This window comes from Jaculus jaculus, chromosome 5 (assembly GCF_020740685.1).
Source record: "Jaculus jaculus isolate mJacJac1 chromosome 5, mJacJac1.mat.Y.cur, whole genome shotgun sequence".
Lineage (NCBI taxonomy): Eukaryota > Metazoa > Chordata > Mammalia > Rodentia > Dipodidae > Jaculus > Jaculus jaculus.
In genome coordinates, this window is record NC_059106.1 from 91,961,195 (window position 1) to 92,033,283 (window position 72,089).

The window sequence follows — 72,089 nt, forward strand, 5'->3', positions numbered from 1 at the left end:
CCTCTCATTAACAAATTATTAATGAAGAATTGTAGAACACATCAGTACCCAAATCTAACTTTCTTTTTTTAAAAAATATTTAATTAATTTATTTATTTGAGAAAGAGTCAGAGAGAGAGAGAATGGGTGTGCCGGGGCCTCCAGGCACTGCAAACGAACTCCAGATGCATGTGCCCCCTTGAAATAAGTAGAAAAGAGGGATAGCATTGAGCAGGAAAAGAACGGCAGAAGCAGCTACCACTCCTCGAGGACTGCTGGAGCTGGAGATGACTTCCCAAGAAGGGGAGCCCAGAACTGTCTGCTTAGAGTCATGGTCTCCATTTCTGGGAAGAGTCCCTCAAGTTAATGTAACTGTGCACAAACACTATATTCTGTTCTGCGTCTAGTGGAAATGTCATAAACATGACAAGGACCTTCTCTCCCTCGATTTAGAATCTTTGATGACATTCACCTTGACCTCATTTAACAGGGCAGTGAAATGACTTATTCACAGTCACCCTCTAGGTGGGTAAAACACTGGGCAACTGGATCTTAAGGTACTCAAAACCCGGCTGTCTGAGTTCAACCAACTGTTTTCACTAGCATATTACTTGAATAAATCTTTTAACTCCATACCTCTGGTACCTCATTTGTAAGGTAAGGATGATAATAACCTACTTTTTGGGGCTCCTGTGAAGATGAGGAGATAATATGTGTTAAATCCTTTGAGCAGGGGTTAGCAAACTGTTTTGTTTAAGATCAGGTAGTTTGGGGTTGAAGAGATAGTTCAGTAGTTAAGGGAGCTTGCTTACAAAGCCTATTTATTGGCTGGAGTTTGATTTCCTAGTACCCACATAAACCAAATGCATAAAGTGGTGGGTGCATGCATCTGGAGTTCATTTGCAATGGCAAGAGGCCCTGGCACACCTATGCTTACTCTCTCTTTCTCTCAAATAAATAAATGAGCAAAAATATTTTTAAAAGATTAGGTAGTGTTGCAGTCCAGTTCGCATTGCTGGTAGAAATCACCCAACCAAGAGCAGCTTTGGGGAAAAAGAGATTTATTTTGGCTTACAGGCTCAAGGGGAAGCTCCATGATGGCAGGGGGAAACGATGGCATGAGCAGAGGGTGGACATCACCCCCTGGCCAACATAAGGTGGACCACAGCAACAGGAGAGTGTGCCAAACACTGGCAAGGGGAAACTGACTATAATACCCATAAGCCCACCCCCAACAATACACTTCCTCCAGGAGGCATTAATTCCCAAATCTCCATCAGCTGGGAACCTAGCATTCAGAACACCTAAGTTTATGGAGGACACCTGAATCAAACCACCACAGGTAGTTTGGGGCTTGAGAGATGCCTCAGCAGTCTAGGCACTTGCTGACAAAGCTTAAATACCTGATTGGATTCTCCTGTACCCACGTAAAGCCAGACAAACAGAGTAGCAAATGCATTTAGTATTTGTTTAAAGCTGCAGGAGGCCCTGGTTCACCCATTCTCCCCCTCTCTGCTTACCAATAAATAGGTAAAAAGTATTTTAAAAAATAGATTAGGATAGAAAGGGAGGAAGGGGGGACTAAATAGGATGGTATTGTATATATGTAAATAGAAGAACAGATTAATGGGGGTAAAAAAGGCCTAAGGGAGGTTAGGGGAAGAGATTGAGTAAAGGAAAGATGGAGGGTAGGCTAATCAAAATCTAAGATATAAATAATTCATATGGAAACCTACTCTTTTGGACAATGAAGACTCAGAAGCCATAGATTGTTACTAGAAATTTTTTTAATTTTTAATTTTTTTCTCAATTTTTATTAACATTTTCCATGATTATAAAAAATATCCCATGGTAATGCCCACTCTCCCCCCACACTTTCCCCTTTGAAATTCCATTCTCCATCATATCCCCTCTCCATCTCAATCATTCTACTTACATATATACAATACCAACCTATTAAGTACCCTCCTCCCTTCCTTTCTCTTCCCTTTATAACTCCTTTTTCACTTACTGGTCTCTGCTACTGAGTTTTTTTCCTTCTCACGCAGAAGCCCAATCATCGGTAGCTAGGATTCACATATGAGGGAGAACATGTGGTGCTTGGCTTTCTGGGCCTGGGTTACCTCACTTAGTATAATCCCTTCCAGATCCATCCATTTTTCTGCAACATTCATAACTTCATTTTTCTTTACCGCTGAGTAGAACTCCATTGTATAAATGTGCCACATCTTCATTATCCACTCATCAGTTGAGGGACATCTAGGCTGGTTCCATTTCCCAGCTATTATAAATTGAGCAGCAATAAACATGGTTGAGCACGTACTTCTAAGGAAATGAGATGAGTCCTTAGGATATATGCTTAGGAGTGCTATAGCTGGGTCATATGGTAGATCAATCTTTAGCTGTTTTAGGAACCTCCACACTGATTTCCACAATGGCTGGACCAGATTGCATTCCCACCAGCAGTGTAGAAGGGTTCCTCTTTTTCCACATCCCCGCCAACATTTATGATCATTTGTTTTCATGATGGTGGCCAATGTGACAGGTGTGAGATGGAATCTCAATGTAGTTTTAATCTGCATTTCCCTGATGACTAGTGATGTAGAACATTTTTTTAGATGCTTATATGCCATTCATATTTCTTCCTTTGAGAACTCTCTATTTAGCTCCATAGCCCATTTTTTTTTTTTTTTTTTTTTTTTATTTATTTATTTATTTATTTATTTGAGAGTGACAGACACAGAGAGAAAGACAGAGGGAGAGAGAGAGAATGGGTGCGCCAGGGCTTCCAGCCTCTGCAAACGAACTCCAGATGCGTGCGCCCCCTTGTGCATCTGGCTAACATGGGACCTGGGGAACCGAGCCTTGAACCGGGGTCCTTAGGCTTCACAGGCAAGTGCTTAACCGCTAAGCCATCTCTCCAGCCCTCTTTTTTTTTTTTTGAGGTAGGGTCTCACTCTAGCCCAGGCTAACCTGGAATTCACTATGTCGTCTCAGGGTGACCTCAAACTCATGGCGATCCTCCTACCTCTGCTTCCCAAGTGCTGGGATCAAAGGCATGTGCCGCCAAGCCTGGCTCCTGTTCATAATATTTCAATGGGCAAAATAATGTTTGCAGATTAAATGCAAATAATATTGCTTCCCTTTAGTTGCTTTGAAGGTCAAATGAGAAAGGTGGTGACAATACTTTAGTTTCCTCCTCTATTTTCCACATTTCCCTACTGATCCTCAAACTCAGGATGGATCCTCTGACCTCATTGGCATCATTTGAGTGACAACATTTCAGCCTTCTCCTGGGCTCAGAGTGTCCACTGGAAAATGATTCAGCTGGACTGTCAGGGGTTTTCACACCCTCGCTTTCACTAGTGTGTGTACTTCACATGCATGTCTCCCTATTCCGGGGCCCTGGAAAGTCCACTGCTGCAGCGCAGACAAAGCCTTGGAAGCGTTGCCCATCACAGAGCATCAAGGACTTTGGTTTGCCTGGAGGAGGAAGGTGAGCTTCCAAGTCAGAGAAAAGGCTGGGGTTGCCCTGTGACTGTGGTGGGGGTGGGGGGCTGGAGGCATGCGCAGTATTATTCAGCATTGCTCTTACATCTTACCTACTTGTCTAATGATATTTTGTTTTTGCTTTTTCTTCACAGCACTCAAGTTTATGATTCATAACATTGTTATAATTTTTAATTCTTGGGGACAACTTTTTATTGTTTTTTATAGTAATATAATTTATTCTCAATAATTTTATGATTTATGTCTGTAAAGCATTATAAAGAATAAATGCACTAACAAAATGCTTATAAAACTATAAAGGTTCTTTTTTTTTCTTTTTTTTTTGGAAAAGTTGTCCCCTGGGATAAGAGCCAGGTTCTTTGATGGCAATTGGCATGAGTTTTACAAAACCATTGTTATGTGCACTGGGGCCCAGTAGAAAATTTTTAGTAAGAAGACATTAGCCATTCAGTGTTTATTATGTCCACCAAATATCTGGTGCTGGGTCAAAAGCCTAATATGACCAAAGTCTTGTCCTTGAGAAGGCTATGTTTTATTTAATGTGAGACACAGAGATGTAAACAAATAGAAAGTTCCGAGGGGTATATTGGAGTTATAGTGTGAATATATATATATATATATATATATATATATATATATATATATATATATATATATATATATATGGTGGGAGCCTGGAATGGAAAATGGAAAAGAGTGTCAAGATGAGTTGACTCTGTAGCCCATTTTTTGATTGACTTGTTTGATCCTTTATTATTTAACTTTTTGAGTTCTTTGTATATCCTAGATATTAATCCTCTATCAGATATATAGCTGGTGAAGATTTTTTTCCCATTCTGTAGGTTGCCTCTTTGCTTTTTTCACTGTGTCCTTTGCAGTGCAAAATCTTTGTAATTTCATGAGGTTCAAGTGATTAATCTGTGGTTTTATTGCCTGAGCAATTGGGGTTGTGTTACTAGAAATTTTTTAGTGCCAGGGATGGGATCCCTTCCAGTGAGTTGTTGACCAGGGATGTCCCTGATGCCTGCAAAACATTACAGGCAATTGCCAAGGCTCTTGGTTTCCCACCAGGAATAGATGGTAAGACCCTATTGCCGAAGACTCCACATACTTGGGCTGCAAGGTCACTGAGAAATCCTGCTGGAGCTGAGCTGAAAACCTTCATGTAGAGGCAGTGTATTGTTGGGGGTGGGTTTATGGGTATTATAGCCAGTTTCCTCATGCCAGTATTTGGCATACTCATCTGTTCCTATTGTCTACCTGATGTTGGCCAGAGGTGATGTCCACCCTCTCCTCATGCCATCATTTTCCCTGCCATCATGGAGCTTCCCCCCTGGAGCCTGTAAGCCAAAATACCCCCCCCCCCCGACTGCTCTTGGTTGGGTGATTTCTACCAGCAATGCAACAGTACAGTGGTACCAGAAGTGGAGTTGCTACTAACACCTGACTGTGTGATTTTGGCCTTTTCGAGCTGGTTTTCAAGAAGAATGTGGAAGGATTTGAAACATTGGCCTAAGAGATAGCTTGCAGTGTTGTAAGTACAGGTTGATGGACTATTTTGGTCAGAGTTGAAAGAACTGAATGTAATAAGAACTATGGACTGTTAGGTTTGGCTTATGAGGGTGAGAAAGAGCTTTGCTTGGACTGGGCTAGCAGTTTGTGTGGGAAGCTTGCTGTTATGCCTGTGTCCTGAGAAGTTGTACAGGGTTACTTTGCATAGAAATGAACTGGTGTGAGCAGAGGGATATGGCACAGGAAAAAAAAAAATCTTTGGGTGAACTGATGCCCGTTTAGCTGCAATTGAGAAGTTACAACCTTTGAGTTTGAGCCAGCTGACCTGCAGTGGGGCAACAGAAAGAATGTAGGTAGACCTTTTGAAGGGGCCTGAGTGCTCAAGGAGTGTCCTGTTCTTCAAAGTGCATTATTCCCCCCCTGTATTAACAAATTGGCACTCTACCTGGTATTGTGGAGAAATACAGGAGAGGGTCACTGAGTTTGCAATGAGGTTTTGTGTTTTGGAAATGGCCATGGGCAGCGTGAAGCAGAATTGCCTGCATGGAGACCCAATGGAGCCATGAGAATGAACCGTGATTGCACTGGAGACCCAGTGGAGATGCCAGGACCATGAGATGGCTGCTAAGGAAAGCTGCCAGCCCAGGTAAAGTTTTCCAGAACTGTGAGTAGCCTAGCTGGAGGGGTGGATTTGGAAATCCAGAGACTTGTTGCTGATTAGAATTATCAGACTTTGCTGGGCATGGTGGCACATGCCTTTAATACCAGCACTTGGGAGGCAGAGGTAGGAGGATCACTGTGAGTTCAAGGCTACCCTGAGACTACATAGTGAATTCCAGATCAGCCTGAGCTGCTATAATGAGACCCTACCTTGTACCCCCTCCCCCAAAATAAAGAATTATCAGACTTGGAGATTTGTCACTGGCTAGAGTTCTTGGACTTGAAGCTATAGAGTTTGATGTTTGCCCTAGTTGGTTGAATATTTCTTTTGCAGTATGAATGTTTATTCTGTGCCATTATGGCTTTTGGGGGATTCTTTGGTATTATGGCTCAGTTAAAAGATCTTGGACTATGGGGATTTGAACATCATTGGGATTGATGAAACCTATGGGGACTTTTTAAGTTGGACTGAATACATCGTATTTTACATCATGGATATCAATTTATGGAGGCCAGGGGTGGAATGTAGTGGTTTGATTCAGGTATCCCCCATAAACTTAGGTGTTCTGAATGTTAGGTTGTGGATGAAGATTTGGGAATTAAAGCCTCCTAGAGGCAGTATATTGTTGGGGGTGGGCCTGTGGGTGCTAAAGCCAGTTTCCCCTTGCCAGTGTTTGGCACACTCTTCTGTTGCTATTTAGTCCACCTGATGGTGGACAGGGGTGAGGTCCAACCCTCCTCATGCTATCATGTTCCCTGCCATCATGGAGCTTCCCCTCAAGCTTGTAAGCCAAAATAAACCTTTTCTCCCACAAGCTACTCTTGGTTGGGTGATTTCTACCAGCAATGCAAACTGACTACAACACATGGGTTATTGTCTACAATCATGGAAGTTGTCAATAAAAAATAAATAAATTAAGAAAAAGAAAAACAAAAAAAGATTAGGTAGTTATGTATTTGTGGAATATACTAAAGTTTGATTATGAAGATATATATTTAACAGTATACCAAAAAACATTAGCTCTTGGTCCATGTGAAAACCAGAATTGGGACAATGGTCCAAAGTTTGCCAGACTTTAGCTGAGAGCAGTACCAGACGTAAAGTAAGTGTTCATAAATGCTACCTTATGTTATCTAAACTGGGACTTTTTCAACTGCTATGAACTGCTTAGGAGAGTAGGTCAAATGACTTCTTCAATCAGTTTGTTTAAGAAAGAAAGAAAGAAAGAAAGAAAGAAAGAAAGAAAGAAAGAAAGAAAGGAAGGAAGGAAGGAAGGAAGGAAGGAAGGAAGGAAGGAAGGAAGGAAGGAAGGAAGGAAAGAAGGAAAGAAAGAAAGAAAGAAAGAAAGAAAGAAAGAAAGAAAGAAAGAAAGAAAGAAAGAAAGAAAGAAAGACACAAGCCTAGGCTAGCAAGTCTAGAGTGCCTCCCACCCTTCCCCCTTTAGGGCTTTCCTATGCATGTCCAGCTCAAGAATGCACAAGTTCAAACCCCAAGGCAGGTAGAGAAGCGGTGAGAGGGCCATGGGCCTTGATTTGGGAACAGAAGCAGAGAAGGGAGCTTTCCCCACACGTCTTGTGTTCAGGCTCTGGAGTGCTCTGCCAGATGTCTTACAGCTGTGGGTTCTGGCATCGACCTGCCTCTTGCACCTGTAGCAGCTTGACCTAGGTCACTCTGCTCCTACCCACATTTACCCTACTTCGGAGCAGCCCCGCCTGGGGCAGCTCCAGACAAAACCAGTTTGTGATTAGGGGACTTCAACATGGCTTTCCAACTCCCTCATGTTACCAGTAGGAAAACTCAGGCCTAGGTTGGGGAGAGTGACCAGAAACAGTAGCACAAGCACCGCTGTGCCAGGACTAACACCCAGCTTCCGCCGTCCAGGCCAGCACTGTGCCTGCCTGTGTCTGTGCTGCTGTCTTCTGCACATCATAGGAATTCCTCTGGAGTGGTCCAGCCTGATTCACCACCTCATCAGACTGCCGCTGCATCTGACTTGGCCACAGTGCTTAGCAGAGTGTTTTCACACCATATCCACATTTCTGGAGCTCCTTCTGCATGTCCAGCTCTGTGCCAAGGAGAGCTCTCAGGAGCTCAGCTTGTAATTCATTGGTCAGTGAATTTGCCCGCTCAGTCAAAAACATTATGGAATATGCATGTTGTGTGAGGCACCGGCCTAGGTGGTGAGAACATAGAGTAACAAAATCTTTGCCTTATGAAAGCTTGTGGGGTAAGAAACAGATGCAGACGCAGTAGTGTCGGGGATGGTGTTAGACAAGAGTCTCCAGAGAAGACGGCACCCTCACTTATACCTCGTGGTGACTTTCTTGCTGTATGAGCACTCTTCCTGTCAGGTTCCAGGTCAGCAGTAGAGGACCAAGACAGTCTTCTTGGTTTTAAGACTTCTTTCATAACAGGAGAGAGTGAGAAGGTGGGGACAGGAGTATGAGAGAGAAAAGAGAGAGCAAGCACCAGAATGAGAGAGCAGGAGTTGGGAAGAGAGGTGAAAAAGGCAATCTACACTTGGCATGGTGCCCTGGATTGAAAATTTCATTTTTCCCCCTCAGGTATGAAATCAGGCAGGGGAAGCAGGCTTGCTGGTTTTGTTTTCCCTTCCTCAGGGAAGTCACCTGGTGAGTCGGTCCACCTGACTGACATTATGGTGAGCAAACATGAGCTAATTTTAGAAAAGATGAAATCCTGTTTAAGGGCAAGTCAGGAGAAGCAGGAGGTCTTGTCTGATTAGAGGGCAGGGCTGGGCAAGGAGCCACCTGTAGCAGAGAGAAATCATTACAGTGGAGACTTGAGCATTTGCAGAGGGGTAGGTAGAAAAAAAGCACTGGAAACATGGGCTGGCACGTGCAGAGATATTTTAAGAGACACAAAACTATTCCCAAGTGGAAGAAACAACTTGGAATGAAAGAGATGGCCACTTGCCATGTGGGAAGGACTGAGACTCATTCGGGTGTTAACTCTGGGTCTGGCACTCGACTGAGTGGAGAAAGATCACGGTGCAGATGTTTCTGCATCTCTTTAGATCTTTTGAGTTAAAAAAAAGTGAAATAAGGCCTGGAGAGATGGTTTTGTGGTTAAGGTGCTTGTCTGAAAAGCCAAAGGACCTTGGTTCGATTCTCCAGATGCACAAGGTGGCACATGTGTCTGAAGTTCATTTGCAGTGGCTGAAAGCCCTGGCGTGCCCATTCTCTCTCTCTCTCTCTCTCTCTCTCTCTCTCTTTCCTTCTCTCAAATAAATAAATAAAAATAAAATATTTTTTTAAAAAGGTAAAGGTGTTACAACATTTCAAAAAGAAAAAAGTGAAATGACATACTAGAGAAACAGATGTCTTTGTAAGTCTACCTACTGGGTTTGGGGCAATGGGGTCCCAGGCCCTACACAAGGATCCTATCACCTGATAAAGTACTAACACTTAAGAATTTTTCCAAACAGTCCAGGTGTCCTGTGAAGACTCAGTCAGTGCCAGCCTGTGTGGTAAGGGGAAGGGGCTGAGGCCTCAACAAAGGCAGAAGGGAAGGAGAGAAGTGGGACAAGCAGGCGGTGTGTCCTGACAGCATCTCTGTGTAAGTCACAGCACGTAGGTCAGGTTCAGGGTTCACAACACAGGACCAAGACAGTTTTAAAACTTTATTGTAGGGCTGAAGAGATGGCTGAGCAGTGAAGGCACTTACCTGCAAAACCTAATGACCCAGGTTTTATTCCCTAATACCCATGTAAAGCCAGATGCACAAAGTGGTACATACATCTAGAGTTGTTTTGCAGTAGCTAGAGGCCCTTTCTCTCTGTCTGTCTCTTCTGTCTATCTCTCTCTGCTTTCAAATAAATAAATAAAACTTTATTGTAATGGCGGATAGAGAGAGAAGGGAAAGAGAGAGTGGGGGAGAGAGAGTAGGAGAGAAAAAGAGGGAAATAACAGAGGAAGTGAAGAAAGAGGATGGGCACACAAAGGGTAGAGATCAAGACAGCCTGAGAGAGGGAAAGGGAAAAAGGGATAAAGAAGGGAAGAGAGAGAAAGGGGTGGAAGTACCTGGAACAGAAAACAGAAAAAGGAAGTGAGAGAGGGCAGAGAGAGGGTTTTATGGGAGGAGGGAAATTGCTCGGCAATGGAGGGACCAGAAGGAGATGGCATTCTTTCCTGGCCCAGCTCCAGAAACATCCTCAATTCCCATTACAGGGGTGGCTGTGGAATCCCAGGCCTAGTTAGAGCATGGCCAGCTGGAGGGCGAGGACATGGGGGGAGTAGAGAGCTCTGGGACTCTTTCACTTCCCAGGGCCATTTTCAAGCTACCAACCTGGACTTGGACTTGGGAGAGGTTTGCCCAATTGGCCCTTGCCACACAGAACTGCACAGACACAGTGCCAGGGGACAAGTGCTTCGAGGGGCGGGAAGCAGGTCCATGACAGTGTGCTACTTTAGACAGATGATTAGGTAGTCCTTTTGGGGAGGTGAGATTCGAGTGACACAGAGGGCTGCCAGCCACTCAGCAGAAAAACTGAATACTGCAAGCTTCAGAGAAGGCTCAAGGAAGGACAGCTTGGATTGTCCCAGGAGTTTCAAAGAGACCAGTCAGCAGTGAATGAGCAGAAGGGAAACTTGAATCCAACATGTGTGAGGCAATGCTGAGGCAAGAGTTGGAATAGGCAGCCAAGAGAAGATGATGTCTGTACAGCTTAAAACATGAGGGAAGGTCAACCAGAAAGTGGGAGTGTAGGTCAGAGGTGGAAAGAAGTATTCCAGGGAGACAGATGGTGTGAACAAAGAACCGAGTGCTGTGAGTTGGGTGCACCTAGCCTGTCCAGCCTGCACAGGTGAGTGGGGGCCACAACATGAGGCGTTGGGAGCTGCCGCAGTTTTGGATAGATAAAGGTGGCATTTGAGAAGGAGGTGGCTCACCAGCCGTTTGAAGCTACTGGTGTAAGATTAAAGGAAAGGGGCCAGAGATGATTGGATGGACTGGGGTGATAGCTCAGACCTCGTACCCAATTTAAACTAATCACTTTTGTTCATATCATCTTTCCTCATTCCACAAACACCCCTGTGAGGTCCATGGAGTATGTGCTGTGACAGGTAAAAGATGGTGACAAATTTATGATATGCCTATTTCTTTCCTCTGAATCTAGGCTGCCCCCATGTCTCACTTATGTCCATAGAACACGACAGGAGTAACACCAGGAACTCCCAAGATTCCACGAACAAGTGTGTTTCAACCTCCAGGCATGTTTGCTCTCTAAGAAGTCTACGGGAGGCATGACTACCCCTAAAACCACTGTGCTGGGTGGGGGTGGGGGTGTTCCGGTCAGCCCTGCCGAGAGACCAGATGGCTAGAGTGGTGTCCAAACAGCCTCAGCTGGTCAGCCCCCCCCCCCCAACTCAGGTACTAGACCCCTGGTGGAAAAAGCCACCTTGGATATCCAGCGTAGATGACTTTAGACAACTTCAGCCGCAGCCACTGCCTGGTTTGTGCAACTGTATGTGACCCTCTCATCAGAGCCACCCTGCTGAGCCCCATTAACAAAGAACCCTAAGATGTAATTACTGTTGTTGTAAGCCATTAAGGCTTGAGATAGTATGTTGCAGGAAGACAGACAATCTGAAAGCCATGGTGTCATCCCTCTTTAAGATGGGGAGAACAGACTCCAGTATCAGTAGGACTTGCTCAAAGTCACATGGATGGTGAGTGGTGCAGCCACAGTTGACCTTTAGAACTGCTGTGTAACTCTTTCTTCCCCTGTCATTAACATTTCCTGGGCCCAGGCAGGTCAAGAGGGAGCAGCCAGACACCTGAGTCTTTCTGCCAGCTCCAGGGGTGGGAGAACCACATGCATGCATAAGTACCCCTCAGAACCCTGCTAACCATGAGGGCTCTCTTTGCATGTCCCATGTCTACCTGTTCTCCATTCAAGGCCTGCTGTCAACCAACCCGCCCTTGAGAGCGTGGAGACTCAGCTGCCCCGAGCGTCCTCTGGTGGTCTTCTTACTTGCGGCTCACTCAGGCCTTCCACACAGAAAGTGTTGACATGCGGGTGTTGTCACAGCTGGTGGAACCGAGCCCCAGGGAGGGAAAGTAACTTTCTGTCTCACTCAGCAAGTGTCAGAGTCTAGATTCTAACCCAAGTTGGTCTATTTCTTTCTCTTTTTCTTTTAGTAATGAGGATTGATCCTAATATCCTATGCATGCTAGGTAAGTGCTATATCCCTATACCTCTTTTTTTAAATCTTATTTACTTTGAGCCTAGCTAAATTTCCGAGGCTGGTCTTGAACTCACTCTGTAACCCAGGCTGGCCTTGAACTTGCACTCCTCCTGGGTTAGTCTTCCAAGTGGCCAGGAGTATAGGTGTGTGCCTACAGTCAGGTCCAGCACTGAGTTTGTCTTTTGTACCATTTACAACTCTTCCCTTGGAAACGGGGCAGATATGACAACATCACAGACTTGCCATGGAAGTTGGTAAGAACTCTCACAGACACACCAGCAAACATCTGCTACATCCTCTTCCCTTGCCTCAACTCTGCCCCTGCCACTCCCCTCCCCTCAGTCATGGAAATTTATGACAGCACAAGGGCAAGGGAAGTCTTTTCTTAAGTAGAAAAACATTTATGGACCTTTGTAAGGTAAGCTGATTAATCCTCACAAGCTCATTATGAATGGGGGTTCATTATTACTTGCACTGTACAGACAAGGTGGTCAAGACTGAGGCAGAGAAGCAAATTCCTTGAGAACATGCAGACAACAAGGGATGGGCTTAGCATCTAGAGCCTGGTGTATTTGTCTCCAAAGCACAGGCTCATAAACAGCACTGCTGACTGCACCCAGGACCTGTGAGCTCCCACGCCAGTGCACGCCTAGCAGACTACCTGATGGAACAGGACTGGGCAGGCATTAATGACGGGCCAGCCTGGGGAAGGAATGGGGTCACATTCCAGGAGGCTGAAGAAAGGCAGTCTGCTTGTTGCTTCAGAAGATTCACTGTCTTGGAAAAATACTAGCAGGGCTGGATAGTATGCCAAATAAGGTAGACACACAAAAGGGATATCAAGACTGCGCCAAGACCTAGAACGCAGACACCCATGGGGCAAATCATCATTGGTGCTTGAAGAACTCTTAGGTCCAATCTCCTTCTGGTCCCCATGTCTATCTTCAGAGATGCACTGGGCCCTCTCTAGGATTTTACCCCTCTTAGTATGTGGCTTAAGCATATATCTCATTGGTATTAATTAATCCATTTGTCAATATTTTTGAGCACCGACTTTGTTAGGACCCTTAAGCCTTACAGTCCAGTGATAAAGTTAGACATTAAACTAGAAATGAGTGATACATATTGCAAAGATTAACTTCCTTGGGTCTGAGGAGATGGTTCAGCTGTTAGAGGTGCTTGCTTACAAAGTCTACAGAGCCAAGTTCAATTCCCCAACCACCCACAAAAATCTGGATAGGCATTCACTTGCAGCTGTAAGAGAACCTGGTATGGACATGCACACACACATATAAATAAATTTTTAAAAATTAACTCACTTCTTCTATCCCTCTTTCCATCCCACCCTTTCTCCCTTTCCTTCCAAATACCTGCCTCTATGTGCCAGCCCCATCTCAGTGCTGGAGACAATGTAGCAAATAAAAGTGGTAAGACCCTCATCGACCTGGACCTCACATTCCAGTGACAACCGAGGTATGTGACCTAGGATAAAAACACTTGTGATCATACATGAATTTTATCTCTTTGGCAAGATGAACCAATTTTCACTTTAGAAATAAAGGCAAGCTGTTTTCTAGTCTGAACCCAGACTGGGGTTTCAGAAAAGTCACACTAGAAAACAGTTGAAGAGTAAGTGGAAAGAGATGTTCCTGGAGCCAGAAATGTCAAACAGGAGGCAGCTGGGATAGCATGAGGGAGACGAGATGGTGCCTTAGACCCAACCACAGCTCACTCTTACAAGGGTCAGTTGGTGAAGGTGGTTCCCTTGGACAGTGATTAAGGCTGGACTTGTCAGACTAATGCTTCATTTAAGTTTGCTTTTCAAAATCTGAAGGCCATTCAGTGTTTGCTGTTATATCCAAAGTTCACTGATTGTCAAAGAGAACTACATTTAATGGCAATTATGGACAGAACAACCCGGCATTGGAGCACCAGTGATAAACTGAAACATTAAACTTCTAGAAGTTAAAACTTTCAGCAGAGTTCTACCACAGGAGCTGAAAATGCACTGCCCCAGAAATGTTGACAGGCAAACACCACCATCATTCTCATTATGAAGTACTTGGAACAAACCTTGCCAAAAGTATGAGTATATATGTGTGTAAGCGAACATGTGCTAAAAGAATCTGGATTTCTTGGTCAAGAACCAAATTTGAGGGCTGGAAAGATTGTGTAGTGGTTAGGACATTTGCCTGTGAAGCCTAATGATCCAGGTTTGCTTCCCTAGTACCCATGTTATTCAGATGCACTAGGTGATGCATGTGTCTGAAATTCGTTTGCTGGAGGCCCTGGCGCACCTTTTCTCTCTCTCTCTCTCCATCCCTGCCTCTTTTTAAAAAATAAGATATTTTAACAACATTTTTCATACTTGAGTATCATTGCACTTTGCTTATATTTGTTCCTCCACTGTACTACTTTGTCCTCTTTCCCCACCCCCTTCTGGCCCATTTTTTCCCCATGAAGTTCCTCTTCTGGTTTTCCACATCATCACATATACATATATAATTACTAAACCTAAATTCCTCCCACATGTGAGAAAAAAATGGATTTTATCTTCCCCTGTTACTCGTTCTTGTTCTCTCCCTTTGTTTTAGACTCCTGGAATTCATGATTTCAAGGGAAAAAAAGTCATCTATTCAGTTTAAGAAATGTCATGAATGAAAAATTAAAAAGAACCATCCTGGGTCTCTAGCCTCTCTCCTTTGCTAAATGTGAAGAGGACATGTGTCCCAATTGCCAAGAGCCGTCACCATGAGAACATAAGGAAAACCAGAAAAGGTCTCAATGGAGGTGCAGAGATTTGAAAGAGCACAGTGACATCTTCAAGTCAAGTAACCAGCCCTGAACTACCTCTCCACTTGGCAGCTGTGATGGGAACTAATTCCCTAATTTGTTTGCATCTAACTTAATGACTGCCTGCAGGACCGAGACGACACAGTGGTCCCCTCAGCATCACTGGTGCTTCTGCGTAGTGACAGCGGTATCTGGTAGCCTGGGTTTAAGCACTTTACCTGTCTGCCATACAGCTTCTTCTTTCAGAGTTGAAACCAACAAGACAACCTACTTAATGCTAAAGTGTCTTCCTCTGCAATTTGTTCAGTAAATTTGATCTCCTTATTTCTCACTTATTTTGAAATCAACCTTGCTCACATGTTGTATTTAAAGCCCTAAAATGGAGAATAAGTAATTTTTATACAGCTACCATTTAGGTTACAAATATGATTTAAAAAAATCCTTGTGACAGCAATGCTTTCAACCAGTTCAAGAGTACTAAAAATGAATATAAACAAGCATAATTTTAAAGGGCGAACAAACATCATTACAGTATAGCCAGCATTAGTTTAAATGCCATGTAGATTATCTTATTTAATCCCCACACTTCTTTGTGATTAGTTTTGTGTGTATGTGTGTGTGTGGTGTGCATATGTGTGTGATTGCACATGTGTGGATCCATGTGCATGTGAATGTGGAGGCCAAAGGTTGGGCATCTTCCTCAATCGCTCTCATCTTTATTTTACTGAGGCGTGTCACTTGATCTCAGAACCCGCGGGTTCGCTCTCATAGCTAGTCAGCTTCTCCCAGGGATCCCTGTCTCCACCTCCCACATGCTGGGATTACAGGCAGCTGCCATGCCCACCCACTATTTACATGGGCTCTAGGGATCTGAACTCCTGTCCTCACACTTGCACAGCAACGGCTTTTCTGACTGAGCCACCTTTCCAGCCCCCTACCAGAGCTATTTTAATCTCTGCTTTACAGAGTAGAGTCTGAGACAGAGAAAAATTAAATGAATTTTCCTAGGTCACATGGCAGCAAGTGGTGGAACTGGAATTTAAACAGATAGCCTGGTTCCAGAGCTCTGCCTCTTTACCAAGAAAATAGGGACAAAGAAGTATCAAAAGGAAAGTAAAAGCTTTCGTAGACTCGTTAGGAAGGAAGGAGGAGACGTGGATGAGGCAGATTTGGAGTGAATAGATCATTCATGAAGCTCACATGGAACCTCAACATCTTGCATGGCCTAAAGCACTATTGGTTGATATTTTATAACTAATTATTGCATATATATGGTGTGGATTTTGTGGTGCTGCTTTCTTATATGGCCTTTCAAATTTTTTTGTTTATTTTTATTTATTTGAGAGTGATAGACAGAGAAAGAGAAAGAGGGAGGGAGGGAAGAAAGGAGGGAGGGAAGGAGGGAGAGAGAGAGAGGCATGCCAGGGCCTCCAGCCAAGGCAAATGAACTCCAGATGCATGAGCCCCCTTGTGCATCTGGCTTATGTGGGTCCTGGGGAATTGAACTGAGGTCCTCAGGTTTCACAGGCAAGTGCTTAACTGCTAAGCCATCTCTCCAGCCCATGGCCTTTCGAATTTCTACTGGCTGTGGAAATTGTGGTAGTATGTTTGAGGTGGGGAGGAGTTTGACGGCACGTAACAGGTGTCACCAGAGCGGGTGGTTTTCTCTTGGCCACCTCTAGCTTTTGTGCTCAGGCTCTGCCCCCTTGTGGCCATCTTTGGAACTGTGTAACACTGGTCAAGTCAGTCCAGGCAAGAAAAGAGGTATGAAATCTCAGGGTGTAGTCCCTTCCGCACCACTGGCCCAGTAAACCTAGCTTCAGGAAGCCTAGTTCTGTGCTGGGGTCTAAGCGCTGCCGCGTGGAACACATGTGAGGTGAGGGTTCTTTCCGAGATGGGAAACCTGCCAGTATGTGGCCAGACTCCGACCCTATCCTCAGGAATACACAGGTTATCGGGCAGATCTTTGACCTTCCATTAACTGTGTGGGATGCTTTTCCTCTGGGTTCAGTCGTGGCAACCTCTGAACAAAGATGACCTGCATCTTTGAGGCTCCTGGGACCTAGTGAACTTTAAGAATGGACGAGTGCTCTCGCCTCCTCATATGCAGGGAACCTGTGTCACTAGTCACAGACACTAGTTTGGGGCGGGGGGGGGGTGATGCTGTTTCCTTAGGAGGGTTCAATTCCATTCAGGCCTGCTGGGGAAAGTTAGTGGATAAGAATGTGCTGGATTTTTCCAGGTGATGCCCAGGCCTGTCAGCGGCTGGAGACCTATCTAACTTTACACTGAATCTAGTCCCTGTAAAACAAATCCAAAAGACTGTAGCCCCACTTCCATGCCAGGGGAACTCTCCTCCAGTAGATTCTGTATTACCTCATTTCTCTTCATCCTACAATGCTTACCTTTGTACATTCATTCATTCATCACGTTTGTCCATTTCACATTGAGGACACAAATTGAGCAGGTCAGATGGTGTGCGCAGTTTGTAATGGAAACCTCCCAAGGTAATAATGGTGGGTATCTCAGCAACTCAGTACATCTAAGCAGAATGGAGGCCAAGATGCTACCTTGGTGAATGCCTGTAAGTGTTGACTTGGAAGTGAAGTCAGTCTTGGCTACATTACAAAATGGCAAGGTCCTGTCTCAAAAACAAAAATAAATAAATAAAGAGGAAGAAGGAAAGAAAGAAGAATGAAGGTGAAGGAAGGCCTAAGCAGAAGAAATAAATACTGACCCAAGGGAAGGAGAGCAGAATATTCCAGGATATGTGGTTCCTTGGTATTCAGTGTCTACTGTGACCTTCATCTAGTGTGTATAATGTGGGCCATCAAAGCTGCATGTCCTTGTAACACAAGCTTAGATGTGGATTAGCTCCATCAGTCAGGTGCTCTCCTGAGGTGTGTGAGAGTTGAGTGACAAGGTGGCCTTGCCTCCCTGCACTCTAAGGAGTGTATGGATGGAGATCTGGCTTTCCTGAGGGAGGAGCCTCTGCTATGATGGCTTGCTGTTGATTTTAGCCATTAGATCACTGTGTTCAAGTGTCTCCTGACCCTGGCAGATGCAGTTTAGGGGCACCTCCCAACTTGACTGTAGTTCCTTGATGGTAAAGTAGTAGAAGGTCCTGTGGTGGGCAGAGCTGACTGCAGCCCTTGGTACTGCTGCAGAGCCTGGTAGTTCATGCTTACCTCTGCTTCTGATGCCACCTCCTCACCTGGAATGAATAAATCCCTTTCTGCCTAACATCCCAGTTCCTGCAACTGAACCCCAAACTTAGGAACCACAGGAACTGTATGTGTGAATTCCAGGGGGAAGAAGGCTGGTGGCAGTTCAAGGACATCCAGTGCCACTAGGATAGAGCTATCCAAGAAAAAAAAGACTGAGGGGTGAAAAATGCTATATTGTGGTACGTGTTGTGAATTAGGCTGAAAATACTCAAAGGTCAACTGAAGGGTTTTAAGCAGTTTCACACCAGGACAAGATTTGTAGCTTCCAAACTCTGCCTGCAAGATAGGGAATGGATGGAAGGACAAGTAGACAGAAATACCAGTCAGTTGGGATCTATCTTGTTATGCCTGGACTTAAATATGCTGTACACATTAATATTTAGCCCTATGTTAAAATACTGTCAAAGACATTCTTAAATTTCTTTGTGTATAAATTAACGCTATTCTGCCTCTTCTTCTATTTTATTTCAAATGGAGTGTGGTCACACTGTCCTTCAACTGAAGCATCTTCCCACAGCTCCGTCTCTCCTTGATGCTTCTCCTCGACTCCTTTCTCTTCTCCCTCACATGTTTTTACTTCCTAACCTTCTCCATCACTGTAATTACAGCTCTCTTCCCCTACTTCATCCCCAGAGAGACTACGCTCCCTGAGCTCTAATTAGCTCTGGGGTTCTGTGATACTCCTTTCTCCCTCCTGATCTTCCTACATTCTAACCAACTTTTTATAAATAGTCCCTTTACCAAACTCTTCTTAGGAACTGAATACATTGCTAAGTGGTTAAGGAACTTGCCTGCAAAGTCTTAAGGACCTGGGTTTGATTTCTCAGTGCCCACATAAAGCTAGATACACAAGATGACACATGCATTTGGATTTCTTTGCAGTGTCTGGAGGCCCTGGCACACACATTTTCTCTCTATCTGCCTGACTCCCTGTCTCTCTCTCTCTCTCTCTCTCTCTCTCTCTCTCTCTCTCATAAAATAAATAAATAAATAATTTGAACTTGAGGCTGCTATTTATGTTTACTTCATTTGAATATTCATTTGTTCAACATGTAGAGACATCTAATTTTCACATGTAAGCCTGAATGAAGGGCTTGAAGTTGTGATTGTTTGGACTTGACTGCTTGCAAATAAAAGAAGCCAACCAAGTTTTGTGTTAGGAGTTTCACACACACCTACACAGGTCTAGAATTGCTAGTACCATGGTACTAGTACATAGCTCAAAAGTATTAAGGCCAAAGATTTACAGGTTACTTGTTATTTCCCTCATGGTGGTAAGATGGCTAATGTCACTCCAACCACATTCATATTTCAAACAAAAAGTAGGAAAAAATGAGAAATGGGAGCACTTTTACAGGCTTGTGAGAATGCCTCAAGCATCATTTCTGCTTACACAGTTTGGTCACAGTTGTCTAGTGGACACCTTAATCTGAAGAAGCAACTAGAAAATGGGAGCCAGACACAGTGACTCATTCCTATAATCTCAGTACTTACAAAGCTGAGGCAGGAGGGTTGCCATGAGTTTAAGGTCAGCTTGGGCTAGAGTGAGAACTTGTCTCAAAATTAAAAAGGGGACTTCTGGGTAAGATGGTGGTGTAGTAGCTACCCTAAAGCAGCTTGGGAGAGTGAAATAAGCAGAAAGATAGCAAAATACAGGTGAAGGGATTTTCCACTCACACCAGTCTCCCTGCAAAGTCAAGAAACCTGAAGGAGAAGGAAGCAGGGGCTAGCTGAGCAGCTCATGAGAAACAGGACTATGGGGATCAGCCACACAGTTCCAGACAACTTCAAGTACACAGCCTCCTCTTCTACAACTGCTAGAGACCCAGGGAAGGAAACTCAACTACACCACACCCAGCACAGGCAATCAGAGCAGCAGACTCACAGATGCAGCCAGCCTAGCCAAGCGCAGAACACAGTAAAGAGGGGCACAAGCAGGCATGCAGCATAGGTGAGCCTGAAGCCATCCCAAAAGGTAACAGGGCCTAATAACACCAGGTCAGTACTTGCCTCAAAGTCTGGTATACCGGCCTGCCCTGGAAGTGCTAATCACATTCTCCATGACGATGCAGGTTATATGTTTGATTTGATTGATGGTCAGCTTTACCATTCTTTTTAAAAAATTATTTTTATTTATTGATTAGACAGAGAGAGAGTGAATGGGCATACAAGAGTTCTAGCCACTGCAAGTGAACTCCAGTCACATGTATGTGCATCTGGCTTATGTGGGTCTTGGGAAATCCAACCTTGGTCCTTTGGCTTTGCAGACAAATGCCTTAACTGCTAAGACATTCCTCCATTCTTAAATAAACTGTTTTGGGGTTGTAATTTGTTGCTTCCTGATTTATAGTGCCATTGTCTTCTTCTTCTGTCATTCTTGGGGTCAGGGTCTCATGAGGCCCAAAGCTGATGAGGATCCTTTACAGACCAGAAGTCTCAGCTTCCTAGTTGACAGGATTAAGTATGTAAGTCAACACACACCTTTAGGAACTCTGACTTTGTTAGATTTTCTGTTTGTTTTAATACCTACTCTTACATAAATACTCCATGCTAGCTTTGATTGAATGTATACATTGCTCAGTTGAATTTTAGAATTTGCCTGTATTTTGCTCTACTGGCCTATTAGAAAACTTGCATAGCAGGCAAACCCAACACCTAGGGTCACGTCAGCTGTTACTCTGGGAGTAATATAAGAGCCACACCTGGCACCTTAAGCTCCTACCCTGAAGATATATAACACCAGATTTACACGTCTAAGAATACTGCAGATAATTAGAAAATACAAGCATCAAATTAACTCAAGGAATTCTACACTAAGCCAGCCATGGTAGTACACGCCTTTAATCCCAGCACTTGGGAGGCAGAGGTAGGAGGATTACCATGAGTTCAAGGCCATCCTGAGACTACATAGTGAATTCCAGGTCATCCTGAGCTATAGTGAGACACTACCTCAGGAAAAACAAAACAAACAGACAACAACAGCAAAAAAAAACTCTACACTATCATATAAGAAACACAAAAAATCAAGACAATATAATCCCACCAAAAATTGTAAATCCATCAGAAATTACCTCCAATAAGGTTGATTTAGATGAAATGATTATAACTATGTTCAAAGAAATCAAAAGAAACAAAGAAGAAAACAAACTCCTGAAGGAGAACATAGTAAACCAACATAATAAAATAAGGAAGTCAATATAAGACATGAGTAAGGAAATAGAAGTACTGAAGAGAAACCAATCAGAAATACTATAAATGAGAAGCACAGTAAGTTATATAACAAACTGTAGTCAGTCTCACCAATAAAATAGATGAAGGAGAGATCAGAATATCTAAATTAGAAGACCAGGTGGCAGATCTAATGCAGTCCAACAGAGAGTAAGACAACTTAATAGGAAGGCATATAAATGGGAATTTGAGGATATTTGGGACACTATGAAGAGATCAAACATAACAATTCACGGTATTAGTAGAAGGAGAAGAACTGAATAGCCAAAACAATTTTGAGCAACAAAAATAAGTCTGGTATTATCACCATAGCTGATTTTAAACTATGTTAGAAAGCCATAGTAACAAAAACAGTATTGTCCTGGCACAAAGACAGGCACATAGATCAATGGAGCAGAATAGAGGACCCAGATGTTAATCCAGGTAGCTACAGCCATCTGATTTTTGACAAAAAATGCCAAAAAATTCATTGGAAAAAAGATAGCCTCTTCAACAGGTGGTGCTGGGAAAACTGGATATCTATATGTAGAAAGATGAAAATGGATCCTTGCTTTTGTCCATGCACAAGAATCAAGCCCAAGTGGATCAGGGACCTCAATATTAGACTTGAAGCTCTGAAATTGCTAGAGGGAAAGGTAAGGGAAACCCTTCAACATATTGGCATAGGCAATGACTTTCTGAATATAACCCCTACTGCTCAGAAAATAAAACCACTAATCAACCACTGGATCTCATGAAATTACAAAGCTTTTGTACAGCAAAGGACATTGTGAATAGAGCAAAGAGACAACCTAAAGGATGGGAGAAAATCTTTGCCAGCTATACATCTGACAGAGGATTGATATCCAGAATAGGCAGAGAACTCAAAGAGCAAAACAATAAGAAATCAAACAACCCAATTAAGAAATGGGCTATAGAACTAAATAGAGAGTTCATAAAAGAAATACAGATGGCCTATAAACATCTAAAAATGTCTACATCCTTAGCCATCAGGGAAATGCAAATTAAAACTACTTTGAGATTCCATCTCACTCCTGTCAGAATGGCTATCAAGAAAACAAATGAATAAAAGAAAAGAAATGACCAGAAATGTTGGCGAGGATGCAGTAAAAGGGGAGGCCTTCTACACTGTTGGTGGGAATGTAACCTGGTCCAGCCATTGTGGAAATCAGTGTGGTGGCTCCTGAGACAGCTAAAATTATATTTACCATATGATCTAGCTATAGCACTCCTAGGCATATATCCTAATGACTCTTCTCACTACCTTAGAGATACTTGCATAACCATGTTTATTGCTGCTCTATTCACAATAGCTAGGAAATAGAACCAGCCTAGATGCCCCTTAACAGATTAATGGATGATAAAGATGTGGTGCATTTACATAATAGAGTTCTATTCAGCAGTAAAGAAAAATGAAATTATGAAATTTGCTGGGAAATGGATGGATCTGGAAAGGATTATACTAAGTGAGGTAACCCAGGCTCAGAAAGCCAAATATCACATGTTCTCCCTCATATGTGGATCCTAGCTACAACTGTTTAGACTTGTGTGTGAGCTGGAACCAAAAAATCAGTGGAGGCCAGTAAGCTGGAAAAAGCCTGTAAGGGAGGGAGGAAAAGGAAGGACTTAGAGGATGGTATTGTATATATGTAAGTAGTAGAACAGATTACAGGGAGTGGAATAGCCTAAGTGAGGCCAGAGGAAGAGATTGAGTAAAACAAAGGTGGGGGGAGGGTCAATCAAAATTGAAAATATTCTGAATAAGATATATGAAACTCTACTTTTTAGGATAATGTTACATTCAGAAGGCATAGATTGCTACTAGGAAATTTTCAGTGCCAGGGATGGGATACCTACCAGTGAGTTGTTGGCCAGGGAGGCCCCTGTTACCTCCAAAACATTATAGGCTGCTGCCAAGACCCTTGGTTTCCCACGAGTAACAGATGGTAAGACCCTATTGCTGAAGACTTCACATGCCTGGGCAGCAAGGTCACTGAGAAATCAAACTGGTGCTGAGCTGAAAACATTTTCCTTATAGACCAGCCAACTGTAAGCTGGAAATTGCTGCACTGCATGCAGCCCTATGGGAGACAGAAGTCATCAGTGATGAAAACAGTGGACACTGGAAACCTCAAGTTTGGCCAGACAGGCCAAATGACTGAACGGGTACAAAAGTAGCATGTCTGCTCTGAGGGAAACCAACTGCTCTCTAATTGGAATGGAGGCCTGCTCTACGGGATGGAATACATGCCTGGTAATGAACAACTAATCAAAAACCTTTGGCAGGGGAGGTCAGGTGCCAGAAAGTTATAAAGCATGCTCTTGTCTTGCTAAATGCATATATTAGTCTCACCAAACTTCCCTGAAAGCACTATTTATGCTCATATTCATATGTTAATGCATCTCGAACTTTTGGTTAGAGAAGCTTCTCTTTTCATGACCACTAGAATGACCCAAAAGGCAACAATGTGCTGAGAAAGTCACAGAGGAGTGCTCAGCACTGAAACATCTCTAGCACACTCTCCAAGGCTCAGGGTCCATTGCGGAAGAGGTGATGGAAAGAATGTAAGAGCCAAAGGAAGGGTACCACTCCTTACAATGCAACTGTCCAGACATAAATAGGCCTTGATATCCATGACCTCATACTGCCTAGCAATACCTTCACAAGACCCTCACAATAGGAGAAAAAGATGATGACATCAAAATAAAAGAGAGACTAATGGAAAGTAGGAGGGGAAATGATGGAGAGTGGAGTTGTGAAGGGGGGAAAATGGGAGAGGGGAAGGAAATTATAAGTACAGAAGTTGTCAATAAAAAAATTATATTTAAAAAAGAGTCGATTTCTTGGACATGAGGCCCTGTTACAAAAGTTTTTTAAAAAATTCCTTTTATTCTATCTGATCACAATTGTAGTAAACTATAAATTAACAAGAGAAACTATAGAGCATACACAAAATATGAAAACTAAACAGAACACACTACTGAATGATGAATGGGTCATTAAAGAAATCAAAAAGAAAATAAAAAATGCATAGAAACAAATGATAATGAGAACACAAAATACCAAAACTTTTGGGGAACAATGAAGGGAGTCCTAAGAAGGACCTTGGAATGACTCAGAAGGCATCATGGTGCTGAGAAGAAGTGACAGAGGAGTGCTCAGCACTGAAATATCTCTATCACACCTTCCAAGGCCCAGGGTCCACTACAGAAGAGGTGGCAGAAAGAACTTAAGAGCCAAAGGAAGGGTAGGACTCCTTACAACATGCTCCTCCAGACACAAAATGGCCTGGATATCCATGACCTCACAGTGCCTGACACTACCTACACAAGACCATCATAACAGGAGGAAAAGATCATGATATCAAAATAAAAGAGAGACTAAGAGGGGGAGGGGATATGATGGGGAATGAGGCTTCAAAGGGGAAGGTGGGAGGGAGAGGGAATTATCAAGGGTTATTGTCTACAATTATGGAAGTTGTCAATAAAAAATAAATTTTAAAAATTGCTACTTGATACTCCAGAGATTTTATATTTGGTAATTATGTTAATTCAGCTTGCAAGTATTTTAGAAAACATAAACCTTTTATATTTTCCACATAGGAAGCATTTGATCTTTTTTTTTTTTATTAACATTTTTCATGATTATAAAATATATCCCATGGTAATTCCCTCCCTCCCCACCCCCACACTTTCCCGTTTGAAATTCCATTCTCCATCATATTACCTCCCCGTTACAATCATTGGCATTTGATCTTAAATTGAAGTTCATTTTCATTTTTATTTTTTGGCATGTTAAGCCAGATTCCTAGGTGACAGGATTTTTAAAGATCATAATTTAGTAGGCTGCTTTAATTAGAATTTTAAAACGCTGGGCTGGAGAGATGGCTCAGTGGTTTAGGTGCTTGCTTGCAAAGGCGAGAGGCCTGGGCTTGCTTCTCAGTACCCACATAGAGCCAGATGCACAAAGTGGCACATGCTTCTGGAGTTCATCGGAAGTGGCAGAAGGCCCCAGCAATTCTCTTTCTGCTTGCAAGAAATTTTTTTTTTTTAATTTTAGAAGAGAATTTTAAAACATCTAGAGAAAATGATGAAATTGGTAATTTACAAACTAACCAAGAAGAGTTCTAGAAATCATATCTAACTTAAAAGGAGACATTAGCAATAAATAAGAAAGTAATAAGAAAATTTGAGAGGTTATATCAGAACTAAGAATAAATCCACAGAAATGTAACTATTCTCAGCTCCCTCTCTGATCTATCCTTCTCTCTTATCTCTTCCTTCTCTGTCTCTAAGCAGAACTAAATCCATATCGAAAGACAATATTCTTTTTTAAAATTTTTATTTATTTATTTATTTGACAGTAAAAGAGTGGGAGAGAGGGCTGGAGAGATGGCTTAGCGGTTAAACGCTTGCCTGTGAAGCCTAAGGACCCCGGTTCGAGGCTCGGCTCCCCACGTCCCACGTTAGCCAGATGCACAAGGGGGTGCACGCGTCTGGAGTTCGTTTGCAGAGGCTGGAGGCCCTGGCGCGCCCATTCTCTCTCTCTCTCTCCCTCTATCTGTTCTTCTCTCTGTGTCTGTCACTCTCAAATAAATAAATTAAAAAAAAAGAGGGGGGGAGAGAATGGGCATGCCAGGGCCTCCAACCATTGCAGACGAACTCCATATGCATGTACCCCTTTGTGCATCTGGCTAACGTGTGTCCTGTGGAACTGAACCAGGGTCCTTTGGCTTTGCAGGCAAATGCCTTAACCACTAAGCTATCCCTCCAGCCCAAAAGACAATATTCTTGTGGTCTATTGCAGGATAAAACCTAGAGGGCCCATACTAGGGCAGGGATGTACTTGCCTAGCAGGCAGGAAGCCCTGGTTTTGGCTCCAGCACTAAATAAACTGGATACAATGGCACATGCCTGTCACCCTAGAACTTGGGAGGTGAAAGCAGGAGTCTCACAAGTTGAAGATCATCCTGAGCTACCTAAGTGATCCCCATACTACATTTAAAATCCCAATTTGTTAAACAACTCTTCTTTAGAGAAGCCCACACCCATGCTCTTGGATGTGCTTTCATTCTCCTTTTCAACATCCCTTTTCCCTAACCTTGTGCTTAAGCCTGTTTCAAATATTTTTTATTTTGTTTATATATTTGTGTGTGGTGTGGTGTGGTGCAATGTGGCACCCCATACACTTGTCTACGACAGGGGTTGCTCATCTGTGGTGGCCATACTGGAACATTGGGTTTCCTAGTGCATTGCTCTTCTGCCTGGTCCTTGTTTTGAGCCATGGTCTCTTTCCTGATTTTGGAGCTTGTGGGGCTCCAATAATTTTCAGGTCTCTGCTTCCCTGTGGGACAGCAGTTATAGGCATTCATGATCACACCCAGATGTTTTACATGGGATCTAGAGATCTGGTGGTTTCAGGGCCCCTCAGGCTCTCATGCTTGTGCAGTAAGTACACTTAATCACTGAGTCATCTCTCCAGCCTGAAATATCTTTAATAAAATCTTCAACTCTGCTTCATACCAGCTCTTCCTAGAATAAGGTCCTGTGTTGAGGCCATGAACCTTGGGTTTAACCTAAGTTGAAGTGCCTAAAATTCTAGGGAAGTCCTCAAGCTGTTGACAAGCAAGATGACTGTGAAGCTTTGTCTCAGCACCTTACTGCAGACATTTTGGGGGCTCACATGAGATTCTTCTAAAGCTTTGTAGGTAAGTCTCCAGAGCTAAGGCTTATGCTCAGCCACATTCTTGGCTTGCATGTTATCTTGGGATTTTTGCTTCTGTTTCTCTAGGCAAAAACCTACATAGTGTTTAATGAGTACCACTGGCACTAAAAATAAAAATCTCCTAGATACCACATTCCTGGGTCAGATCAGTGACATTAACATTAATACTGATTCTCCCAGATGTCCTAAGCCACTATTTTGTTTCCAAGACACACTAGAGACGATGGGAAAGCTACTCCTGAAAGCAGAACATTCTGGATCCAAAACACACAATAAATGGCTGTTTTCACATTCTCTGTAGACCCTAAAACCTTAAAGGCATTTTTTCCCTGCCTATCACTGATACTCATATCTTAGCTGCTTTGTTAAGCTGATTCATTTTAAATAATAATAAAAACTTTAAATAATATGTATGTATACACACACACACACACACACACACACACACACACACACACATATATATATATATATATATATATATATATATATATATATATAATAGGGACTTCTGAAGAATGAAAAAATATATATATATTTATACACACACACACACACACATACACACACACACACACATATAGAGGGGGAGAGAGAGAGAGAAAAGGGACTTCTGGTTAATGCAGCAGAATAAGAACCATACCAAAGAAACTGAGGGGAAAAAGAGGCAATAGATACTACACAATAGACCCTTTTCCCAAAAAATGAAGATTCAAAGAATACTGGGGAGATCCAAGATCCATCAGTATTACAAGATATCCTACTACCTACTATGAGATTTGCCATCTCTACCACATCAGCTGTGGCCCAAGATACATTGCAGAGGAAGTGGCTATTTTACAGGGAGATGGTGATACTGTGGTCACTCAAACTCATCAAAGCAGAAATCCAGAGTGGACAGAGTACTTAACACTAATTGCAACTTCTAACACACCCTCCAAGGCTCAGGGAACATTGTGGACGAGGGACAGAAAGATTATAAAAACCAATGGATGGGAAGTAATATCCTATGGCATGCCTCTACCCACCCACACACATACTGACTGAGGCTTTCATGATCCCACAGTAAATACCAATAACCCCACTGAGGAGGGCCTTCAGTGTAATGTGGGTGGGGGAGAGGAGCTATAATATATAACTTTTAAAAATAAAAATATTAATTTTTAAAAGATTTTATTTGTTAAGTCATTGCCTCCATTTTGATTGCACAAGATGGTCTAAGAAGTCCCTATTGCTTTAACAAATAAATTAACTCCAAGGTACAACCTCACCTCATAAGCTTTGATATTGCAAAGCAGGCCTTCTCACCAACTTTGGTCCCTTGTGCTATTAGTATTCTGCTCAGGGGGCAACATAGAGGCAACACCTTGACCTCCTAGATATAAGAATTGCTTCTGAACAATGCACCTGAGAATATAACTACTCAAACAATCAGAAAAATCAAAGCAATGAAGTAACCCAAGATACAAAAATCCAGACACAGTAATATAAGACACACAAAGAATAAAGGCAGTATAACTCCTCCACAAATCCCATAGTAATGTTCTCCAGTGAGAGTGCATTAGACAAAGCCAGACAGAGGATTTGGAATATTCCAACAAGGCAAAAGATAAGTTAATAAGAAGGATGTAGAGGTCCCTGCCTTTAATCCCTGCATTTGGGAAGCCAAGGTAGAAGGACTGCTGTGAGTTCAAGGCCAGTCTGAGAGTACATAGTGAATTCCAGGTCAGTCAGCTAGAGTGAGACCCTACCTAGAAAAACAAAATAAATAAATAAATAAGAAAGTATGAGTGGATTGTTCAAGACATTAGGAAAATTACAAAGAAGTCCAATTGAAGAATTCTAGGTTTATAAGAAAGAAAGGAATTTCAATCTAAGGACACAGTAATATTTTCAACAATACCATAGAAAAAAAAAGTGAAAGAGATACTAATACTGCCAGGCATGGTGGTGTATGCCTTTAATCCCAGCACTCAGGAAGCAGTGGTAGGAGTATCACCATGAATTCTTGGCCACCCTGAGAATACAGAGTGAATTCCAGGTCAGCCTGGGCTAAAGTGAGACCCTACCTCAAAGAAAGAAAGAAAGAAAGAAAGAAAGAAAGAAAGAAAGAAAGAGAAGGAAAGGAAAGAAGAAAGAGGGAGGAGGGAGGGAGGGAGGGAGGGAGGGAGGGAGGGAGGAAGGAAGGAAGGAAGGAAGGAAGGAAGGAAGGAAGGAAGGAAGGAAGGAAGGGAGAAAGAAGACAAGGTAAAAAGGAAAACTCTGCCACCTTCTACAGTAGCCTAGAGAAGGCCTTCCAAAAATCTTAATGTTGATCCCAATCCCCATATGGAAGAACTCTAATGGGGCAGCATTTTATTAGCCAATCTGCCCAAGATATTGGACAAAACCTCCAGAAGTTATAGATGAAACCTCAGACAAACCAGAACCATTTAGCAAATATGGTTATGTTCTGTGAAAATTGGGATCTTGGGCACCGGGTAGATGGCTTAGTGGTTAAAGGTGCTTGCTCATAAAGCTGACTGTCCCAGGATCACATTCCCAGTACTCATACATTCCCAGATGCAAAAAAGTGGTGCATACATTTAGTATTAATTTGTAGTGGCAGCAGGCTCTGGTGTGCTCATAAACATACACAAATAAAAGTACTTTCAAAAATCAGAATCCTGGGCTAGAGCTTCTCAGCAGTCAAAGACTCTTGCTTGCAAAGTTTGCCACCAGGGTTCAATTCCCTAGTACCCACATCAAGCCAGATGCACAAAGTGGCATATGCACCTGGAGTTTGTCTGTGGTGACAAAGGCCTTACAATGTCCATTTTCTCTCTCTCTTTCTCTGCATAAATAAATAAAAACATTTTCGAAAAATCAGAATTCAGTGGTACCTGGTCCGCAGGGCCATAGCTGCAAGAAAAGCCAGGTGAGGGGATTTTCCACTCACACTGGAGCTCTTTGCAAACTCAAGAAATGTGGAGAACTGCAGTGAACAATGGAGGATAAGATCACAAAGTAGAAGATCACGTGGACCAGAGGGAAAACCAGAGCCACCATCCACAGCCTCCCCTCCCCCACCACAAGTGCAAGCACCAGCAAGCACCAGGGACCAGGGGAAGGGAGATCATAGCACCTAGCCCCCAGCACCCAGCACCCAGCACCCAGCACCCAGCACCAGCAACCAGAGCAGTGATCCAACAACCCAGCCAGCCTACTTGAATCCACAGTGCACCAAAGAGGGACCCAAGCAGGAGTGCAGAATAACTGAGACTAAAATCATCCCAAAAGGTAACTGGGATAACACCAAGTCATTACCCTCTAAATAAGCCTGGTATTTAGGCCTGAACTGGAAGTGCTAATTGTATCTTCCATATCAGGATAAATTATATGTTAAATCTGATGGATGGTCAGATTTGCCATTCTTAAATAAGCTATATTTTGGGTTTGTTATTTATTTCTTCTTGATTTATACTGGATTTGTTTCCTCTTCTGTTGTACATTACTGAAGGGTCTCACCTGGACACAAGCTGACTTGGAACCCTCAACAGACCAGAAAATTAACCTTCTTGTTGACAGGATTAAGGGTGTGGGGCACCACACACCCTACGGGACAGTTAGAAGATCTGGTTGTCATAATACCTACTCTTGCTGTTTTTCATTGAAAGTGTACATTGTTTAGCTAAATTTTAGAATCTGCCTGCATTTTGTTCCACTCAGCCTACTTGAATACTCTCATAGCAGGCAAATCCAATACCTAGGGTCACTTTTGTAGATAACTCTGAGAGTCTTGAGAGCCACACCTAGCACCTTAAGCTCCTACCCGGAAGATATATAACATCAGATTGATTGATACATCAATTAATACTGCAGCTAACTAGAAAATCCAAGCATTAAATTAATCAAAGATGCAAAAACATGTACATTATAACACAAGAAACACCAAAAATCAAGACAATATAAATCCACCAAAAAGTATTAATGCATCAGAAATGACGTCCAGTGATACTGAGTTAGAGGAAATGCCTGAGAAAGATTTCAAAAGAATGATTATTAATATACTCAAAGAAGTCAAAGAGGAAATCAAAGCAATGAAAGAGGAAATTAAAGGAACCAAAGAAGACACAGGACACCAATTTAATAAAATAAAGAGGTCAACACAAGACAAGAAATAGAAATAATAAAGAAAAACCAGTCAGAATTACTGACAATGAAGAACACACTTAATGAAAAAAAAAAAAAAAAAAAACCTCTCTAGAAAATCTCACCAGTAGAATGGATGAAGGCGAGCACAGAATATGTAAACTAGAAGACCAGGTGGCAGATCTAATACAGTCCAACAAAGAGAAAGACAAACAAATAGGAAAGTGTGAATGGAAATTTCAAGATATTCAGAACACTGGGAAAAGATCAAACATAAGAATTCAGGGTATAGAAGAAGGAGAAGTATTTCACTCTAAAGGCATAGTAGGTATATTCAACAAAATCATAGAAGAAAACTTCTCCCAATTGGGAAAGAGGTGCCAATGCAGATACAGGAATCCTTTAGACCACCAACCAGACAAAACCTGGAAAGAACCTCTCCTCACCATATTATAATTAAACTATCAAACATAGAAACCAAGGAAAAAAATATTGAAAGCAGTTAGAGAGAAAAATCAAGTTACCTACAAAGGTAAGCCTATCAGGATCACAGCAGATTACTCAACACAAACTTTGAAACCCAGAAGGGCTTGGAGTGAAGTGTTCCAAGTTCTGAAAGATAACAACTGTCAGCCAAGGTTACTTCATTCTACAAAACTATCTATTCAAATAGACGGAGAAATAAGGACATTTCAAAACAAAAGCAGGCTAAAGGAATATTTGAAGACAAAACCAGCTGTACAGAAAATACTTGAAAGAATCCTCCATGCTGAAGAAAAAGAAAAGCACACATATAAAGAACCTAGAAAAAAACAAATAATACTCAAGTACTAGTTAACACAAAAGAGCAAAGGTAAAACCAGAAGAACTACAAAAAAATGGCAAAAATAAGTATACACCTTTCAATAATATCTCTTAATATCAATGGTCTCAATGCCCCAACCAAAAGATATAAGTTTGCAGACTGTGTTAAAAAGCAGAATCCTTCAGGGCTGGAGAGATGGCTTAGCAGTTAAGCGCTTGCCTGTGAAGCCTAAGGATCCCGGTTTGAGGCTCGGTTCCCCAGGTCCCACGTTAGCCAGATGCACAAGGGGGCGCACGCATCTGGAGTTCGTTTGCAGTGGCTGGAGGCACTGGTGCGCCCATTCTCTCTCTCTCCCTCTATCTGTCTTTCTATGTCTGTCACTCTCAAATAAAAAAAAAAAGAGCAGAATCCTTTAATTAGTTGCCTCCAAGAAACTCACCTTTCTACAAAGGATGGACATTATCTTAGGGTGAAATTTGGAAAAGAGTGGTTCAAGAAAATGGGCCTAGAAAAGAAGCAGGGGTTGCTGTCCTAATATCTGACAAGGTAGACTTCAGTCCAACATTAGTTAACAAAGATAAGAAAGGCCACTTTATATTGATTAAAGGCATACTCCAACAGGAGGACATTACAATCCTAAACATATATGCACCTAACATGGGGGCTCCCAAATTCATCAAACAAACACTACTAGAACTATTATTAGGTCACAGTTAATACCAAACAGAGTAGTAGTGGGTGACTTCAACAACCCACTGTCATCAATTGACAGGTCATCCTGGCAAAAAAATGACAACACAACAACAAAAAACCCAGAGTGTTGTCTGGATTAAATGAGGTCATATAAAAAAATGGACCTAACAGATATCTACAGGACATTTCATCCAAATGCTGAAAAATATATATTCTTTTCAGCAGCACATGGAACATTCTCTAAAATAGACCATATATTAGGACACAAAGCAAATCTTAACAAATTCAGGAAAATTGAAATAATTTCTTGCATTCTATCTGACCACAATGGGATCAAACTACAAATCAATAGCGAGAAAAGCTAAAGAGCATTCACAAAATCATGGAAACTAAACAATACACAACTAAATGATGAATGGGTCAATGAAGAAATCAAGAAGGAAATCAAAAAATTCATAGAGCCAAATGATAATGAGAACACAACATACCAAAACCTTTGGGACACAATGAAGACAGTTCTAAGAGGTAAATTTGTAGTTTTTAAGTGTCTATATTATGAAATTAGAAAGGCCTCAAGTAAATGACCTAATGCTTCACCTTAAAGCCTTGGAAGAGGAAGAACAAGGCAAACCAAAAATCAGTAGGTGGGAAGAAATAATAAAGATTAGGGCAGAAATTAATGAAATAGAAACCAAAAAAAAAAAAAAATCCAAAGAACAATGAAACAAAAAGTTGGTTCTTTGAGAGGATAAACAAGATTGACAAACCCTTAGCAAATCTGACCAAAAGAAAGACAGAAGAGACGCAAATTAATAAAATTAGAGATGAAAAAGGCAACATCACAACAGATATCAGAGAAATTCAAAAAATCATAGTGACATACTATAAAAGCATATACTCCAGTAAGAATGAAAATCTGAAAGAAATGGATGATTTTCTTGATTTATATGACCTAACTAAATTAAATGAAGAGGAGATCAATCACTTAAACAGACCTATAACAAGTATGGAAATCCAAGCAATTATCAAAAATTTCCCAATTAAAAAAAGTTCAGGCCCAGATGGATTCACTGCTGAATTTTACCAGACCTTCAGGGAAGAGCTTACACCATTTTTTCTTAAGCTTTTCAATAAAATAGAAAAAGAAGGAATCCTACCAAACTCCTTCTACAAAGCCAGCATCACCCTGATGCCAAAACCCAGCAAAGATAGAACAAAAAAAGAAAGTTACAGACCAATCTCCCTCATGAACATAGATGCAAAAATTCTCAAAAATATATTGGCAAACAGAATACAAGAATATATCAGAAAGATCATTCACCCTGACCAAGTAGGCTTTATCCCAGAGATGCAGGGATGGCTCAACATACACAAATTAATAAATGTAATACATTATACAAATGGACTGAAGGACAAAAATCACATGATCATCTCATTGGATGCAGAGAAAGCATTTGACAAAATACAATACCTCTTCATGATAAAAGTCCTACAGAGAGTGGGAATAGAAGGAACATATATTAATATAATAAAGGTTATTTATGACAAGCCTACAGCCAACATATTACTAAATGGGGAAACACTGGAAGTTTTTCCACTCAAATCAGGAACAAGACAAGGGTGTCCACTGTCCCCACTTTTAATATAGTACTGGAAGGCTTAGCCATAGTGATAAGGCAAGGGACATTCATAAAAGGGATACAAATTGGAAAGGAAGAAATCAAGTTATCATTATTTGCAGATGACATGGTACTATACATAAAGGATCCTAAAGACTCTACCAGCAAACTGTTAGAGCTGATAAACACCTATAGCCATGTAGCAGGATACAAAATAAATACCCAGAAATCAGTAGCCTTCCTATATGTTAACAACAAACACACAGAGGATGAAATCAGAGAATCACTCCCATTCACAATTGCATCAAGGAAAATAAAGTACCTTGGCATAAACCTAACCAAGGATGTAAAGGATCTCGACAATGAAAACTATAAAACACTCAAGCAAGAAATTACAGAGGACACTAGGAAATGGAAAAAGATCTCTTGTTCCTGGATTGGAAGAATCAATATTGTGAAAATTGCAATCTTACCAAAAGCAATCTACACATTTAATGCAATCCCCATCAAAATTATAATGGTATTCTTCACAGAAATAGAAAAAACAATCCAAAAATTCATTTGGAATCACAAAAAACCTCAAATATCTAAAATAAAACTGAGCAACAAAAATAAGGCTGGTGGTATCACCATACCTGATTTTAAACTATACTACAGAGCCATGGTAACAAAAACAGCATGGTACTGGCACAAAAGCAGACATGTAGATCAATGGAACAGAATAGAGGACCCAGATGTTAGTCCAGGTAGCGATAGCCACCTGATATTCAATAAAAATCCCAAAAATACTTACTGGAGAAAAGACAGTCTCTTCAGCAAATGCTGTTGGGAAAACTGGATATGTATCTATAGAAGGATGAAAATAAATTCTTCTCTTTCTCCATGCACAAGAATTAAGTCCAAATGGATTAAAGACCTTAACATCAGACCTGAAACTCTGAAACTGCTAGAGGAAAAAGTAGGGGAAACCCTTCAATATATTGGTCTTGGCAAAGACTTTCTGAATACAACCCCAATTTCTCAGGCAATAAAACTACAAATTAACCATGGGGACCTCATGAAATTACAAAGATTTTGTATGGCAAAGACACTGTGAATAAAGCAAAGAGACAACCTACAGAATGGGAAAAAATCTTTGCCATCTATATATGTGATAGTAGATTAATATCTAGGATATACAAAGAACTCAAAAAACTAAATAATAAGAAATCAAACAAGCCAATTAAAAAAATGGGTGATATAACTAAATAGAGAGCTCTCAAAAGAAGAAATATAGATGGCATATAAGCATCTGAAAAAAATGTTCTACATCCCTAGTCATCAGGGAAATGCAAATTAAAACTACATTGAGATCATATCTCATTCATGTCAGATTAGCTACCATCATGAAAACAAATGACCACAAATTCTGGCGAGGATGTGGAAAAAGGAACCCTTCTACAGTGTTGGTAGGAATGCAATCTGATCCAGCCATTGTGGAAATCAGTGTGGAGGTTCCTAAGACAGCTAAAAATAGATCTACCATATGACCCATAGGCATATCCTAAGGACTCATCTCATTACCTTAGAAATACCTGCTCAACCATGTTTATTGCCACTCAATTCACAATAGCTGGGAAATGGAACCAGCCTAGATGGCACATCTGTCATGGTGGAAACCTACTGCCCTCTCACTGGACTGGAGGCCCGCTCCATGGGAGGGAATATGTCCCTGGTACTGAAAACTTAATACAGGGGTAGTCATGAGCCCTAGGCGTGTAACGTCTGCTGCTGTCTGGCTAAATATATATACTATGCTTGTCAAACTGCCCAGTAAGCACTTCTCTTAATGTTCATCCCCTTATATTAATGCTATTCTCACTTTTTGTGGAGAACCTTCTCTTTTCAGATGGTAGTGACATTGGGATGACTCAGAAGGTATCATGGTGCTGGAAAGAAGTGACAGGAGTGCTCAGTACTGCAATATCTCTATCACACCTCCAAGGCTCAGGGTCTATTGTGGAAGAAGTAGCAGAAAGAATGTAAGAGCCAAAGGAAGGGTAGGACTCCTTACAAGGTGCTCCTCCAGACACAAAATGGCCTGGATATCCATGACCTCATAGTGCCTGACACTATCTACATAAGAGCATCATAATAGGAGGAAAAGATCATGACATCAAAATAAAAGAGAGACTGATTGAGATGGGGAAGGGATATGGTAGAGAATGAAGTTTCAAAGGGGAAAGGTGGGGAAGGGAGAGTATTAACATAGGATATTTTTTATAATCATGGAAGTTGTTAATAAAAATTTGAAAAGAAAAAAATCAGAATTCAGGAATGGAGAGATGTCTTAGTAGTTAAGCTTAGGCCTAAGCTTAACTACTAAGTTAAGCCAAGCCTAAGGACCCATGTTCATCATTACTATTATTATTATTATTATTAGCCAGATGCAAAAAGGTGAGGCAAGCACAAGGTTGCACATGCCCACTAAGTGGCACAAGCACCTGGAGTTCAATTGCAGTGGGTGAGGCTCTGGTGTACCAATTCTCTATCTCTTCTTTCTCTGTCTCTTTCTCTCTCACTCTTTCTCTAAAAGAAAAAAGAAAAGAAAAGAAAAAAGGATTCAGGGTAGGAAAAAAGAGAACCAATCAAGAAAAATGTCAAGCCAAAATTATGACACCTATATTGCCAATGTCCTTGGTGTCCAAAATATGTTCCATCAGAGTTCCAGTAAGAGAAATATTTGCTTTAAAGGTACCAAGACTGAATGGACACTAGGCAAAGGATTGCAAAAGGCTACCACTAAGTACCTGCCACCAATGCAGAGGTACTACAGATTAATCCATGACACTGGAAGAACTACTGTCCCTGTTCCCAGAGAGGGACTTGGTCAGGCAAAACCTTCATTGTCCTTACCGGTGAGGCTAGTGACTGAAGGGTCACAGAGAAATCCTCACTGCCCCTTTCAGAAAGTTCATCATCACTGCCAAGGTACCCTGTGTAATTCAGGATGTCATGGGTAAACAAATTCAATTCCTTTTGGATATAGGGGTGACATATTCTATTTTCACCATTTATTTCATTTTATTTATTTGAGAGAGAGAAAGAGAGAGCGGGAGAGAGAAAGAGAGAGAATGCTATGCCAGGGTCTTTAGCCACTGTAAACAAATTCCAGACATATGCTCCACTTTGTGCATCTGGCTTACATGGGTCCTGGGGATCTGAACCTATGTCCTTTGGCTTTGCAGGCAAATGCCTTAATGGCTAAGCCATCTATCCAGCCCTGTTTTCACCATTTATGTGGGGAGGCCAGACACAGATCCACTAGTATTGTAGGGATGGAAGGTAAAACTAAACATAGCCATATTATACTTACTTTGGCTTGCAAGTATGAGAATAAGATTTTAATCATGAGTTGTTGATAGTCTCTGCTCTCTTATTGGGAAGATACATAGTGTTAAAGTTGGGAACAATATTACAATTCAAACATAGGCCTATTAGTACAAGAAGGATCCAACAATATAGCATATCATGTTGAACCACAAATTAATCATTCACCTGGTAGGAAGATCCACTATTCCTGACAAGGTACAACTAAAAGACCCTTCTCATTATTTCAACTGAAAACAATACTCCATTAAAAAGAAAGCCTATGTCCTAGTGCTAGCAAGTGCTGTTCAGTCTACTGGGGAAGAAAAGCTGTCATCAGTAATAACCATCAGCAAATCATGCAAGCTATACAACTGTCCAGCCAGACAAGATGTGCCTATTAGTGCAATGCTGTCATATATGTTGTGCAGTTAACCAGATGCCCTCTGGGTGGACATGAGGCCCACTCCATAGGAAATAATTCATGCCTGGTACTGAAAACCTGGTTAAAAGGTTATATCTGAGAAGGTCATAAGCTTTGTGAGGGAAAGCTACAACGGTTCTTTGGCTAAATGGATATATTATGCCCACCAAGTTATTCTTTAAATATTTATATTTATGCTCATATATTTGTGCTGTTCTCACTTCTGGTTAGAGAAGCATCACTTTTCATGTAGAAATTACTATTGAGAAGACTCAAAACTCCTCATTGTATTGAAAAGTGATGCTTTGGTGTTCAGCAGTAAAAAAGACATCTCTATCACACCCTCTAAGACTTAGGGACCACTGTGGAAGAAGTGGAAGAAAGAATGTAAGAGCCAAAGGAAAGGAAGGAGTGCTTTGGGATGTTATCTTCCAGACACAAGGAAGTGGTTGCATTCATGACCTCATAGTAGCTATCATTACCAGCATAAGATCTTCATAATATTGGGCCCATTAACATGCTGTCAGTGAGGACGGAAGAGGGCAAAAAATGACATCAAAATAGAAGAGGGATTAGTTGAAAAGGAGTTCAGTGGAAAGGGAATGAGGGAAAAAAAATGTAATGGGAAGGGATTGTGATCAAAAAACCTTTTGCGGGCTGGAGAGATGGCTTAGCGGTTAAGCACTTGCCTGTGAAGCCTAAGGACCCTGGTTCGAGGCTCGGTTCCCCAGGTCCCACGTTAGCCAGATGCACCAGGGGGCACACACGTCTGGAGTTCATTTGCAGAGGCTGGAAGCCCTGGCATGTCCATTCTCTCTCTCTCCCTCTATCTGTCTTTCTCTCTGTGTCTGTCGCTCTCAAATAAATAAACAAATAAAATAAAATGTTTAAAAAAAACCTTTTGCATATGAATGAAAATTGCAAATAATAAGTTAAAAATATACTTTTTAAAGGCAAAATGGGAGGAAGTCAAAGTGAGTATTCCTTCCATTATATGGGAATTTCTGAGATTTGGATTCTTAAAACTCTGTTAGTCTTCATACAACACTCCCACCCTGCCAATGAGGCTATGGTCCCTGTATAACATTGGTGGCTAATCCATATCCTCTTCTTAACCAAATCCTAGGAGACACCAAATGATATTCTGTCTTTGATGTAGAAGATACCTACTTTTCTATCCATCTACGCCCAGATTCTGAATTCCTATTTGCTTTCAAATGGAAAGATACTTCTAGCAAGGAAAGACAATATACTTGAACTGTTCTTCTAAGGGGATTCAAAGATCCTATGTTTCTTTGCTACAACCATAGAAAGAGACCTTAGGGGGCTGAGATGAACTGAGGGAAACATCCTCCAGGACATGAACAATTTCCTCACATGCAGCCCCTCCCAAAGGCTGATCAAAATATGATTAAAACCCTACATATCTTACCCAACAAAAGATTAAAAGTATCCAAGTAAAAGGCCCAAATATCCCTCCTGGGCTACATCTTTATCCTAGTAACCAGGAACTTTCCCTAGACTTAACTCAGGTTGTGTGATCTCGGATCCTAGATGTAACTAAGATCCTTTCCTTGTCTATGACAGAACAAAAGGGTATTTTCATCAAGGTACTAACTCAAAAGTTAGGAAGAAAACCCTGAACAATAACACAGTTATCAAAGAAATTAGTTAGTGACCTCTGGTTGGTTTAGCTATTTAAGGGCCATAGCTGCTACAACCTTCCTGGTGAAAGAAACAACCATGGTTACATAGGGACCACTTCTAGAGGTCTTGACCTACCATTGGGTCAGAGCCATCCTTTAAAGGACCACCTATGGATGGCAGTGTGCATTAATTACTCTTTTCATTGTTTCAACAAATACCTGATCCCCTCAAAAAAGAAAGAAATGAAGAAAAACAACTTATGGAAGGAAGACTTTATTTCATCTTGGAGGCTGAGGAGATAGTCTGTCATGGTGGGTGAGGCAAAGTGGGAGGAACATGAAGCAGCTGGCCACATTGCATCCATAGTCAGGAAGCAGAGAGTGACTAATACTGATCCTTCTTTTAATACAATCCAGGACTCCTAGTCCATAGAATGGCACCACCCACATTTAAGGGGGCCTCTTCCTACCTCAACCTAATACAGAAAATCCCTCAGAAATATGCCCAGAAATTTATTTCCTTGGTGATCCTAAATCCTGTCAAGTTGACAACCAAGATTAAACATAATACAGGGATTGTCTTACTAAATATAAGGTTGTATTTGTAGCATTTTTAATCCAGCCTCTGTGATACCCACCTGACTCCTAAACAGCCACTTCTGTGAACAGGTCATCTCACAAACCTATGTCAACAGGACCTAGCTAAGGAACATAACCCCTCCCAATCCAGAAGAATGGTTTACAGATGGAAGAAATTATGTGAAGAGCACAACATATGTGCAATAGTCAACCAAAATGGGCTAATAGAGGACCAACTACTACCCATAGGGACATGGGCTCCAAGGGTGGAAATGAATGTGAGTATCTGGGCCCTAACCCTGGAAAAGGAGGAAAGTCTAAATATTTATACTGTGTGGAGGTTTGAATCAGATACCCCCCCCCCACCATGAACCCAAATGTTTTCAATGCTAGATTCCCAGTTGGTGGCATTTTTGGGAGGCAGAGCCTTGCTGGAAGAGGTGTGTTATTGGGGACAGTCTTTTTTGGGTATTATAGCCAGCTCCCACTTGTTAGAACTTGACTCACACTCTGGCATCTGTTTCTCATTGATGTGGCAGAGGTGATGTTCAACTTTGTTGATGTTCATGCCATGCTTTCCCCTGCCATCATGAAACTTCCCCTTAAGACTGTGAGCCAACATAAAGCCCTTCTTCCCATAGCAGTTTCTGGTCAGGTGTTTTATCCCAGCAAGGAGAAGGTAATGACACCATACTGATTCAAAGTACACCTTCCTTAGACTACATGCCTGTTGTGGTTTGAGAAGGAAAGGTCAGGTGTTTCACAGGTCTGGGAGTATAATTACTTCTTAGGATATGTGAAAATGAAATGTCCCCATAGGGTCAGGTGTCTGAACACTTGATTCCTAGCTGGTAGCACTATTTAGGAAGACTGTAGAATCTTTAGGAAGTGAAGCCTTGCTGGTTGAAGTGGGTTACTCGTGGGCTGTGAGGTTTTGATGGCCAGCTTCATTTCCAACCTTACACACTGTGCTTTCTGACTGTGTGTGCCTTCTCTGCCACGACAGACTAAACCCCTGTAAGTGTAAGCCAAAATAAACTCTTCATTAAACTGCCTTTTGTCAGATATTTGGTCATAGCAACATGTGAAATAACTAATACTATACACATGTGACAATATGAAAAGACAGGTTTACTCACAAGGTTACAATCCCCCATAAAGCATGGACTGAATATTTGACTCTTGAAGGCAACTGGCTTGCCTAAAGACATTTTTCCTTGTAGAGGCTGTAAAGGGGCTACATGAATTCTTCCCCATGGAAGAGATGATTCTTTGCTAGACCAGACCTAACACTAACAGTTAGACAAGTCTGCCATGCCTGCTCACTCTGTACATATAACAGCCAGGAGCAAGGTTGTCCCCACTGAATGGACCCATGCAGTGAAAAGGAACATACCTGGAGAGGACTGAAAATTGGACTTTACTCACATGTCAACTTGTAAGGGATGCAAGTCATTCCTGGTGTGCTAGATACTTTTACTGGATGGATTAAAGCACTTCCCGAAAGAACAGAAGGGCAATAATGATAACAAATATATTCCTCAAAGAAATCTCTCCTTGTTTGAGTTGCTCCAAAATCTTAGGAGTGATAATGACTCTCTTGTATTTCCCACATAACTCAGGGCATAGCCAAGCTCTGGGAATAAAACACTAACACTCAGCCAAGAGGCCTCAGTACTCAGACAATGAAGGAAGGGCCAACAAAACTCTAAGACTGTGGTGGATATTTTAGTCAAGAAAACAGTTGTCAGGCTGGAGAGATGGCTTAGTGGTTAAGCGCTTGCCTGTAAAGCCTAGGGACCCCGGTTCGAGGCTCGATTCCACAGGACCCACGTTAGCCAGATGCACAAGGGGGCGCATACATCTGGAGTTCGTTTGCAGTGGCTGGCAGCCCTGGCACGCCCATTCTCTCCCTCTCTCTCTCTCTCCTCCTCCTCCTCCTCTCTGTCTGTCACTCTCAAATAAGTAAATAAAAATTTTTTAAAAAAGAAAAGAAAATGGTTGTCTTGAAGCTCCTCTCCCTAAGCCCCATCTTGTACTGAGCAACCCCTGTCCTATCTTTACACACTTCCAACTCCAAGCTGAGAGAATGTGTGTGAAGAATGAACAACCTTGAGCCCTGCCTTTATCACAGCACCGCTGTGTCCCATCTTGTAGTTACATAGCTTTCTTTTAAAAAAACATTTTATCTATTTGACTGAGAGAGGCAGATATATAAAGAGAAATTATGGGCATGCCAGGGCCTCCAGCCACTGCAAACAAGTTCCAGCTTTAACCACTAAGCAATCCCTCTAGCCCAGAAGTTAGATATCTTGCAAAACCAGACAATTGGTAAACATATATCCCTAGTCACGTAGCCTTAAAACTTAAAGCCCACCAATAATATGAAGAACTCAAAGGGCTGTCAGAATTCCTGCCAAAAGGCCTATAAAAGCTCAGACCCACCAGAGCTAGGGACTGGAGGAATTTGGAGCCTTAGTTCTCCTTAGCCAGGGTGCAATAAATCTGAACTCTCCAGCCTTTCTGAGTGACACTTGGTTTCTCTTGCTTATTTCTGGAACAAGATGAATTCTAGACAAGCTATGCCAAGAGATTCTGAAACCTGGATCCGACTACTGGCCACAGGTTAGAGGGATAGAGATGTCCCAATAACCAAGACCAATATATCTTGAGATGTTATACAAGAGACCATTTCTTTCTATTGTTATAACTGATCTCAGTGCTACTTACTTAATAAGATACCCAACTAACCTGGGACATTTCTAATGAGCTGTTCAGGAATTTGGAACTTGACAATCTCAGCACCTGACTATAGCACCCAACAACTCACAGTCTAATGGGAGACCAGGTTCTCATTAAATTGTGGGAAGAAGAATCTTCTATTGACCAATCATGACCCACATGGAAGATACCATTCTCAGCAGTCCTGGCTACTCCCACAACAATCAAAGTGCCAGGAAGGGACAGTTGGATCCATCCCTTTTGGGATTAAGCTCACCCCTTCCTATATGTTTGTGCTCAAGGAACTGGACAATTTACCTGAGACCAGGTTCTCTCATAAACCAGGGTGATTTCTTCAACTCTTTCTCCAAAGACAACCAACAAAACAGGTGCACACATAATAATTAACAAGTGTGAGCTCACTCTGCTCTGTTTGCTGGTTGATGTTGTCTCTCTAGTGATCTATTAGATGAGTTTGCTGTTTCTTCCCCACAGTTAAAACCAATTTATTTGTTCATGCATAGTTGTTAATCAGACCTGTCTATTACCAAGTCAGTATAATACTAACCACCTTCCCAAGATGAAAAATCTAGAGACATCTCTCTTCTTTTTCAGGGCAACTTTCTGAGCTTAGCCTGCTCTTAGAAATGTTCCTAAGCTCCAAATGCTTATTTAGGACTCCAAGCTTAACCCACTATCTCTCAAACAAGTCCAGTAATAACCTGGCCAAAGATTGATGACTCTGTCCTTCTTCCCCTCTATGCAATCTATCATTATTTCAGTCCAAGTCCAATGCTGGCCCAAAGACAATATGACTCTTCTCCCTAAATACAAGGGAGGCCATCCCTTCAGCAGATAAATGTAAATAACCTAGATGACATTCAAATTACATGTGTGACTAAACAAACCCCAGCTGGGAGAGCAGTCCAATCCTTCAAAGTTTACCAAGATAAACTAGCCCAGGCTTCATCCTCCTGTTTATGTGTCTGGGGATCAATAACCACCGAGACAATCCTTAGATTCTTGGCAACACTCCACATCAGAACAGCCCAAAATTCTGGTAAAGCCCTGTGCTCTCTGAAGAACCAAGTGTATAACTGTATCTTAGAGATTATGCCTTAGCATGATCATGTCAACTATATGGCAAGCCAAAAAGCAGCCTTGAAACCTGTGCAGTCCTCAGAAAAGAGTAATCTGAAAGAATAAAATGTCAGGATGTGGCATGGGAAGTCTATGACCTACATGGGCATTCTCCCCTGGGAGGACTGCTTAAACCTTGAGACCCATGCCTGCACACTGACATATCCACCCGTGGAAATCTGAGTGAGGTCTCGTGCAAATCAAAAAGAACCTTAAACACATAGAAAATAATAAGGGTACAACAGCAAGTCATCTCAGAGGTCCCTTCAACCTTTGACTGGGAATGTTATCTACCTGGAAAAAGGGAAGTAATGAACTTACCTGCCTGTTTACCATTGAAGCCAACTTTTTCTTCACAACTCAGGGAACCTCCTTTTTTTCAATTTTTTTATTGACAACTTCTATAATTATAAACAATAAACCATGGTAATTCTCTCCCTTTCCTCACTTTACCCTTTGCAACTCCACTCTCCATCATACCCTTTCCTCCTCTCAATCAGTCTCTCTTTTATTTTGATGTCACCATTTTTTCCTCTTATTATGATGATCCTGAGTAGGTAGTGTCAGGCACTGCAAGGTCATGGATATCCAGGCCATTTTGTGTCTGGAAGAATGAATTGTAAGGAGTCCTACCCTTCTTTTTGCTCTTACTTTCTTTCTGCCACATCTTCCACTATGGATCCTGAGCCTTGGAAGGTGTGACAGAGATACTTTAGTGCTCAGCACTCTTCTGTCACTTCTTCTCAACATAATGGTGCCTTCTGAGTCATTCCAAGGTCACCACCATTTGCAAAGAGAATCTCCTCTAACCAAAAGTGAGAGTTAATATATTAATATATGGGTATTAACATTAGGAGAAGTGCTCACTGGGCAGTTTGGTGAGCATAGTATATATATTTAGCCAGACCAGCAGACATTACACTCCTAGGGCTCATGACTACCCCTGTCAGAGGTTTTTAGTATCAGACATATATTCCCTCTCATGGAATGGGCCTCCAGTCCAATTAGAGAGCAGTTGGTTTCCCCCATAACAGATATGCCACTATTGTACCCATTGGCTCTTATTTATGCATCTTGGCCAACAGGAACTCACATTGTTTATTTAATCACCCTCACACTCCTAAACTCCCATCCTTAACTGTTTCTTTGGCAGCTCTTGTCAGGGCTACATGATCTATATAGTTCTTCTGGTGGGAATGGTAGTCACCAGTAGAGTAAGAACAGGTTTGCGTGGATTCAACTGCTGCCACTTGTGTTTGCAGAGAATTTCTGAAGATCCCTGAGAGCTTGCAAGACATTTCAGAGTTCACTGGAAGCAGTAGCTCTCCAATAAATAAGGAGATTAGAGCTCTTAATTGCAGAAGAAGAATGTTGTGTTAGTCAGAGATATTGCACAAAACTCAGCAGGCCATGCCTCTAAAATTCAGCAGCAGCCATGATTACTGGAACTCGTGGTTTAAAGCTTGGTGTTAGGTACCTTGGTTGTTTCCTTCAGCAAGGCCCCAGCTGATACTGTGGTCCTACTTTTCTGACTTTGTCTTTAAAAACAATTATTTATTGATTTTACTTGAGAGAGAGAAAAAGGGAGAGAGAGAGAATCAGTCACTGAAAATGAACTCCAGACACATACAGCGCCTTGTGTATCTGGCTTATGTGGGTCCTGGAGACTTGAACCTGGCCTTTTGCAAGCAAGCACCTTAACCACTAAGCCATCTCTCTGGACCCTCACTTTGTCTTTTAGGCCGCTTAAAAGTTGTTTCTTGGGCTGGAGAGATGACTTAGTGGTTAAGGTCCTTGCCTGCAAAGCCTAAGAACTCATGGTCAACTCTCCAGGTCCCAGTAAGCCAGATGCTGAATGACACAAGCATGCAAGGTCATACATGCACACAAGGGGGCGCACATATCTGGAGTTCAATTTCAGTGGCTGAAGGCCCTGGCATGCTACTTCTTTCTGTCTCTTGCTCTTACACTCTCACTTTCTCACATAAAAAAAAAAAACAAAAAAAAAAGAAAAGAAAAGAAAAGGAAAAGGTCAGTCTCAACCAGGTGTGGTGGTGCACACCTTTAATCCCAGCACTCGGGAGGCAGAGATAGAGGCTACAGCTTTTAGTCAGTGGAAGCAGTTACCAAAATGAGATCTGCCCCTCAGCTTCCCATAAACATTTATGAGTATCCTGTCTAAGGAGGAAATGAGAGGGAGATAGGGTCAGGCACGTGTAACTGTAACTCTCAGGTTTAGCTACCATGAGAGGCTGTCACTTGGAGTGCTCTGGCTCTCCCCAAAGATTGACAAAATCCCCTCCAGTAAAGAAAGGTCAGTTGCTTGCGACAGTTAAGGAGGAGCCCTCTTCCTCCCCAGATAGCTTCTCCTAGCCTTCGGCAGAACGCCAGGGGAGAGCTGGGAGGCCGGGGAGTTTTATGTCTTCTCACCCCCTCTACTTTGTGCCATGTACTCCCTGCTTTTACTCTCACGTTTAAAAATCCATACTTTCACTGCTACTATTTTATGTCTTACTCATCTCATTGCTCCAGACACAAAGAACCTTGGCATTGCATCATGGGGAACTCCCTCCAGTAACAGTAAATGGTGGGGACATGAGAAGGGAAAAGAACCCTTCACCCTGGAGTCTGATTGAAGCCTTTCAACAGCTTGAGAAGAAAAATTCCAGCACAATTAACACTTGCTTAAGGCCCTGCTCCCTTCCCAGCTGTATTACCTGTAATTTTCTAGACGTCTCACCAGAAACCCCATTTATAGTAAAGGAGTTCTAAACCCTCTTGTGCAATCCTAATGGACCTGAGCTCTTTATCAGATTATAATTCCATTTCAGAGCAACGTCAGAGCCATCCTATAATTTCACTTATCAACAAGAAAGGAGACCTGTCTCAAAAACAAACAAACACAAGCAAACTAAAAACAACAACAACAACACACACACACACAAAAAAAAAAAAAAAAACAGAGGGGAGAGACAGCATGGGAGCAAGAGAACCTAGCAAACTTTTGAGATGTAACTTAGTCACCAAGATGGTTCATATGGCTAATGGGAGCCCACACCCATGCCCTGGGGTGTGTCTTTCTTTCATTCTCAGTGGCTTCTTTTCTGATAAAGGGTTAGCCTCATACTTAAAGTCTATATTATAATCTCTTTTTTTCAAATTTTTTGTTTGTTATTTATTTATTTGAGTGTGACAGACGGAGAAAGAGGCAGAGAGAAAGAGAGAGAGAGACAGAAAGAGAGAGAGAGAGAATGGGCGCGCCAGGGCTTTCAGCCACTGCAAACGAACTCCAGACGCATGCGCCCCCTTGTGCATCTGGCTAACGTGGGTCCAGGGGAATCAAGCCTTGAACTGGGGTCCTTAGCCTTCACAGGCATGAGCTTAACTGCTAAGCCATCTCTCCAGACCAATATATTATAATCTCTTTAACAAAACACCACCTTTGCCTCACATTGGCTAGTCCTGAAATGAATTCTTTTCTTGCACTGAAGCTAGGAATCCTGGGTTTGCCTGAGTCAGGTCTGTACAACATTAACGAAGTCCTTAGGCTAGTTTAGTGTGGAGCTGTGTCTTTGTCCTCTCCCCACTGAGAGGGCAGAAGACATGAGGAAATCTCCAAACGGGGAATAAAAGCCTGGAGGAGGCAGCTCAGAATAGCCTTTCACAGTCAGGCACCATCAGCCCTGCACTTGTCTTCTACAGGGGGAGGAGAGCTGTGCACTGACTGTGAGATCAATGTTGAAAGTTAAAGCATTTTCCTGGCTTAGTGAATGCTTGAAATTTTCCATTAAAGTTACAATTACTTTTGCAGTGTTAGGGATAGGACCCAGAACATATTAAACAAGTGCTCTACCACTAAGCTCCATCTTCAGCCCTTGGTTTTAAGACATAGTACCACTATATAGCCTAGCCTGGTCTGGTACTGGTAATCTTGCTACCACATCTCATGTGCTGAGCTGGGATTATAGATATGTACCACTTTGTCCTACTCATTAAATGTTTGTAAAACTTAAAATTATGAATTCATGCCTGGCACTGAAAACTAGGTCAAAAGCCCATGGATGGGGAGACCATAGGCCCTAGGGAGAACCTACTATCATTATTTTGCAAAATGGATGTGTTATCAAGTTGCCTTTTAAATATTAAACTTTATATACATAGATTAGTTTCACTCTCAGCTTGGATATTTTTAAATTTCTTTTTTTTTAATTGAGAATTTTAGCATATGAACATACTGTAATTTGGTCATGTTGCTGTCATTATCCTCTTTTGTCCTCTTTCCTTTGCCCCTATTCCACTGAGGACTCTCCTCTTTGAAGATAGTCCTTCCTCTGTTTTATTGTCTTATTCCTTTTGTCCTTCTCCATCCTCCATGTCAAAATATTTATGGGGTCCTAACGGTGCAGGTCTTCTGGGAGTATCAATAATCATTTTGGGATCATAAATGCACCAGTCAGATCATGGCAGGAGGACATGTGGCTCCTACATTCTTTCTATTTCTGCTTCCACAATGTTCCCTGAGCCTTGGAGAGTGTGACAGAAATCTCCTTTAGTATTAAGCTCTCAACAGCCTCCTATTTTCTGCATTTCTGAATATTGAGTGTACTCACTGTCTGCATCCATCTCCATAGAGAAGGTTCTCTGGCTAGAAGTGAGAGCAGCATTCTTGTTCATTCTGCACTTCCTCTGTTCCCTGAGCCCTGCAGTGTTACGACTCAGCCAGTGCTAAGCATGAGGCTTTCTCTTCTTGTCATTTTGGTGAGTTTTGAGTCTCCTGGGTCTTTGCCACCATCTGTAAAAAGAAGGTTCTCTAACTATGGTGGTTTGATTCAGGTGTCTCCCATAAACTTAGGTGTTCTGAATACTAGGTTCCCCAGCTAATAGCAATTGGAAATTAAAGCCTCCTGGAGGTGATGTATTGTTAGGGGCAGGCTTATGGGTATTGTAGCCAGTGTCCTCTTGCCATTGTTTGGCATACTCTCCGTTGCTATTGTCCACCTTATGTGGGCCAGGGGGTGATGTCCACCCTCTGCTCATGTAATCATTTTCTCTGCCATTGTGGAACTTCCCCCTGAGTCTGTAAGCCAAAATAAACCTTTTATCCCACAATCTGCTCTTGGGTCAGGTCATTTCTGCCAGCAGTGGAACCTGACTGTAACACTAACCAAAGATGAGAACAGCATTAATCAAAGGGCATGTTAAATTTAGAAGGCTTTGTGATGAGCATACATCTCCATTTAGTCAAAGAAGAGTGGTAGCTTCCTTTGAGGGTCTATGACCTTTCAAGCCTTAGTTGACTTATAACTTCTCAATAACAAGCATTAATTCATTCCTTCTGGGTGGGCCTAAATCCCATCAGAGAGCCCCTGCACAGATACATGTACCCACACACATACATGCATGCACACACACATATGCATGCAACAAAAGAGACCACAGATATGCATAAATACACAAGAGCAATCATCATTTCCCATGTGATGCCCTGATCACCATCACACATGGCCCTGAGGCTTGCACCTTCAGAACCATGAGCCAAAATAAGCAAAACTCTTTTCTTTGTAATTTCCCCATCTGTATTATCAGATGATTGCCAGTAGGATATGGTGCAATGTTAGATAGCATAGAAAAAATAACCCTCCAATTTCTTATCTCTAGTCTGCAGCCCTTCTTTTTGGCAGTAATGGAGAGCAAATCCAGTTCTTGCCATTCCCAGCCCATGCAGCTTTTTTTTTTTTTTTTTTTAGCTTCAGACTTATTTACTAGGATCATACTTGATATCTGCACATCTAATGAGCCTATCAAAATTGGTGTAAACAAAACTCCTGAAATTTTGTATCATGTCCCTATTATTCCCAAAGCCTCTCTTACCTAGTACAGGGCACCACCACTTTTTTTTTTTCTTGCTAGGGCCAAACATTAGGTAGGCCTACTTAAATTCTCTCTTTTGCTCCCATGTTCTTGGCTTAGACCTAGCTTAACTTTATATTCATTCCCTATTATTTCTCCCCTGGATCATCTTGTTCTGGTCACAGTGGTCTTCTTTTGCTTTTCCCAAAAGACACCAAGCTTGTCTTCTTACCCCAAGACCCCATACATGTGTTTTTCCTTTCTTTCAGTAGTATTCTACCTGATGCTCTATTCTCAGATTCCTGCTAATGTAGTTTGCCTCAGAGGACTTTTACCTGACTCCCCTAAAGAAAGCACCTTCCCCCATGTCACTCTATTTCTTCATCCAAGCTTATTTGTCTTAATAACATTTCCCAGTACTTCTAATTACGTCTCACACATTTGTTACCCAAGTTTCCAGTCCCCCTCCTAGCAACCTAAGTTTCATAAAAGCAAGGACAGTATCTTCCCAGTAACAGTTACTCCATCAGTGCCAAATAGAAGACGCTTCCTTAAGCACCTGACAGATGCAAGAACTATTGAAAGCAGCCACAGCTATTAGGAGCTGGGACAACTGTTTGGGTGAGAAATAATGAGACCAAAGAAGGGTGATGGTTAATTTTATGTGTCAAATAGCTGGGCTACAGTGCCCAGCTCTTTGGTCAACCCCTATTTTACATGTTTCTGCAAGGTGATTTTGGGATGAGAATTACATTTCAGCAAATGACTGCTATGATTTTGGTAGGCCTAATCTAATAAATAGGAAGCCTGGAGATAACAAGACTGACCTCCCTGACCAAGAGGGAATCCTGTCAGTACACAACATGCTGAACTGCCATATGATTTTGGATTGGCCACCATAATCACACAATTTGATTCCTTCTATGAACTTCTTTCTACACACACACACATCCTACAGATTTTGTTCCTCAAAGAGCCCTGAATATGCTGACAGGGTAGTATGGGTAGAGAGGTGAGCAAGGGTGGGAAGAAGAGCTGGGAGGAGGTATAAAATCAAGATATTTGGCACGGGGGAGCAGGTGCTTTTTGATGCTACGCATGAGGACAAGAGCCAGGTGTCTTCTAGCAGCTGTCTTGCAAGCTAAAATATAGGTCCACTCATTTGATTGTAGGAAGGTTTGCCTTCATCTGGACCTACCACTAGTTCCACAAAAGCCAGGGAGATAAGAGGATTTTCAGGGTACACTTCACTTGCTTCTGGATGAGTGTACATTGTTAATGTATCATTGCTAGGAGTCTCCTTTTCGTGATTTTTTCATACCTCAAAATAATTGAGGAAGTTATTAGTTGATTCAGCACAAGAATGCCAGAGTTAAGAAACTGCCCAGAAGAACCACTTCCCCCAGTTCCTGGCTGTGGCCTTTTCTTACTGTTGTCCAGAGACTTAGCCATTGCTTTGTGGAGGGAGTGAGGCCCTCTTTGCTTCCCTAGACCTTGCTGCTGCTGCCTTGACTTAGTTTTTTTCCAGCAGGAAATGTGTTGGGGAGGCTGTACGAGTGTTCTGATGGTATCTCAGTAATGATGGCCTTTGACCTGGGGAAAGCTAAAGGCTCAGGGATTTATTATTATTAGTCTTTCTTAATTAAGAAGTTCAAAGAAAGGGATCTTATCTCCTTGGAGAATTGTGGGCTGTTGGAGATGATGAGGCAAGCCCTATTTGGAAGACATCATTAACAAATGAAAATTCTAGCATTTCTCTAACATGCAGCTTACTGTTTAAAATATATTTGCATTGGAGCCTCACAGCTATAGTTTAAAATAGATATTTTTATTACTCCAATTTTACAGAAAAAGAAACTGAGTATCAGAAATAATAAATGACTCCCCCAAATTTCACAGTTAGTAATTTATAGAGCAGAATTCAATCCATGTCTTTTAGTGTTCAATCTAGAGCACTTCTGTGCCAGCCATCTTCATATGTCACTTTGAAAATTCAGGTATTATGGCTGGAGAGATGGCTTAGTAGTGAAGGTACTTGCCTGAAAAGCCAAACCACCCAGGTTCAATTCCCGAGGAACCACATAGGCCAGATGCTCAAGGTGGCGCATGCTCACCTATTCTCTATCTCTTTTTCTATCTCCAATAAATAAATAAATAATAAAATTTTAAAAAATTAAAAATACAGGTATTAGGTTCCATCTCCAAAGGTTCTGATTCAGTATATATTAATTCTGCCCCTCCCACTGAAAATCCATATATTTATAAGACACTGAAATTTCCTGTGCAGCTACTTCACTTAGTAAACTGTTCTGGGTATAAGAGTCATAACAAGGAACAAAACAGCAGGGAATAAAATTGACCATAGTTTTACCTTTATGGGACTTTTACTCTCTAAGGTGAGATAAATGTGTTAGATTTGTATCAGAGGACTCTGAGACAAATGGTTTCTTGAGGCCAAGATTTTATTTAGTGCCGTCGAGAGAGTAGTGTGGTTTGGAGCAGGAGGAGAAGGAACAGAAGGGAAATCTGAACCAAGCCAGTGTGAAGAAGACAGGTGGAAGGAAGATCACAGCTCCAAAACCTGAGAGAGCAGGCAAGTCTGGGGGAGGAGCTCTGAACCCCAGCAAAGAGGAAGAGGGCAGGAGACTCTGAACTGTCTAACGAAAGGGGAGAGGGGTTTTTAAGCCCTTTGGAGGAAAGGGGGAAGATACATGTTTCACTACATGGAGTGTGGGGAAGGAAGAATGCTGGAGCCTGCAGTAACCAGGCTTACTGGACCCCTGGCTGAAAGTGAGTCTCAGAATCAACAAAGGTGATGGCTGGGAAAAAGTTGTTTTCCTTTCAGCCCAGGAGCAGAAAATCTTAGGAAAATTATTATGATAGGTAGGAATTTAGGTGCCAGACATGTCTGAGCATAAGGGGGAAGGGGAAAAGGCAACTCTCTTTGAAATTTCAATTACCATAACAGCAGGTATTTCTAGAGCCTCTGGCCTAGGTATAATGTGGCTGGTTGGAAGAAAGGAAAGACTATTACAAAATGCACAATTATTATAAAATGGATATTTAGCTGGGCATAGTGGTGAACATCTTTAATCCCAAAACTTGGGAGGACGAGGTAGGAGGATCATGTGAGTTCAAGGCCAGCCTGAGACTACAAAGTGAATTGTAGGTCAGCCTGGGCTAGAGCAAAACCCTTCCTCAAATAAAATAAAATAGATATTTAAAATTAATAAATTTGTAAGGAAGAACAAAAAAGGTTAAACAGAACTCTAAATTACCTAATTCAGACAGGACATCTAGAAAATGTCATATAAGAAAATGACATTTAGACATAGCCCAGAATGATTGAGATGAGATGGCTATATTATGCTCATTTGTCATCACTGTTCTAGGAAAGATTTATTTTGGCTCATGGTTTCTAGGGTTTAAGTCCATGGTTGGCTGGCTCCATTATGTAAAGGCAATGCAGAAACATCATGGCATAGGAAAGTTGCTCACCACATGGTGGCCAAAAGGCACAGAGAGTTAAAGATTAGCAGAAAGGGACCAGCATATACCCTTCAAAGACTTAGCCCTGGTGACATTTCTTCAATAAGGCCCTACCTTCTAAAAGTCTATTCAGCTATAAATTCGTCACTGGGCTAATCCATGAGAAATAAGGAGGTAGTGTGTCACTTGCTGGAGGAAGCATATCACTGGCCTTGAGTTAGATAGCTCAGCCACACTTGACCCTGATGATGTGACAATATGACCAAGTTTCCTGCTACTGTCATGCTTTCCCTGATGGTCTGGAATTTTGTCTTTGCAACAAGAAAATAACTGATACAGAAAATTGGTACCAGGAGTACAGCCATATAAAAGGACTTGAAACTCTGAACTACAGAAACCTTATAGCTATATAAGCATAGTTCAGTGTGCCACACTGGTGCTATAGGCAGTTTTTAATGTGCCATAAAAGACCAAAAGGCTGTGGTGGTTTGAATGAAATGTACCCTATAAACTCATGTGTTCTTCGTACTTGGTCCCCAGCTGGTGGCAATTTGGAAAGTTTTGAAAAGGAGCCTTTGGGAGGTGGAACCTTGCTGAAAGAGAGGTGTCACTGAGGGTGGAATGTGAGGTTTATTAGTCTAGCTCATTTACTGGGTATTCTAACTCCCCCACTCAGGGGCAAGAGACCCTGGTATGCCCCTACTATATATTCAAATAAATTAATTAATAATTTTAAACTTAGTAATTTAGGATTGGACAGATTGCTCAATTGTTAAGGGTGTTTGCTTAAAAAGCCTATGACCTATGTTAGACAGTGTAGACTGATTCTCTCTACCTGTATTCTTGGACAGATTGCTCTGTGGTTAAGGGTGTTTGCTTGAAAAGCCTATGACCTGTGTTAGACAGTGTAGACTGTTTCTCTCTACCTGTATTCTTGGTTACTTCTAGATGGACTGGCTGGAAAACAAACAATTTTGCTTCTCAGGTTATTAAAGATCTGCATGTGAATTAAGTTCCTTCCATTTAGGTATGTAGAAGATCTGAAAGGTTAAGGAATAATGAAAGACCCATCTTCCTGCCTTTTTAAGGATATTTTTGCTGGTAAGTGGAAGTGTAGAGGTGTTTTATGTACAGCTTCAAGAATTCATACATTTACAGGTGAGCAGGGTCTCCTACCTGGCTTGTGAGTGGTCACAGCCACAGCCTACCAGTGTCCAGAGTCAACAGAAGCCATCATAGACACTGCAGAAGTGGAAAGTCCTTAATCCCAAGAGGCCCTGTTGGTGACCTCAGAGGCTCTAATTTTCCCAGTTATCAGCAGAACTACCTGGTGGTAATTCCTCCAAGCTTGGACACTACACCAGGCTTTTACATCTTCCCAATGGTTTTGTAAGTATTCAATTTTCTATATTAAATTCCTTCCTGGATGAAATACTGTATCCATTCCCTTCTCATTGCGAGAACAACAACAAAATCAGCTTTGGAAGGAAAACATAATAATTCAGTATTATAGTTCCAGGAGATAGCATCAATCATTGCAGGAGGAAGCTAGCATCACATCAGCACAGAAGAAGTAGAGAGAGAAGAGCAAGAAAGGCCAGGCTGTAACACCTCAAAGCCCACCCCCAGCTACACAATTCCTTCAGCTAGGCTTTTCCTCATAAAGGTCAGACAACTTTCTAGAACAGAACCACCATTTGGAGATTCAATACACCATTTGGAGTATTCAAACACTTGAGCCTAGGGGGAACTACAATCAAAATACCATATTCTGTGGCACCTGAACACCATGGGCTCTAATACTATCTTATGATACAAGATGCATTCTGCTCAATTTTAAAAGTCCACATAGTAAAAACAGTTCCAGCATGGCTAAGAAGTCCAAAGTTTGAAGTCTTATCTGAGACCCAAGGCAGTCAGTGAGGCCTGTTTAAAAAAAAGTAAGTTATATACTAAGTTATATACTTCCAACTTATAATGGCACAGAATAAACATTACCATATAAAAATGAAGGAACAGGGTCACAACCAGGAAATATTGGCTCAAAACAAGACCAAAACTCAGTAGGGCAAACACCAAATTCTGTGGCTCCATATTCAGTATCTGTAACTCCTGATGAAATCCTCTGGGCTCATAAAGGCTTGGGTAGCTCTGTCCCTCCAGCTTTGCTGCTAGTAGGCTCTTCTGTAGGCTACCTCTGCTCTGAGCCCACAGCTTTTCTTGTTGGATGTCAGATAGCTTTGGTATCTCTGCAATCCAGGGGTGTCCACTGCATGTTAGTATTTACCTTTATGGCTTCACACAGAGGCCTCATAGGGCCTCCTTGCAAAAACATTGACTCTATATTGCTTATCTTCATCAGCTCCCCGGATCACCTCAATCTTGCATCTTTAATTTTTTCAAAAGCAGTATTACATGGGCAATGCTGCCAAGTTCTGCAAGTTGAGATGAGATCTAGAGCCCATGAACCACAGCTATAGGATCCTCTTTATGCTGGCCTTGGGAAGCAGAGAGGTCTTTTCTAAAGAATTTCCATTCTTGGGCTGGAGAGATGGCTTAGCGGTTAAGCGCTTGCCTGTGAAGCCTAAGGACCCTGGGTTGAGGCTCGATTCTCCAGGACCCACATTAGCCACAGATCCACAAGGGGGCACATGCATCTGGAGTTCGTTTACAGTGGCTGGAAGCCCTGGCGTGCCCATACTCTCTCTCTCTCTCTCTCTCTCTCTCTCTCTCTCTCTCTCTCTCTCTCTCTCTCTCCTTCTTTCTCTCTCTGTCGCTCTCAAATAAATAAATACAAATGAACAAAAATAAAATTAAATTAAAAAAAAAAGAATTTCCATTCTTACTAGCTTCCTGAGCCTTCAGTGGGTTGGGTCATGAGCTCAGGGTGTCTTTCCTATCATCCCAGTGCAAAGAAGTAGTCGTCTGTGTCATAGTGGTAATCTCTTTTAATAATTACAGACAAAGTGGCTACAGGAGCTTAAAGTTTCTCACAGTTTTTTATTTTCTAAACCTTACATTTGTCTTATCTTTTTGATCTCTATTTGACTTTCATTGTAAAACATTTTTTCTTTAATGAGAAAGATAGAATTGGTGCACCAGGGCCTCCAACCACTGCAATTGAATTCCAGACACATGCACCACTTTGTGCACATGTGCACCCTTGTGTGCTTGCATCACCTGCATCTGGCTTAGGTGGGACCTGGAAAGTCAAACATGAGTCCTTAGGCTTTGCAGACAAGTGCTTTAACCTCAAGCCATCTCTCCAGCCCTCATTGTAAATCTTAACAAGAACATTTAAGAGAAGCCATGTCATACTCAATGCCATACTCAGTGCTATTCTGCTTTGAAATTTCCTCTGTCAAACACATTAGTCCATTTCTTTCAAATTGAACTCTACTTCCTGAATTCTCAGGAATGGGCAGAATGCAGCCAGGTTTATTTTTGTTTTGTTTTTGTTTTGGGTTTTTGGTCAGAATAGCATACAAACACACAAACTGCCTCTATCCTAGGTCATAATAGAGTTCCCTCTATTTTCTCCTCTGGAACCTCACAGTGGAGCCTCACAATCCACACTTCTCTAGGCCTTCTGGTCTTCCAAAGTCCCACTAAAGTGGCTATTAAATTGTGCTTATAGCACTGCAAAGCTTCTCTAGTCCTGTACCGTCTTTGTGTAAACCAGTTTCAAAATCTTACAAGAGGCTGGAGAGATTGCTTAGTGGTTAAGGCATTTGCCAAGAAAGTCAAAGGACCCAGGTTTGATTCCCCAGGACCCATGTACAGCCAGATGCACAAGGTATAACATGTGTCTGGAGTTTGTTGGCAATGGCTAGAAGCCCTGGTGTGCCCATTCTCTCTCTCTCTCTAATAAACAAATGAATAATATATATATATTTTTTAAATGCCTACAAGACACATAGACAGGTTTATGGCAGCAATGGTTCCAGTTATCAGTTCTAATTTTCTATATCAGTTACTTTGTCACTGCTTGGACAAAACACCTTACCAGAAGCAGCTTATGCAAAGAAAAGGGTTGAATTCAGCTGATAATTCCAGAGGGTGGTGTCAGGCATGACAGGGAAACCATGACTGAGGAAGAATCCAGTGTCACATCAATAGAGAGGGAGTGAGGAAGCAGCAAGCGGGGCTAGAATGTCACACCCCAAAGTCCACCCTTAGTTACACACTTCCTTCAGCAAGGCTCCACTTCATGAAGGTCAGTCTTCTAGAACAGAGCCACCAGGTGGTGATTAAGTATTCAAACACATGGGCATATGAGGGGGTGGAGGCATTACATTTAAAACACCCAAAATACCTACAGTTGTTTTTCTCCCACCTTGAAACTTTACTGACATGTTTAAATGTGAATGCAAATAGCATTACTAGTAAAAGATACTAGCCATGTTATCAGAAGAATAATTGTACCTAGCATTCCTTAAGCATCTGCTCTATTCTAGGCATATTCTAAGTGTTTTCCATGCATTAACTAATTTAGACCTTGCAACAACCTTAGAATTGTGTATTACTAGCAACAGAAAGATTTTATAGGGTCACACTACCTGTCATTAGTAGAGATAGATAATACCTGGACCATCCATCCAATTACTACAGAATAATGATAGTCAGGAAGATGTCTTTCCTATGTATCTTCTCTGATTCTTTCACCAGAACCAGAACTCACTGGCCCCTCATTCTATGTAGCATTCCAAAAGTCCTTTACTAGTTACTAATAGAAAATGAATACAATTTGATTATAGAAAATAAAAAGAATCTGTCCTTGACTCATCCTCAGTGCCCTCTCAGAATCTGTATCACAGAACTGGCTCAGCAAGCTCCAGATAGGACATCCCCTAAAATAAGTTTAAATTGGGTAACAGGATAATTTGTTTATTGATCCTGGGACAAACTCACCAGACTCTTTAAGTGTTCCAAGAAACTTCTAGAGGAAGAAGATCTGGGCTTAAGCTTGAGCAAATCTGAAGCAATTATCTCAGGTGGAGCATGTTTCTTTTTCTCACTCCTGAATCATCACAAGACTTTCAGGTAAGGACAAATTGGCTGTTGAATCTGCCTTTGTTGATCTCAAGTGTACCTGGATAAAGCAGAACACTGGCTCTGGGTGAATGAGTGTCTGAACAATATTGAATGGGCACAGCAATGGGGAATTTCTGGACTCTGGCTTAGATTTTAGGCCCTGGCAAAAGCTCCAGGAGCAGAGAAAGCAGGCGGACTCATGCCAGTGTCTGAGTAGGCAAGCACAGAATTAGGGCTTGCTATGGGGCCCTATCCAAGGATGGTTATATTTCAGATTCTCATACTGTCAAGCTCTTCATCTCACAACCACAGAAAAGTTACTCATGGGGCATGAGTAAGGCAAATGAGGTTTATTGAGGAAAATATGGAAAAGCCTCAAAGTGTCAGGGCAAACATGCTTAGGATTTCAGTTGTCATCCAAATAAAAGAATTTTTTTTTAAAAAAATTTTATTTATTTATTTATTTGAGAGCGACAGACACAGAGAGAAAGACAGATAGAGGGAGAGAGAGAGAATGGGCGCGCCAGGGCTTCCAGCCTCTGCAAACGAACTCCAGACGTGTGCACCCCCTTGTGCATCTGGCTAACGTGGGACCTGGGGAACCGAGCCTCGAACCGGGGTCCTTAGGTTTCACAGGCAAGTGCTTAACCGCTAAGCCATCTCTCCAGCCCCAAATAAAAGAATTTTTAAAGCATATTTTTTATATTTATTTGACAGAGAAAGAAGGGGAGAGGGAGAAAATGGGCTCACCAGGGCCTCCAGCCACTGCAAATGAACTCCAGATACACGCATCCCCTTGTGCATCTGACTAACTTGGGTCCTGGGGAATCGAACCAGGGTCCTTTGGCTTTGCAGGTAACCGCCTTAGCTGCTAATCCATCTATCCAAACCAAAGAAAAGAATTTCTTTAAAAAAAATTTTATGTTTTAAATTTTATTTATTTATTTGAGAGACAGAAAGGAAGAGAGAGAGAAAGAAAGAGGAGGGGAGAGATGGAGAGAGAGGCTTATGTGGGTGCTGGGGAATTGAACCTGGGTCCTTTGGCTTTGCAGGCAAATGCCTTAACTGCTAAGCCATCTCTCTAGCCCAAGAATTTCTTTAAAAGAACATTTATTTGCAAGGAGAAAGAGAGAGAAAGGGGGGGGGGAGAAGAGAGTCAGAATGGGTGTATGTGCCAGGGCCTCCAGCTGCTGTAAACAAACTCCAGATGCATGTGCCACTTTGTGCATCTGGCATTATGTGGGTACTGGGAAATGGAATCTGGGTCCTTAGGCTTTGCAGGCAAGTGCCTTAAAGGCTGAGCCATCTTTCCAGCCCCATGAAATTTTGTTTATTATTATTTAAATTTATTATTATTTATTTATTTGAGAGTGACAGAGAAAGAGGGGGGAGAGAGCGAGAGAGAGAGAGAGAGAGAGAGAGAGAGAGAGAGAGGGAGAGGGAGAGGGAGAGGGAGAGGGAGAGGGAGAGGGGGAGAGAATGGGCATGTCAGGGCTTCCAGCCACTGCAAACGAACTGCAGATGCGTGCGCCCCCTTGTGCATCTGGCTAATGTGGGTCCTGGGGAATCGAGCCTCGAACCAGGGTCCTTAGGCTTCACAGGCAAACATTTAACCACTAAGCCATGTCTCCAGCCCCATGAATTTTTTTTAAGTTATATTTTTTGAGATAGAACTCAGAAAAGCAGGCAAGCTCTGTGAGGATCTGTGGGCATTGAACCTGGGAAGGGGCTTCTACGTGAATAGTGCATTGTTTCACTAGGAGATAAATATTCTTCCCACTTACTTAGCATGTAGGTAGGTGAGGAGAAGTCTCTTGGCCAGGTGAGTGACTGACAGGCTCCACCCTCCCCTTTCTTGAGTCTCAGCAACTTCTTCACTGAAATCAGAAGTAATCCCACAACGTAGGGAAGAGCAGCCGGAAAGGTGTCAAGTTGCCCCAGCTTTCAAGGTCAAGGTCAAGGTCAGGGATACATGGGGAATTGAGTGAGCCTTTGATAACATTGCATTCCCAGCTAACACTCATGAGTTAGTCTTTCTTCATGTGCCCAGTGGTCAGAGATGAATCTTTTCCCCTAAAAGTGAAGCAATTTAGGGCTGGGGATTTGGCCCAGTTGGTAGGGTGCTTGCCTAGCATGCACAAAGCATAAAGGGTTCCATATTCAGAACCCACATGGTGGGCATGCCTATAAGCGCAAGACTCAGGAACAGGAGAATCATAACGAAGTTCAAGGAAGTTTGAGGCCAGCCAGGGCTACACGAGACCCTGTCTTAAAACAACAAAAACTAGTAAGTTAGGTGTGGTGACTCATACCTTCAATCCTAGCACTCTGGAGGTAAAGGTAGGAAGATCATCATGAGTTTGAGGCCATCCTGAGACTGAATGAATTCCAGGTCAGACTGGGCTAGAGTAAGACCCTACCTTGAAAAACCAACCAACCAACAGGTGAGTAGAGCAATTTTAACTCTGGCTGAAATGATCTGTTTCTGGTGTCTGACTCTACTTCTGTAGCCATGACACCCTGTCATTCCACCTCTGAGTTTAGCCAGTCCCTTGCCTGGCCAACAGACTCCAGACACCTGCTGGCAGGCAGACTCCAGAGCCTTTCCAATTGACCTACAAAATCCTGTCTTCCTCCAGTTGGAGAGATGACTTAGCAGGTAAGGTGTCTGTCTGTGAAGCCCAGGTTTGATTTCCCAGTGCCCACATAAGCCAGATGTACAAGGTGGCACATATGTCTGGAGTTCATTTTATTTTTGTAGTCAGTGAATACAGTCAAGTTTGTACCATTGTTGGCCTCCTCCCTGTCCTCCCTCATTCATAGGGACCCTCTTTGTTGGAGTGTATGGGTCGTGCATCGCGGGGTTAGCCTTTAGTTTTGGGTAGGAGGAAATGTCTCTGCGTGTCATGATCCAACATGTGGCTCTGACATTCTTTCTGCCCCCTCTTTCACAAATTTCCCTGAGCCACGTTGGGTTCATATTAGGTCTGCCTCCATGTTGAGATCTTGGCACCTCTGTGTCTCTGGATATCTAGTTTGGTAGGGGTTGATTGCTCCCTGTGTCTTCTCCTTCACCGTTGTGCTGGTTCCCAGTTAGCCAAGAAAATAGCATTCTTGCATGTCTCCCCAATTATTCTTTGTTTCAGCTGGGGCCCTTTTGAGGTATGATGAGGTGGTTCTCTCCTTAGGATCTGCATATGTCTAAAAAAGAGAAGCAGATTCTCCAACAGAGAGTAAAGTTAGCACTAATTAAATGTGATAACCATTATTTTTTTAGAGAGAGTTTAATGGAGAGTGGGTTCATTTTTGGATATGGTTCTGGCTTTTTGCCTAGTACTAGCTATGGGTTCCGTTCCACTGAGCAGACCAGTTAGCCAAATCGAGAGCAGTTGGTTTTCTACCATGGCTATACGCCACTATTGCACTTGTGTGAGCATCACATCAGGTTGTTTGCTGCTAAGTGGGTTAGACCATGCATTGGTTGGACAGATATTGGTGGTTATTCCCCAGTCACTCATGTAGCACTTCTGACACTAGACGCACTGTCTGGGGACTGACTCTCTTCCAGCCATGTCGCTCCATGATATTTGCCAACAGTGTATAGTGTCTCCAGCAGTAGGGTCTTGCTACTAACCTATGGTGGGTCATCAAGTGCTCTGACATAAATCTGTCTTCTTTTGGGAGACTCTGTAGGTCTCTGTGATCAAAAGCTCATTGTGGATAATATCTACTTGCTGGTACCGGTAGTTATAGGTCAGAAGGAAGAAAAGGATAAATGATATAAAAGAGATAGAGAGGTGAGAGAGGGAAGAAGGGGGAAGAGAGAGGGAGAGAAGCAGAAACAGGAAAAGATAATGGTTTTCAATGTACCCTCTTCCAGGGCCTTGTGAATCCAGTGTTCCCTCTAAGGACCTGGTGAAGGTTCAACCTTCTGTCTTTTAGGATGTAAAGTTTTATGGTATCATTGCCTTTTGTGTCCAATTTGGTGTCTTCCACCCCAGTACCCACATAAACCACATGGACAAGATGGATCCTGTATCTGGAGGTTTTTGATTGTTTTGTAGTTGCTAGAGGCCCTGAACACCCATTCTCTTTCTTATTTTTTTCTATGATTTACAAAAGCTTTATTTTTTTATTTTAATTTTTTAAATTTTTATTAGCATTTCCCATGATTATAAAAAAAAATCCCATGGTAATTCCCTCCCTGCCCCCACACATTTTCCCCTTTGAAATTCCATTCTCCATTATATTACCTCTCCATCACAATCATTGTACTTACATATATATACAATATCAACCTATTAAGTACCCTCCTCCCTTCCTTTCTCTTCCCTTTATGTCTCCTTTTTAACTTACTGGCCTCTGCTACTAAGTATTTTCATTCTCACGCAGAAGCCCAATCATCTGTAGCTAGGATCCACATATGAGAGAGAACATGTGGCACTTGGCTTTCTGGGCCTGGGTTACCTCACTTAGTATAATCCTTTCCAGGTCCATGCATTTTTCTGCAAATTTCATAACTTCATTTTTCTTTACCACTGAGTAGAACTCCATTATATAAATGTGCCACATCTTCATTATCCACTCATCAGTTGAGGGACATCTAGGCTGGTTCCATTTCCCAGCTATTATCAATTGAGCAGCAATAAGCTTGGTTGAGTACATACTGCTAAGGAAATGAGATGAGTCCTTTGGATATATGCCTAGGAGTGCTATAGCTGGGTCATATGGTAGATCAATCCTTTTTTTTTAAAATTTTTATTAACATTTTCCATGATTATAAAATATATCCCATGGTAATTCCCTCCCTCCCCACCCCCACACTTTCCCATTTGAAATTCCATTCTCCATCACATTACCTCCCCATTACAATTATTATAATTACATATATACAATATCAACCTATTAAGTATCCTCCCCTCTTCCTTTCTCTACCCTTTATGTCTCCTTTTTAACTTACTGGCCTCTGCTACTAAGTATTTTCATTCTCACACAGAAGCCCAGTCATCTGTAGCTAGGATCCACATATGAGAGAGAACATGTGGCGCTTGGCTTTCTGGGTCTGGGTTACCTCATTAGTATAATACTTTCCAGGTCCATCCATTTTTCTGCAAATTTCATAACTTCATTTTTCTTTACCGCTGAGTAGAACTCCATTGTATAAATGTGCCAATTCTTCATTATCCACTCATCTGTCGATGGACATCTAGGATGGTTCCATTACCCAGATATTATAAATTGAGCAGCAATAAACATGGTTGAGCACGTACTTCTAAGGAAATGTGATGAGTCTTTTGGATATATGCCTAGGAGTGCTATAGCTGGGTCATATGGTAGATCAATCTCTAGCTGGTTTAGGAACCTCCACACTGTTTTCCACAATGGCTGGACCAGATTGCATTCCCACCAGCAGTGCAGAAGGGTTCCTTTTTTTCCACATCCCCGCCAACATTTATGATCATTTGTTTTCATGGTGGTGGCCAATCTGACAGGAGTGAGATGGAATCTCAATGTAGTTTGAATATGCATTTCCCTGATGACTAGTGACGTAGAACATTTTTTTAGATGCTTATATGCCATTCGTATTTCTTCCTTTGAGAACTCTATTTACCTCCATAGCCCACTTTTTGATTGGCTTGTTTCATTCCTTATTATTTAACTTTTTGAGTTCTTTGTATATCCTAGATATTAATCCTTTATCAGATATATAGCTGGCGAAGATTTTTTTCCCATTCTGTAGGTTGCCTCTTTGCTTTTTCACTGTGTCCTTTGCGGTGCAAAATCTTTGTAATTTCATTAGGTCCCAGTGGTTAATCTGTGGTTTTATTGCCTTAGCAACTGGGGTTGTATTCAGAAAGTCTTTGCCAAGACCAATATGTTGAAGGGTTTCCCCTACTTTTTCCTCTAGCAGTTTCAGAGTTTCAGGTCTGATGTTAAGGTCTTTAATCCATTTGGACTTAATTCTTGTGCATGGCGAGAGAGAAGGATCTATTTTCATCCTTCTGCAGATATATATCCAGTTTTCAAAACACCATTTGCTGAAGAGGCTGTCTTTTCTCCAATGAGTATTTTTGGCATTTTTATCAAATATCAGGTGGCTATAGCTACTTGGGCTTACATCTGGATCCTCTATTCTGTTCCACTGATCTACATGTCTGTTTTTGTGCCAGTACCATGCTGTTTTTGTTACTATGGCTCTGTAGTATAGGTTAAAATCAGGTATGGTGATACCACCAGCCTTATTTTTGTTGCTCAGTATTATTTTAGATATTCGAGGTTTTTTGTGATTCCAAATGAATTTTTGGATTGTTTTTTCTATTTCCACGAAGAATGCCTTTGGAAATTTGATAGAGATTACATTAAATGTGTAGATTGCTTTAGGTAAGATTGCCATTTTCACAATATTGATTCTTCCAATCAAGGAACAAGGGATGTTTCTCCACTTTCTAGTGTTTTCTGCAATTTCTCACATGAGTGTTTTAAAGTTCTCATTGTAGAGATTCTTTACTTCCTTGGTTAGGTTTATTCCAAGGTACTTTATTTTTTTTTGATGCAATTGTGAATGGGAGTGATTCTCTGATTTCATCCTCTGTGAGTTTGTTGTTAGCATATATGAAGCTTACTGATTTCTGTGTATTTATTTTGTATTGTGCTACATGGCTGTAGGTTTTGTTCACCTCTAACAGTTTTCTAGTAGAGTCTTTAGGGTCCTTTATGCATAGAATCATGTCATCTGCAAATAATGATAACTTGATCTCTTCCTTTCCAATTTGTATCCCTTTTATGTGTGTCTCTTGCCTTATTGCTATGGCTAAGACTTCCAAAACTATATTAAATAAAAGTAGGGACAGTGGAGACCCTTGTCTTGTTCCTGATTTTAGTAGAAAAGCTTCCAGTTTTTCCCCATTTAGTAACATGTTGGCTGTAGGCTTGTCAGAAATAGCCTTTATTATATTGAGATATGTTCCTTCTATTCCCAGTCTCTGTAGGACTTTTATCATGAAGGGATGTTGGATTTTGTCAAATGCTTTCTCTGCGTCTAATGAGATGATCATGTGATTTTTGTCCTTCAACCCATTTATGTAATGTATTACATTTATAGATTTGCGTATGTTGAACCATCCCTACATCTCTGGGATAAAGCCTACTTGGTCAGGGTGAATGATCTTTTTTATATGCTCTTTTATTCTGTTTGCCAATATTTTGTTGAGAATTTTTGCATCTATGTTCATGAGGGCGATTGGTCTGTAATTTTCTTTTTTTGTTCTATCTTTGCCTGGTTTTGGTATCAGGGTGATGGTGGCCTCATAGAAGGAGTTTGGTAGAATTCCTTCTTTTTCTATATCCTGGAAAAGCTTAAGAAGCAATGGTGTTAGCTCTTCCTTAAAGGTCTGGTAAAATTCAGCTGTGAATCCATCTGTGCCTGGGCTTTTTTACTTGGGAGATTATTGATAACTGTTGAGATATCCATGTTTGTTATAGCCTATTTAAGTGATTAATCTCATTTTGATTTAATTTAGGTACGTCATATAAATCAAGGAAATCATCCATTACTTTCAGATTTTCATACTTTGTGGAGTATAGGCTTTTATAGTATGTCCCTATGATTTTTTGAATTTTTCTGGAATCTGTTGTGATGTTACCTTGTTCATCTCTGATTTTATTAATCTGTGTCTCTTCTCTCTTTCTTTTGGTCAGATTTGCTAAGGGTTTATCAATCTTGTTTATCCTTTCAAAGAACCTACTCTTTGTTTCATTAATTCTTTGGTTTTTTTTTTTTGTTTGTTTGTTTCTATTTCATTAATTTCTGCCTTAATCTTTATTATTTCTTCCCGCCTAGTGATTTTTGGTTTGCCTTGTTCTTCTGTTTCCAAGGCTTTAAGTTGAAGCATTAGGTCATTTACTGTGACCTTTTTAATTTCCTAATATAGGCACTTAAGGCTATAACTTTACCTCTTAGAACTGCCTTCTTTGTGTCCCAGAGATTTTGATATATTGTGTTCTCATTATTGTTTGACTCTATAAATTTTTTGATTTCCTTCTTAATTTCTTCATTGACCCATTCATCACTTAGTAGTGTATTGTTTAGTTTCCATGATTTTCTTGTATGCTCTATAGCCTTGATTGCTACTGATTTGTAGTTTAATTCTATTGTGGTCAGATAGAATACAAGGAATTACTTCAATTTTCCTGAATTTGTTAAGATTTGCTTTGTGTCCTAATATATGGTCTATTTTAGAGAATGTTCCATGTGCTGTTGAAAAGAATGTATATTCTGCAACCTTTGGATAAAATATCCTGTATATATCTGTTAGGTCCATTCCTTCTATGACCTCATTTAGTCCAGTTGCCTGTCTGTTTATTTTTTCCTGGGATGACCTGTCTATTGATGAGAGTGGGGTGTTAAAGTCACCCACCACCACTGTGTTTGGTGATATCTGTGACCTTAGTTCTAATAGTGTTTGTTTGAGGAATTTGGGAGCCCCCGTGTTAGGTGCATATATGTTTAGGATCGTAATGTCCTCCTGTTGGAGTGTGCCCTTAATCAATATAAAGTGACCTTCCTTATCTTTCTTGACTAACATTGGGCTAAAGTCTACCTTGTCAGATATTAGGATAGTAATCCCTGCTTGTTTTCTATGCCCATTGGCTTGAAACACCATCTTCCAACCTTTCACCATTCTCTTTCTATATGCCTCTTTCTCTATGTCTTTCTCTCAAATTTAAATAAATAAATAAGAAAGCAAGCCGGTGTGGTGGTGCACACCTTTAATCCCAGCACTTGGGAGGCAGAGGTAGGAGGATCACCTTGAGTTCGAGGCCACCCTGAGACTATATAGTGAATTCCAGGTCAGCCTGGACTAGAGTGAAACCCTACCTCAAAAAAACCCCAAAACCAAAAAACAAAAATTAAAAAAGAAGTGACCTGAATGAATCCTCAAAAATCCTAAAGCTTATACCCTCAGGGGTATTCAGGATAGGGGTGAAGGGGTAGAATGATGACTGCTGATGTTAAGTCTAGGAGCAGTTTCCTCTTAACACTTTCCTGTTTTCTCAGCAAGCAAGTGACCCTCTCACCTCTGCTTCACTCCTGTTTAATCTCTGTAGAGAAGGTAAGCAGAGTTTTTCTGGATAGAAGGGAGAATTCAGTGAAAGAATATATATTAATTTTGATATCTTTCCCTTTTCTTTGGCTTCCAGGGCCACACATAGAACTTCAAGGCAGGGCCGGGCATGGTGGTGCATGCCTTTAATCCCAGCACTCGGGAGGCAAGAGGTAGGACCACCGTGAGTTCAAGGCCCAGGTCAGCCTGGGCTAGAGTGAGACTCTGCCTCAAAATACAAAAACAAAACAAACAAAAACAACTAACAAAAATAAAGAACTTCAAGGCCAGAAACTGGAAGACCCTGGAAATGATCAGAGTGTTGCCTCACAGGGCCTCCCTACTTCAAATATCTCAGGTTGGCTCAATCTCTTTCTTGGAGATATGTATGTGTGTACGGTATGTGCATGTTCCTATGTGTGTGGCACACATGTATGTTGATGCATGTGTGTGTATATGTGTGTGTGTAGGCCTACACACTGGTTGACATCAGGCATCCTTTTCAGCCACTACCTAGTTGAGACATGGTCTTTCACTGAACCTAGATCACATCCATTCAGCAAGACTAGCTACCCAGTGAGCCCCAGGGAATCAACCTTTTTCCTGTTCTAGGATTAAAGGCATGCACCACCATGCCAGCATTTAATGTGGGCATTTACTGGGAATCTGAACTCAGGTCTTCATGCTTGTATGGCAAACCCAGTGAGCCATCTCCACAGCCCTGCTTTCTTTGATATGGTATAATTAATATACCATCAACATCACCACTGCAATGGTTTTTAATACATCACAAAGTTGTACAACCATCACCAGCATTGCTATAATTCTCTCTGCCCCAGATCCTGGCAACTATTTATTTTCTCTGTGGATTGGCCTATTTATACATTTCATGTAAAATCATGTGGTATGTGATCTGCTCATGTCTGGCTTCACTGACCATATTTTTAAGGTTCACCATGCTGTAGCTTTGTTACCACTTTTCTGACTGTTGTGCCTGCATTATATTTCCTTGTATGTTAGTTATTTATCCATTCATCAGCTGATGCCTAACTGTGCTGCTTTATGTGCTTTTGTCTTTTGCAATGTTTCTGATTTCCTTTAAACAGACATCTCTGGCTAACTAAATGTCAGAAAAGCCCTGGCTCAGGGTTCTTTCATTTTATGTTGTAGAGTTGTTAGCTGACTGCCAGAGGCTCTTCTTTTATAAAACCTTTTATTTAGAGAAAGTATGCATGCCTGAATGCACACCAAGGTCTCTTGTCACTGCAAATAAGTGCCTGTCCAGCTTTATGTGGGTGACTGGGGAATTGAACCTGGGGCAGAAGGCTTTGCAAGCAAGCACCTTTAATCACTGAGATATCTCTTAGCCCCAGCCTAAATCTCTTTTCACAAGGAACACATGTATGCTCCTTTTATAAAATGTCATCTGACCTCACCCTTGAGGATCTGACCCCCTTTTCACATTTCACTCTGTAATTTCGGGCTCAGTTATACACAGTGCACTGTCACAGGGACCTCTTAGAGCGCCCCTCCTCTCTTTATTACTTCAAACTATGCTCCATTTTATCTAGAAAGCTGGAAACTTGGGGGTCTTCCTAAATAGCCCATGGCTATTTGTGAAACCAAATGCTACACAGAATCTTGCAAGAATCCAGCTAGATCTTGTGTCCATGGATGTTGGGTTGTAATACACCCACACAAATGGGAATGCAAAATCCTTTCTGCAGACTTTTTGTTGCAGTTTCAAAATGTTGTCTTGTTATGAAAATTAATACACAGGTGGTGAGGCAATGGAGATTTATTAAGAAAAAGATGGAAAAGCCAGTGACACACTTAGGATTTCGGTTGGCATCCAAAGGGGCGGGGGGAAGCAAAAGTTGCACATTTTGAGTTAGAAGTCAGAAAAGTGGGCAGGCTCTATAAGGATATGTGAGCAATTATACCTAAGGAGGGCTTGTGGGTGTATAGTGCATTATTTCATTAAGGGGATAACCATTTCTCCCATCTCTTTAGCATGTGTATAGGTGAGGGTTGGGGGTCTTTTGATCAATTGACTGATTGACAGGTTCCACCCAGGATCAGAGGACTTTGTTCTTGTGATCAGTAGGAAGTGTTTCTTCTCCATGGAGTCAAGATTGAGAAATTTCCTTTTTAATGTTACCAGGGAAATTGGAGGTGGGGTTCATCCTTCATTGACTTCCTGGCCTGATGTCTGCCTAACTACATTTTGAAAGGGTATAAGTGAGTGTTTCCCTCTTGAGGAGCAAGTCAATTCTAGATACAGAGAACCAGCTCTTTCCGTTGTTCTTGACTCCCTGCTAGGCGAAAAGCAACTACAGTTGCGGGTCCTTTCCAAGAGAAGAAAGGACGAAGATGAAAATGTGCAGTGTTCCCAACAACCCTGATTGCAATGATGTAAGGTAAGCCACTAAAATGTAATACTTACCATGTCATTTTGCACTACTGACTGGAACATAATTATGTTTATAGGCTGCAATCCTACTTGCCTTTGTGAGAAAATTTCAAAAGAATACAAAATCTCCTGAAGCACTCACTGCCCTTGAACTAATGAAGAGAATGTGCTTCTCAGAGGCACTATGTTGGTTAGTTATCACTGTGATACATGACCTAATGGACTTATAAAGAAGTAAGGCTTATTTTACTTGGGCCTGCCACTCTGAACCTGTGTTGATGCAGGTTATGGGGACAGCACGATGTTAAGTAAACTATTCACTTAATAGCCAGGTAATAAGCAAGAAGAAAGGGGGCAGGGTCCTAATATCCCTCAGGTCATGACCCCAACCACCTAATTTACTTCCTCCTAAAGATTCTACCACCTCCTAACTCGCCCAACACTAGTGACCAAATGTTTAGTACATGTGCCTTTTAGAGGACTTTCAAGATCCAACTCTGACCTGGAACTCATTCTCTAGCCCCAGGCTGGCCTCAAGCTCACGTTGTTCCTCTCACTGGGGTGAAAGGTATGCACTGCCACGCTGGTAATTATTTTTGAGAATGCAAATTATGTCTTCTAGGCTTAGTCAGAACAAGGATAATAACCATTTGGGGCAAAATTTTTTTCTAGAGGCTCATTTCTTCTTTAGCCTGGCTAACAGGTACATCATCCCTGGGCTTCCCCTCATGTTACACATTTACAAGTGCCGTTCCTGGTTGCTCAGGGAAGGCAAGGGCTTTCATGGGATGTGATCCTCAAATGCTGTATCAGGAAGGTGGAGACCTGACTTCAGAGTGTGGCCTTGCCTGGTTCTGTGACTTGCACAAGTCACTTCTCATCTCTGGACATCAGGGTTAAAGTTGGGAAGACTGAATGGACTGTTCCAACTCTGAAGCCAAGACTGTGACAGCTGAGTGGGATGGGGTTGTGTGGATCTGCTTAGATTCGTCCTCTGCCGCTTCTGGCTGTGCAACCTTGGTTAAGTGAGCAAACTCCTCCTGCAGGGTGAAGTACTACTTATACTGTGTCTGTCTATAAATGGATGGATGCTGTCATCATAAAAAGAATTTCACATATTAAGATGGTTAGCTATAGAACTACAGAGACTATGGACAAGGAAACTCATCTCTAAATTATAGGACATCAAGAGAGCAGACAGGAATATTTATCATAGTGATTACAAATTCAGCCACATGTGCACTTTCCTGGCTTAGTTCAGCCATGGTTAGTTCTTGGTCTTGAGCCCAGGCTTAAAACACTGTAGCACAGCGCCTCTTAGTGGCCCCAGACACATTGTCCATTAAGATAGACTGACTTCTTTTTTTTTTTTTGAGGTAGGGTTTCACTCTAGCTCAGGCTGACCTGCAATTTACTGTCTTCTCAAGGTGGTCTCGGACTCACGGCAATCCTCCTACCTCGGCCTCCTGAATACTGAGATTAAAGGCATGTGCCACCACAGCCAGCTGTGACTTAGGTATTAACCTTAGGGGCTGCAAAGATGTGCTTGCCAGCAAAGTCAAAGGACCCAGGTTTAATTCCCCAATACCAATGTAAAGCCAGATGCACAAGGCAGCACATGCATCTGGGGTTCCTTTGCAGTGGCTAGTGGCCATTCTATCTGCCTCTTTCTCTCTCAAATAAATAAATGAATAAAATATTTAAAAAAAAGAAAGCAAGCCAACCTTTCTGGTCCAGGTATGGCAACTGCTGTGGGCATGTCCCCATTTAAAAAAAAAAAAAGCTAATCTCAGATAAAGCTAGTAAAACTTCACTAATATTATTATTTTTTTAAAATATGTATTTATGAGACAGCGAAAGGAGAGAGTTAGGTGCACCAGGGCCTCCAGCCACTGCAAATGAACTCCAGATGCACATGCCACTTTGTACATCTGGCTTACATGGGCACTAGGGAATCGAACCTGGGTCCCTAGGCTTCACAGGCAAGCACTCCAACTTCTAAGCCATCTCTTCAGCCCACTCATATCACTTCTAACAGTAATTTCTTAGTCACGTTTTCCATAAAAGCATTATTCTCAGCATTTGAGAGCTCTCACCGGACTAAAAGAGAAATTTGTGTTTCAAATCCCAACAAACATACTGAACATCTGAATTGCACACAAAGCCTTTACGATAGTCCTCTGTGTGGTGAAATGGCAAATAACTTGGAGTCACCCAGAAGTATTGCAATAGCACCTGGGCTGAATGGAAAG